Source organism: Lygodium microphyllum, chromosome 2 (genome assembly GCF_053477565.2).
Source record: "Lygodium microphyllum isolate KBCC chromosome 2, Lygodium_microphyllum_v1.1.10, whole genome shotgun sequence".
Classification (NCBI taxonomy): Eukaryota; Viridiplantae; Streptophyta; class Polypodiopsida; order Schizaeales; family Lygodiaceae; genus Lygodium; species Lygodium microphyllum.
In genome coordinates this window covers 126,273,907-126,345,995 of record NC_141136.1, presented here as the reverse complement: position 1 = coordinate 126,345,995, position 72,089 = coordinate 126,273,907, and the positions used below count along the sequence as shown (strand labels likewise).

The 72,089-nt window shown below is 39.9% G+C and overlaps 1 protein-coding gene across 1 annotated transcript; it reads left to right on the top strand.

Moving 5' to 3' along the window:
* Positions 1–28,025: 28,025 nt before the first annotated feature.
* LOC148040292 (putative LRR receptor-like serine/threonine-protein kinase At1g06840) lies at positions 28,026–61,467 on the top strand. Its single transcript, XM_087698158.1, has 20 exons — positions 28,026–28,359; positions 28,509–28,650; positions 28,874–28,945; positions 29,110–29,181; positions 29,335–29,478; positions 29,575–29,646; positions 29,742–29,813; positions 29,897–29,968; positions 43,998–44,066; positions 44,195–44,263; positions 44,509–44,580; positions 44,803–44,892; positions 54,567–54,638; positions 54,727–55,244; positions 55,377–55,529; positions 55,996–56,285; positions 56,383–56,434; positions 57,186–57,436; positions 59,922–60,056; positions 60,138–61,467. The coding sequence occupies exons 1-20, from the start codon at positions 28,245–28,247 to the stop codon at positions 60,462–60,464; spliced, it is 2,859 nt and encodes a 952-aa protein (XP_087554284.1). The 5' UTR covers positions 28,026–28,244; the 3' UTR covers positions 60,465–61,467.
* The last annotated feature ends 10,622 nt before the right edge of the window (positions 61,468–72,089 follow it).

Genomic DNA, 72,089 nt, shown 5'->3' with positions numbered 1-72,089 from the left:
CATTTTGGGTGCGGAAAATTAATGAAAATTAAGAACAATGTTTGTGGATGTTTGTGGGGACTGAAGCATGAGGGTTTACCTCAGTTCAACCCCCCCTTCTTGTTCTATTGTGATTTTTTCCGCTTTTTACACATAAAATGATGGCAAAATGCCTTATAAATCTATGCAACAATGCAACATTTGATCGATGGGAGGGTAGAGTGGTTAAAATGTGTCTAAATGTGGAGTAAAATGATGAAAAGATTGCTGGTTTTTTTTTTTGCATGCCATATAGGTCTGTGAATAATTATAGAATGAGAGCCTAGTAGCACGAGGGTTTCCTTGGTGCTAGGTTCGTGCAACGCCGCATAAGAACGATAGTTGAAAATCATTGAAAGGATGTTTTCCACATATGCACAATATTGATTTTATAATTGTTTGAGCACTTAGCATCCACAATATGTATAAATCATGGAAATATTTAAAAGTATCAGAAATCCTGGATGCACAGCAATTGCTTTCATTAGGACCTTGACCCACGTTGAGTGAGAGACAGGACACCCTAAGCCATAGGCTAGTCGTGGGGTCTGGGGAAAAGAGAAGTAAGGACAATGATACATTCATGTATACGATTAAATGGTACCTTGAGTGGATTTCATGCGAAATGTTTATATGTTGAGCGACGCACCGAGGGGCCAATCCCCAAGGTGTAGGAGAGTCGCAGAGGGGTGGCGGCACTCAGCCGTTGGAGGACCCCCTATGTCTGTGCTTCGTGCCATTAGGCAATGTGTAAGGGACTCCCTCTGAGGAGTAGTGGGTGAGAAAAGAGTGGATTACAAACGACGTAATACAAACGCAAGATGTCTAGGAAGGCAATGTATGTGTCATCAGCGCTCCTGGCCGCAAGGCCGTGGGGTTGTTGAGCGCGTGAGATAGAGGTCCGGCTAGTGCACGAGCCAGTGCCGGCCCGTTCTAGGTTCCATCACAAGCCCACAATATTGTTGCAGGATTGCCTAAATTCAAGGTTGCAGAAATGCATAAGGTATGTGAAGCCTGTCAATTTGGAAAATAGGCAAAGAAACCATTTCCTAGACATGTTCAAGAGAGTAAGAGGCCATTGGAATTAATCCACTCTGATGTGTGGACTACTAAAGCTAGAGCTTTTGAGAATCTCCACCTTTTTTAACTTGCCAAGACCCTCTGTGCAATGCATCCAGCCATTACTAAAAAATTTGCATGCCTAGGACTTGATCTCAGCAATAGTCCATATTGGTCAAAGTCAAATCGTGAAATACTTCAGCACCTCAAGACAAATTTTGTGTCATCTAGTGTTGTAATTGTAACATTCATGTCCATGACTTTCACATGATATTCATGCTTCCTCTTTGCTTCATGCTCATTGATTAGAACTCTTTAGCAGGAGTTGCACTCATTTGAGCCAATGCATAGTCATATAATAAAAGAATTAATTTTATTTACATTTGAAATATCAATCATGTAGGTCATTGGGAGGTAGAAACAAAATGGTGAATACTCTACCCACAATTTTGAGATACATACAAGGATTTGCATGCAATGTATGAGAGAGAGAGAGAGAGAGAGAGAGAGAGAGAGAGAGAGAGAGAGAGAGAGAGAGAGAGAGAGAGAGAGAATCAACTCCTCCAAGTAACTACCAAAACATGAACTATGGATAGTAGTACATGTTAAACTTTTTAAAAATATCCTTTAAGTTTTTGAGGCAAGGTTCCCTTTAGATTCATGAGGAAGCCACCACCTTGCTAGTGATGTTTGGGACATAGGTATCAAGTCAACCTATTCATGTATACACCCAAAACTCTCTAAATCTTCTAAAGTGCCAACTTTTGTACAAAATGCTTATGTTGCAATGGAAGCTACTAAGTTTGGTCTTTATATCGAGAAAGATCTTCATTGTGTTGCTATTTCTAGCAAGAAAGCTAAAATTTGGTCTCATGATATCCATACTACAGAGAAGGGAAATACCCTTAGAGCTGAATTGAATGATGCAAGAAACAATATTTGAGAGATGATAGGTTGGGATGCTCTAGTGATTCTTTTCTATCTATGTGTATCTTGCTAAGTCATAGAATAAATATGTTATTGTGCAAGAAAAGGGAAAGAGAAATTATGGCAATCCCAATATGTCTGTGAGGGTCACTAGGGGGATTGGTAGATCTCACTCAGATCATCCATCACCTTGTAAAGCATGGATGCATTTTGGTTCATATAGTGTCTAATAAAGGCATTGCAACTAATATAGCCAAAATTTGAGTTATCTTGGATTTATTGAATGAGATTCAATGCTCTCTAGGTCGTAATGGGTATTATAAGTGTTGTATATTGAACTATGCTTCTATAGCAAGACTCTTGATTATTTGGGATGAGACCAAGAATGTGAAGCTCTATATGGAGCTTTAGAAAAGGCTCTTACAATAACACCTATCTTATGAACCTTAAATCAATTAATCATGTTTCACATGAATATTGATGTATCTACAATAATTGTTAGAGTGATGTTATGCCAACGTAGTGAGCATAACATGGATTTCCTAGTGAGCTTTGCTAACACACAACACGAGACAACTCATTGTCATTGAAAGGGATTACTCTACTACATAATGAGAAGGATTAGGAATGGTATATGTGGTTCAAAATTTTTGACACTACTTGCTTGCCACTACATTCATGTTCTTTTGTACACCATTAGACTTTCCTTTATCTAGTAAATAAACCATGTGCTACAGGGTGTATAACTAGTTATGATTGGTTTTTTTTCCTTTGATTTTCCTCTTGGAATGTTTTGAATGTTTTCTTCTACTATGTTGCTACACCACATCACTTACATGAGCTTCCTTCTTTGAAAGCCCTTACATGTTTTTTCTTCTTGGTCATTTGGTGTTACTTGATGTTTGTTTTTGCTATTTGATTGCTATCTCGATATGTCCATTCAAGGATATATGCAACATGCAATGCAATATATTTGCTTTGTTGTTTGAATTATTTTATACATCTATTGTTGTTGATATGTGGTAGGGAGTACAAAGTGTTGTAAGACTTCCATATTTATTGTAGGGTGCATATATACACTTTATGTGTGTGTCTTTCTTTTTTATAGTCTTTTATGTGTGTATGTACATATGCACATCTACATATATATATGTATACATGTGTGTATATCTGTATGAATGCATGTTTGTGTTTAATACGAGCATGTCTATTTGTGTGGTCTTATAAATGTGCACACACACACACACACACACACACTCTCTCTCTCTCTCTCTCTCTCTCTCTCTCTCTCTCTCTCTCTCTCTCTCTCTCTCTCTCTCTCTCTCTCTCTCATTTTTTTTATTTTCTCTCCCTTTGTTTTCTTCCTCATGTCTCCCATCTTGTATATATGTATGTTATCTATGCATGTGCATATATGTGTATGTACATATACATATATGTACATACACATGTACACATGTGTACATACATTGCATGTATCTATACATGCATATTTGTGTGTGGATGTGTGTGTGCATGTTTGTAACTACTTATTTTATAAGTGTGTATCTATTCTCTCTTCTTAGATCTCTCTCTCCATTTTTTCTCACTCATATATATCTTTAGACGTGCGCTAGTGTGTATGTGTTTTTTATCTATGTGTCTATTTGTGTGAACTCATAAGTATGCATCTCTTATTATTTTTCTCTCATCTCTTTTTTTTCAATCGCATCTTTCCTTTCTTTTCCTCTCTCTTCTTCTTCTTCTTCTTATTCTCTCTCTCTCTCTCTCTCTCTCTCTCTCTCTCTCTCTCTCTCTCTCTCTCTCTCGCTCTCTCTTTCTCTCTCTCTCTCTCTCTCTCTCTCTCTCTCTCTCTCTCTCATATGTGTGCATGCATGCTCCCATACATATATATGTATATACATGTGGTTTTAGAGTGTGTACACATTGCAAAAACATTTTTAACCATTACAATTATTATCTCATCCCATATGCTCAATGAAAAATGGATTTCAACTCTTTTTTTATAGTGTATGTGCATTTATGGATATTTTTAGAGTATGTACACATTGTTTACACATATTCAACCATATATATATATATATATATATATATATATATATATATATAGGAGGATATTTAAAAAAAACAAAGCAAGGACCCTCCTCTCCATAATCATATCTTATCTTCAATTGAGAGAGAGTATATAGAGCCCCGATGTCGCAGCGTGTAGAGTTGAAGGACACCACAAGGGTTTGGCAAGAAAACTAGCCAAGACAAATGGAGATGTGTCTTCAATAGATTACAGCGAATGTTAAAAGGTTCAAGAGGTGTTTCTTGGTCAATCACTAGGGTTTGAGAGCGAAGATTGTATTGGGGTTCATGAGCTTAGACTCCAAAGTTGGTTGAGATAAGACAAGGGCTAATTACCTCATAAGTTCAATTTCAAGTCGAGCTTGTTTTCTTGTAAGAGGAGTCACGGATTATGAAATTAAGTACATGTATCATCAACAATTCTCCATCCCATCATTCAGCTTTGTATGATTACATTCAATGTAAACTAAAGCTTATGAGTCAAATACAAGGCTTGATGGTTGGATAAAGAACTTTTCTTCAAGAGAGCTTCAAATAAAGATTCAGATGAGGTTAAGTTTCTACAGCCAAGAAGTCAAGAGGAAAAGTTCCCCTTAATTCAACTCAAAGCATAAATGAATGGTCTTCAAACATTGCTCTGCCATAGGAGCTCATAATACATGCATATTTTGACAGGATGTCAAACTAAAAAGCAAGAAATGAATGAAAAGATCACTATTGAAGCTAATTCTGTTAATATGGCTGAAGATAATAGCCCCAAATCAGCCCATAAACTCCCAAGATTTTCCTTTGATGTTAGCATAAACTTTCTCTAATTTAGGGTGCATAGATCAACCAAATACAAGTGTTAATCATACCATATGAAGTAATAGAGAAGTAAAAGGATTTGTTGTCCACAAATCATTGTGTGGGCTGCCTATTTTAGCCCATAAACATAGCATCTACCTTTCAAGAGGACACTTTGATGAAGTACAAAAATAACCCCTATATCCAAGAGCATGTTACAAGCAATAGGTAGCTTGCAATAGGCATGTAGAAGTAGGGAAGAAGAAGGAATTCATGCTGCCCTTGTTTGCTTTGTAATTGGTCTCCTATTTCAGCCCCAAGCTTATACATAGAGCAATCAAGATGCTCTCTTGATACCCCTTCCACAATGCTTATGCAATATCAACTTGCATCAAGCATAACAATGTTAAGAAGAGTCTAGACCAATAAATGTTCATGAATCTTCAAGAAGAGAAGAATAAGTGCTGATATTCAGCCCACTTTCTTCCTATAAACAAGCCAAGAAGGCTTCTTGAAAAATCCCCCTTCAAGCTTCAAGAGCATGGATGAGTCCTTTGTGTCAAGATTAATTAATAGAGCAAGTAGATGAATTTCAGCCCTTCAATTTACAAGATTGGAAGACCAATAACAGTCCCTATTCAGCTCTTAAAAGACTCAAGAGAGTGGATTTAATGTCTCTCTTGATATGGGAGAACAGACTCAGCATTCACAAGTCATGCCTAGTCCTTTCTCAAGACTCATAATTGAGCTCCATTTTGTATGGGTTGCTGCCCTTTAAATACACAGTTCTGCCCTATTTTACTCAATCAAGAATAGCCTTCCATTTTCGTCAGTGCATGAGAGGAGTAGCACTTACATGTCCAATGGAGTTTGCTTGTGATTGCATGGCTTTCTCCCCCTTTGCTATGGCAGTGAAGGAGCTCTTTGCTCCAGGATGTGCCTTGAAGAGTCTGAGATCTACCCGCAAAATGCAGCGTGGATCACGCTACCCCTTGATCTTCTCCTTGGCTTTTTCATTAGTCACATAAGCATATCCAAGACATATACAATGTCCTATGCTTAATCAACCTAGGTAACTCTGTCTCCCTTGTGACTTGGCTTGTGAAAATTCTTAAAACTTTGAATATCATAAGTATACAACCATATCATTAGCTCCTAGAAAATGCAATTCAAGGGAACCTACCAAGTCTACTACTCATGTCCATATTTTATCTTGTTTAATGCTTCATGACTTACAAAACTTGTAACAATTTCATGTAAGTGATGCAAGGTAAGTTAAAAGTAAGTAACCACAATCATTCACCTTGTCAAGGACCCATGATACATTTATTGTATTTTAAGTCAGATAGCCCCCATCTTTATTACACCATGCCATACGCTGGTGGACTTAGGTTTTTATGATTCATTGCATTAGGCAAGTCTCTTTGTAGTATCTCTGGATTACAAGTGACTAAGTAGTATATGCACATGTTTAAATTTTTATGTTTTAGACCATGGGCAAAGAATCTCATGACATTCACCCCCTCCTAACCTGCACATCCTCCGGCATGTGCCACTTTATGTTGTTTTCATCTTCCGTCATGTCCTCTTATCCATCTTTGAAGTCATTTTCTTCCTCCGTGTCTTCATGCTCTTGGATTATATCCAAGCCTTCTAGCTCATATGTTGAACTTTCTCTTCGTTTGAAGAGCTTGATTCTTTTTCCAGCTATGGGTATCTGCATGCTTGTTCCATCCAATTCAGCCAATGAATATGTGGCATTGTCATGAATGACCTTTACCACATACGGGCCAAACCAACGCTTTACCATCTTCCTAGAAGCATTGTATTGATTGTATAGGCTACTGTCATAGACAAGCACCCAGTCATTTTCTTGGATAGCTCTTGGTCGAAGTTGATGTTGCCTTTCAAATCTTCTTTTGTTCTTTAGTCTTGCTGTTTTTAGCTTCTCAATAACTGCATGAACATCTTTAGGCCTTCTTTCTAGCTACCATATACGCAAAGTCAACAACTCTTCTCTACGGATGCCTTCCTCCCAAGGAAGAAGACTCCATGTGAGAATAGATTTTTCAATTGGCATAAATGGTTGCTGCCCATGCATAAGTTCAACTAGCATACAGCCAGTTTCAACAGTTGAGTAGTCCGATCAGCCCATAATGTGAAAGGAAGCATTTTAGGCCATTCTTTCATCTTCCCTCTACAAGAGTTTGCTAGAGCTTGAGAATAGGCTAATGCCCTTTCTCACTTTTCACATTGCCTTCAAGGTTGTAGGCTGACGTTAAAGCCAACTTAATGCCCAATTGAGCAAAGAAGTTGTGTGCCTCATCGACATCCAACTCCCCTCTATCTGCGGTCACCTTGCCAACACAGCCATATCTACAAAATACTTCTTCAAGCAAAAGCGACAAACAACTTGAGTGGTGTTGGTTGTTAGAGCTTTACCTTCAACTTGATTGGTTAGATCTTCTCTTGCAAGCACTAAATACCACATATTCCATATCCTTGTAGGCATGGTTACAAGATCAATAACCCATCTATAATGTATAAACAAGGGATAAGTTGGCTGTAACCCATCTCAATGCTTAACCATAGAGTACATCTAACACACATAATGAGTTTCAACAAAATGCTCTATGTCTCGGTACATGTTTTGCCATTAGTATCATTAGGAGAAATATGGACTCTCTTTTTTGCCCCTTAAGGAGTAAATAAAGAAATATAGGCCTAACCGATGAGAGAGCTAGGATTCCAGATTCATGTAACATGAATCTTCTAGCCATATCTTGGCCCAAATCTTCCCTTAGCAATAAAATAAGGGGAAATATGGGGAATACAATGCTAGCACTTCTTGGAAGTGTGTGACTCGAATTTTCATTTTCTTAATTTCTTATGTTTAACTTTTCATTTCTCCCCTTTTCAGTTTTCCCCTCTTTCTTAAGCAGATCTCAAATTTAACATATCTCTTTCCCCGCTTCTTCTTTCCTAACGAAATCTTACAGCCTCATTGTTGCTTGCCCTATCTGTAACCCTGTGCTCACATGTTTTATGAGAGCAGAGCTTGTTCTACCAAAGCCCTAAGATTTTCTTCACAAAACTTTACAGGTATATTGTTCTCTTCCATGGATGTTCTATGGTAAAGTTTTATCTCGTTTGGACAAAACCTATGCAAGTTATGTGCATTCTCTGACATGTAATTTCTTTTGTTTTGGTACTCTAGGAGTCTCTTACACTCAAGAACAATGATCTTTTGAACACTCAACTTCTTCTTTAACATCTTACGGTTTCTTTGTAAACAAAGTTACAGGTATGTTGTCTTGTTTTTTTAATGTTCCATGGTTAAATTTTATCTTGTTTGGACAAAATGTATGCAAGCTATATGCATACTAAAGTTTCCTTTGTTTTTTTACTCCCCGAGTCTTTGAGGGTGGAGAACAATGATTTTTTAAAAATTCAACTTCTTCAACATCTTTGTGCTTCTTTGCAAAGAGAGCCACAGGTATATTGCCACTTTTTTTTTGTTGCTTCATGGTTAAGTTTCAACTCATTTGGACAAAGCCTATGTAAGTTATATGTATGCTTTGACTCGATATTTCTTTTGTTTTTGTACTCTAGGAATGTGTCAGTGAAGGAGCAATGGTCTTGTTAAAAGTCAACTTCTTGTTCAACATCTCTAGGCTTCTTTGTGAAAAGAATTGCAGGTACAATGTTTTTTTAAAATTGCTCCATTTAAATTTCATTTCATTTCATTTCGAGAGAACATTTACAAATTATACACATGTTGATAGGTAACTTTTCTATTTGGTTATCATAGATGTCTTCACAGAGGAAAAACATCAGTAACATACTTGTAGTGGAGGTCTTCAATAGGAAAGATAGTGGCAGTAATTGGATTTGTGATAAGTACTATAAGTTGGATTGGATTTTGATTCACCCAAGTACTCGAGGGAGTTTCAAGGTCAGGCATAAGGATATTGGAAACCCTAGCAAACATTGGAAATGTAAAATTTTAGAGTTCAGAAAAGTGTTTAATGGAACAAGTACAGTAACAGAAGTGTTGATCCAACATGTTTATGCACACAAACAAATCTCTGTACACGACAAGAACTACATTGCAAATTATAAACAAAATAGTAAGTTTTTAAATTTTATCATTATTTATTCTTTTGCATCAGAGTTGTTTTTAAAAATCTTTGCAATGTTCTAATTCAATCTTGTTTTACTGACAGCTCTATATCCATCAACTTTGCATGAACGGCAGAATGTGGAATGTTTGAGCGGCAAGATACATGTTTGGCATGAAGACATAGGTTCTTTGATCTATGATAATAACTCTTGCAACTCAAAATATCTTTTTTTATAATTCATTGTATGTAGTAGAAAGCCAGAGATTGCAGCATGTCCCATTGCCACCACTATCTAGTGGTGAATGGTTGATTGGTAGCTTGGAGTTGTCAGGAGCATGTAAGTCCACGATAAAATCTGACATCAATAGTGCTATGAAACCCACCACATGCTCCAAAGATGTGCATCTTAGTTGGTTTATTCCATTCTCATTGTTTGCACATTTGTTTGGTTCATGTGATGTTCTGAAGAAAACAAAGATTACTTATCAATGCAAGTGTCCATCCGAGGAATGGATAAGTTAGCTATTGGGTGAGTCTTGGCAAGTCAAAAGAACACGTTTTGATGAGACGATTGAATGCAAGGTCAACCAATCTGATCTCACATTCAGGTAAATCTTTTTTACTACTTTGAATGCCTTGATTTAATTGACATAGGTCTTGCTTAGATGAATTGTTGTGTTATTCGCATTTACTTACCATTATTTTTGTTTTTATTACATGTATTTCATCACTAGACAAACTCTATGCATTCGCTTTCAATATAGAAGATGGTGGCTTTTGCAAGGAGAGTGGATCAGCTTGGATCAAGATACCCGAGATGAGGCACATACAGCTCTCATAGATATGGTTATCTTGTGGAATGGTCATAATCCTTTTGTGGTTAGCGCAAAGAGCCATTGGCCCATTTCTTTTCTGAGACAAGAAATCCAATTAATGTCCAATGAGCCCCTCTACAAGTTCTATTTCAAGTTAGATAATAGAAAAGTCAGGATTCGTAGTGAGCAATCCATGACATGTAAACAATGTGCTTCTCCATATATCCTTGAGATAGTGGAATCCTTGTAAATTTTTTAATAAAGAACGAATATAAACTTTTTTAAAACTTCTGAGTACTTTCCATTTAGATAATCTTAGTTTACTATGATCCAAGTGTGAGATAATACATACAGTAATTAGTCAATCGTGCTGGTTAAAATCATAATTAAATTGCAGATTGGAGTTCTATAATCTATGCAATATTGTCTTTGCATAATGATATATTATAGCTCATCTCTTCTACTTATTTCTTAAAATTAAATATTAAATTGGATCCAATGGATTTTGAAGATCTTTCAGATTTTTTTTCTTTAAAAAAATCTATATTTTTTGTAGTTGGACTTGCATTTACTCAGCAATCCAAGCATATTCGAGGATATAATAATGTAGAACGAAGCATTTGTCTACATGAGTAATTTTAACGATTACTTTAAAGTATTGAAATAAAGAAACTAAGGTAAGAGTTTTAATTTGAAACTTTAAGGTTTAAAAAAAACCTTTATTTTAAACCCTAGATACATAAAAGCTATAACTCCAAACTCATTTTCACTTTTATTCTGTACTTCCCTACACTTGTGCTCTCCTCCCTTCTCTCTTTGTGTACCATGGCTACCACTCCCGCCTTCGCCGCGTGGATTAGCTCCACGTGCTACACACACATAGGAGACCAAATATACCCTAGGTTTTGTGCAACCTTGAGTTTAGAGAGCTCGCTTTCCACCGTAGACCCTAACTCTAGTATATTAGCATCGTTTTGTGATGCGGCAAACCCTCTCACCTGCTCTATTCCGAACTCTACTCTCAGATGGGTCCCCATAGATTTCTTATATAGTTCGTGTGTTGGATCAAGCCATGCAAAGGTAATAAATCGAGCCCTCATGCATGTGGGGTGGTATCTCTGTGCCAGAGCAATACCCACCTCATCCTAGGACCATGCCACAATGGATCTCATCGAGCGCGATGCAGCATTTGCCATATATGTTTTGTGCACTGAGGTGCAAGAGGACAGTGAGGAAGACATCGATACACCTTCTCAGCCATAGCTAGAGTATTTCAAGAGGGAGCGTGAAGAGATCACACTTGATTTGAGAGTAGAGGCAGCACAAAGCTTAGCCATTGTGTACCAACCACCTTGCCCTGTTGAGATGCTGACAAGTGATGAGCCATATCGGGTTACATCAAAATTTATTGGTAGGGCCTCTATGTCCTAGGGAGCATACACATCATATTTTGCCGAGATCGAGCCCCTAGAGCTACCCTGGCCGGAGGCTCGCGTTTGGGGATCTGAATCTATAGATTCATGCCCGAGCCTCCAACCAGGGCAGCTCTAGGGGCCCGATCCTGGTAAAATTTGATGTGCACACTCTCGATGTCCTAGGGGTCCTACTGGTAAATTTTGATGCAAATCCGATGTACATATCTTTACTACACTCCATGCATAGTGAGTTTGACACAGTGAGTCTGACACTGAACTTGTGTGATGCAAGACATTGTCTATATAGATGAATTTTCATCTAGACAAGGTGGCTGATTTGGTAGCCAATGAAGGGTGCAAGACTCAGCATTGAAGGAGTATATCGGCTAGCTTGTGAGCGACATATTTGTATTCCATAAGACATGTTCTCCAGCTTTTTCTGAGAACTTCTTGAAGTTGAGGGCACTAACAAAGGCTGGGTCCTTCAAGACCATCCCAGCGAACTCTAGCTTGGAGAAAGTAGTGTTGCTTCGACCTTTGAAACTCCTCTACTTATTCTCTAGTACTATGACTGGGCCACTTTTTTCCATGGTGTCCCGTAGCATGGTTGTTGGTGTTCAAGACCCCAATGTCATTAGGCAGGAACTACTAGGGCAAAATGTGTTGCTACCTATGATCAAGAATAGTTCTGACTATGGGGAGTCTAGCTCAAAGAAGCCTAGGAGAAAGTAGATGTACTTAGTGCCAAATGATATCTCAAAACCAATGTAATGTAATTTGTAATCTTTTCTTGAAGTAATGAAAACTGATATTTGTTGGATTTGTGTGCAATGTAGTTTGTCATATGCGTTTTTTAATTATTGTTTTTTACTTGAATATTACGTTTATTTATCGAATTTATATGCAACAAAATTCGTACCCTAAATTTAATACATAGTTCTTTATCGAGTTCGTGCGCAATATGTATTCATTCGAACGCATGTAACGATAATTCAAGACATAAATAAAACAAATAACAAGCGAACAAACAAAAATAAGACATGCCAAAAAAATTGTATTCATATTCATAACACTACATGGGATCCATTACAACCAGGGTTTTACAAAATCTCTTTGGAAGCTACATTTTGTATATGTTTTGGTAGTACACCCGTATCGTTGGATGATCTTCGCAAGGACTATCCTTCCATCGCCGAAAGAACCTTACTATCTGCAAATCCCTATCGGTGACGGTGACTCTCCTTGCATGTAGTGCTGCATAGGCCGAGTCTCCGAACAAGTCGATGATGTAAGCTTTGACAGCTTCATGTAGTGCAAGGAGGGCTTGGGCAGTCCAGTGATCGGGTTGTTGCAAGCGTGTTCCATCTGGGAAGTGCCTCCTACTGTTCTTAATGAGTATGCCGTCCATAATCTCACGCATTAGCTTCTGGAATGGAGCCTTTGGTATCAAGAGGTGCATGGTCTTCTGGTAATGGTGGATCTCACGAAGAGCCACTGTGCCTGGCTTCCATTGACACTTGCGATGCTGGCGTGGTGGTGGTGGCCTTTACAAAGGATTTCTAGGGGGGTATCTCCGGGCCACTTGCTTGGTGCGTGCCATGTCTTCTAGGAGAGAAAACCCAAAACTCAAAAGTGAAATGTGTAAAATGAGGTGAAACTTTAAACTTATAGCAAAACTTTCAAAAAACCCTTAAACTTGAATTAATGTTTCTAGGCTTTGGAAAAATATGACTAGTGATCCGATGGACGTGAAATTTTACTTGTGGACTCCTCTAGGGTACATCAACTACGAAAAAAAATGTTGGCCCCATCAAAAGTCTCTGGCACACCTGTTCGGAGCCTCGCATCTAGGGCCCTGAATCCCCACAGACGCAAGCCTTCGGACAGGTGTCCCAGGGACTTTTGATGGGACCAATTTTTAAATATCCATGAGTTTTTATGATGCTCGCCATGTGGGTGAAGTTTCACCAAATTTCGATTTATAAAATTGACGGTTCAATCATTTTTTGAAAATGCATTAACTGGATTATACTTCACTGATAACAGAAAAACTCACCACCGCACCGAGTGTACGCAACTGCATATTGAATGTGTTGTCAACCAAACTACGTGAAATATTAAAGATATAGTGCATCGGCCCATGTACAATTGATCACTAATGTGTGCGTGATTGCGCATTGAATTTATCCTTAACAAAACCACTTTCAAAATTAGAAACTTGGAAATATGCACAATGCAAATCATGGCAAAATAGAATAACAAATATCAGATTTGGCATTACAAAACCATGAAATACATGGTAGATAGTGCATTGCACGAAGTACAACTAGAGCTAGGCAAAATTTAGCTCCATTTTGTAGACCACTACTATCAAATACTTGAAGGTGTACTGGAAAGATAAACCAAAACTAAGCTCCTTACAATCTACAACCAAACTTGAGCTAAAAACATAGATCCAATTACAAGGTAGCTTCTCAAAGCATATTGTTGACATTAAGATTAAATGCATCCTTGTTGTTGTGGATCCTACGAACAAGAACCATATCTATGGGCTTAATAGTGATACGTTGGGCATGAATGGCTAAAACTTGAGAATCACTCATTAGATCAATCAAGTAACTTTCAGCTGCTTCTTGGAGAGCAAGCAAGGCTTGGCTTGACTATCGCCCCACATTCCTCGCCTAGTTCCTTGAAAAGAACTTGTGAAGATGCCCTAACTATAGCTCTTGCAATATTTCTCGCCCCAACTAAAGAATGGTGCCTTAGGAATAATCAAGTTGGCACTCTTCTGGAATTTTCTTATCTCATGTAGCGCAGCTATGCCTGGTCTCCATCTTTTCTTCTTATGTGTTGGAGGACGTGTATTACCAGTTGGAGCAGTAGTGGGAGGTGGAGCAACTGGAGCACGTGGACCACCATTTTTGGACAATGGCGAACCATTATTATGAAGCACACTAGGGCCACCATTGTTGGACACAATAGCACCACCATTATTAGATGTAGTAGGGTCACCATTGTCGGCCACCAAGGGACCTTTGTCACTCATAGTACGCTCACTAGATTCGGGAGAGTGTTGAGCTCTTGCTCTTGCAAGTGCCTTCTTGATAGTGGAGACTTGACTTAAGTACGAAACTTTTAAACTTACTGTAGTGTAAATGAACTTTAAAATTAAAAAACATAGTTTGAAATCGACTTTGAAAAACATAGTGACAAACCTTCGAAATTTTAAACAAAATTTACAAGACATCTCATGTTAAAGATAGGAGTATTGATGTGTCATATCCTGGGTACCTATGCTCTCTCATGGACTCTAAATGCATCAAAATTATTATCTTCATCTAGGTCTCCATTTCTTTCCATCTCTCTCTTGGGTTTCCAACCATTCTGCGTGGTGTTGTCTAGTTGTGCTATTTTCATATCTTGCTTTTCTCACTTCATATATTGCCCTACTTATAAATTCTACTTGAGAGGTTTTGGACTTCTTTTCTTTTTCCTCATATCGTATCTCTAATCTCCTATACCACCATTGTAATAATTGCCTCATAGAATTGGAATCATTGATGCCACCTCCATGATCAGTTGCCTTTTGAAAAGCATAGCGAGTTTGCCAATGAGATCATTCCATGCCTTGAGTTGACCATACTGCCAAACTTCCTTGATCTGCAAAGTATGAACCATGTGCTTCAAGTATATGTTGCACAAGAAGAGAGATTAGAAACACAAAATAATTCGAAATGATGATATTTTTTTGTAATGGTGGCAATACTGACCATGTAGTGTGTTATACTATTTGTAGTCCATGCCTCCACTATGGACTTATGAAATTTAGCAACTGTATCTTTAAATGTATTGGCATCACCATCCCTAAACCTCAACTTTTGTAAGAGATCTACTAATCTATCTAGGTGTATCCACATTTCTGCCTTTGCAATCCTGATTCGTCCCTCATTGCTCCAATCCGGAACAGCAAGGTGCAAATTTTTCCATGCTTCATACTTCTCTGGTTGTTTTACAAGTATATTGCCTTCCTCATCTCGAGGTGGAGATATAAACTTCCTAGCCTTGGGTCCACCAAAGCATGGTTTATAAGGGATATTTCCACTATTTCTCGATTTTTTCTCTTCCTTTTTTATTTCTACTTGGCCCCCGTGCAATCCAACTTCAGAGAGGACTCATTCTACCTTCTTGCATGTAGCATCAACTTCTGACACAGGTTGCATCTTGTATGCAAAGCATATATATTCATATACTAGCTTCTCAATTATTCTAACCAAACAATGCAATGTGTAAAAGTGAACCCTTGTTAATGGTATTTCCAAAATAGGGCGCCAGTTTGGATCCACTGGAACTAGCATTCCATTTCTCATGACTTTTTGATCACGTGTTGGAGCACCTTGTTGTCTTGCCTTGGCAAGCCATTCTTTCTTTCCATCTTTCCCTTTCTTCCTAGTTTGCATGCAGTATATGCACGAAAATTTTGCATTCGTTGCATTTGATAAACTAAACATACACTTCAATGTTTTTAAATCACCTGCAAGATGCCATTCAACTTGATAGTCCCCAAACCTCTCAATGTGTAAAATTGCTCCATTATTTTGCTGTTGAATAATAGTGGGTATATTAGTGAGGTCAAAAAAACTTTAAGTACTTCATGGTACTCCTTTGATACTTCAAATGCTACAAGCCACCATATTTCATTCTCTGACTGTACACTGAAATATAAAGGATGGTTTTCATCAATGTTGGGATCCAATGCTCGATTCATAAGTGTTATACTCACACGCTCAAGTTTTTACCCCTTATTAATCTCACTTTCATCAAGTTTGAGTACAAACTTAAGCTTGCCTCTACATTCTTCCATAGACATATTGTAGAACTTGACCATATCAATCTGAACCCTACATATATCCAATACAAAGTTGTTGGATGCATTCAATATAAATGCAACTTCTTTGAAACCATACTTCAATATTTGTGTATTTTCCAGATGCGTTGGCTCACCAATTAGTTCTAAAACTTTCTCATTTAGTTGTTTTCAAGTGTTCTTCACGTGAAATGGTTTTGGTAGAGGCATTACTCGCTTAGTTTTGAAGACTTGCTTAAATCCTGTATCCAATTGTTGATAGAGCATACTATATGACTTAGAACTCATTCCCACCTTGTCACATAACCCTTGAGCATCTGTAGCAGTAAACAAGTTGCTCACATCCCTAAGATGTTCACTTGCGACACCATCTACAATGTCCATGAATTTATGATTTTCCAATGCATTTTTGACCATATCCTTGCTTAGGAATTTGGCAATAGTATCATTCTCTGCATGAGGAAACATATTTCTCATTGTAGCAGATTGACCGTCTATGATATTGTCCACTTCCTTTGGTTAATTGGTGAATTGGTTTAGCTAATCGGATGCGCCGACGTGCTTCTTTGGTTTTCAAAGTGGGTCAAATCTCCAAAGTTTTTATGAGCTCCCTCTTTATGTTTCGATTCTCCTTCTCCAAGTCCATTAACTTTAGACTCTAACTCCATATTTTGCACACGTGTAGCTTGCATAGCATCTTCAATGACAAACATTGCTTGTTGTAGGCTCTGGTTCTCCTTATCCTTCTTAGCCAATAATCTATCCTTTTCCATCAAAGACTGCATATTCCGTTGCATATTTGTCAAGGCTTGATGAACCTGTGCGAATCCTTGTGTGACAATTATGCATGTGTATCCATACAATCCTTCATTTCCTTCACAAACGAACTTTACAAATGATGTAAGCCCTTCAAATTGTGGTGGCCTTTGAGTGACTGGATCTCTTGGATAAATGCACCCATCAACCCAAAGGTCCACATTTTTTTTCCCTACATTTCTTTCTTGTTGCATCCTGTATCTTATTCCATCATCCCTTTCTACAGTTCTTTTGAACATTGGTGCATATTCATCCTCCAATTGACAGTGAATATCTCTCTTTCTCTTGGTATGTCCTACACCTGCATCCTGTAAATAAAAATATATGCCAATTTTAGCATTACACAATTACACCCCTTTGATTAATAGTAAGCTAAGGAGTCGATGCCAATTTTCTAATCAATAGCAAGAACATCTAAATATCTGGGAGTAGCAGGTCAGCATCAATCCAGTAGCATGCAGCTAATTCTGGATTGGCTCAAATCACACAATTACACCCCTTTGATTCACTATATCTGTGTTCTTTTTTACCTAGTTGGATCTTGTCCCTTTCTCTTGATTTTAGTCATGATAGACCCTAATCAACCCCTAATTTGCATGTAATCTTAGCTTTTAATCTACCTCTAATCAACCTCCAATCTTATCTTCTGTTCTGTCCAAAATATTCTCTCTCTCTCTCTCTCTCTCTCTCTCTCTCTCTCTCTCTCTCTCTCTCAAGAAGAATTGATCAAAGATATTTAAACACATTTATATAGAAGCTTGGCCAGTGCAGAACAATAACATCATCTTATCTTCTACCCTACTTTACTCTCTATCACTCTATCACTTATTTTCTTAGTTCATCTCACACAATCCTCTCTCTTCGCCCCTCCCTTCTCTCTCTCTCTCTCTCTCTCTCTCTCTCTCTCTCTCTCTCTCTCTCTCTCTCTATGAATTGACACTTAAGGATTAAACAACAATTATGAAGAATAATAACATCACAGAGATTAAAACAATAAAGATACCTCCATTATCACTGGATTGCTTGCAGTATAGAGTGTTTAAGAGGAAGATATCTTATAGCATAGTATTGAAGAGGGAGATTGCTTGTAGCAAGGTACAGAGTGTTGTAGATAGAGATTATTTGATTTCAGCAAATGCTATCAAAACCACTCCTGAGACTGCTTGTAGCAGGGTAGAGAGTATTGTAGATAGTACTAAGTATTGCTTCAGAAGAATTCGTATGCAAGAAACCATATTCCGAAGGGAAGGAGAAGAGTACACAAAATTTCGGACAAAACTAGAGCTTTGAGAGGGAATCAAGAAATGCTAAAAAATGGGCATATACTTGTCCAAAAATAATAAAAATTTACAAGGAAACTCTCGAGTCAAAAAGGTGTCTCTGGGTAAAAAATAATCTTAGAATATGATGTGTACGTCATTTTATATCATTTTTTAACTTCTGCCCTTTTAAGAAGCAAGAATGAGAATGATTCTAATATATTTTCATGTTGAAAAGTCATGAGGGCATTAAAGAGTCGTATATTAATGATTGGCTCTGTTTTGCAAAAATAGAATTGTATTTTTTTAGTTATGAGGATTTTGAGAAAAAGTGACCTTATTCTACAATTTGAGAATAAAATAATAGGTGAAATTGATTAAAAATACAAATACAAGATTTGCTTGATTGTAGATCTCTTATTCTAATATTATTTTGGAATCTCTTTTTAGAGAGAGAGAGGTGAGAGAAACCCCTTAAGGGGCAAAAAAGAGAGTCCATATTTCTCCTAATGTTTTCTTTGACTTTAATAAAGGTTTCCCATATGCCTCTATGGCTAGCCCACAAAATTTCATGAAATTTCCTTCATTATCTATTGTTGTAATCTTTTGTTACCTAAAACTTAGACATAGGCTCCTTTTCTCTTCTTTGCATGCTTCCATAGATGCCCATTTTTAAGAAAGAAGCCGTAATCTTTCCTCTTAATATGCTTGAACTCCTCATTAGTCCAAGTCTCTTTCTTCTTCATTGTGCTCAAATATTGGTCGATTTTCAGCCAATCTCGAAATGAAATCTACCCTTCCTCCATAGACAAATCTTTGATCTTTGTAGCTGCTTGAAATCCTCATTAGTCCAAGTTTCTTTCTTCTTCATTGTGCTTTTCAGCCAATCTTCTTCAAGGAAATGAACTAGAACTTAAGCAATGCAATGAGCATGCTGACTTCTGGTTGGCCACCCTTCCTCCATAGACAAATCTTTGATCTTTGTTGTTGTTTGCTGATTTACAATAGTACCCTTTCTTATTCTTACTGTACTTAGTGTTGTACCATTAAAAAGATCAGCTACACCTGCAATATTCAGCTTTGGGTTTGTATATGTAGCAACTGAAAAGGCACTTTCAGCAGCCATGGAATGAAATTCAGCAAGCATAGATTATTCAGCTTCATCTCCTTCCATCAGCTCTTCTTCATTGTCATATCTTGCTCGTGATAGCATGTCAACAACTAGATTCTCTTTTCCTACAATATGCTTTAATTCGGGGTTAAGAGATTTAATATATGCAATCCATCTTAGCATAGCAATGTCGGGTGTAGAGTAGTTGGCAATCATTCCCAAGAGTGGAAGACAATTAGTTTCTACCACTACGGAAGCACCTATAAAGTATTCACGATCACACTTTAATGTTGTTACAACTCCCCACAATTCCGTTTTTACTTGTGCATATCTTCTTTGACATTCATTGAGAACCTTTGCTTCAAAACGAATTGCATACTTGTTACCTTCAAGATCTTCTTGGTCAACAACCCATCCTATATCCCAACGGGACTTATATCCACAGTAAGAATGATGGGTTGACCATTTGAATAATTAGTCCTTTTGAGAATGGGAGCTAATATTAACAGCTTCTTTAATTTACGTATAGTGAGAGTATGCTCTTTATTCCAAGAGAATCTTTGGCCTTTTCTTAATAATTGATAAAAAATTTCGGCTACATGAGCAAAATGCAGTATCCATATGAGATAGAATACACATGCGCCAAGAAATCTTCTCACCTCTGAAATATTTGTGCATTTTTCTTGCATTCTCCTGATGGCATCTACCTTGATTGGTGAAGGTTTGCGTCCATAGGGGCCACACAGATGTCCGACCACTAGGATTTCTTCAACTCCAAAGATCGATTTAGCTCCAGAAAGGGTAAGATGAACTTCTTCTAGCTTTGTCAAAATCATGTCACAATCATGAATATGGTTAAGTATAAATGTCATGCAGCCACCTTCATCAAGCTTCTCATTCTTTTCATAGACTTCACATCCCTTGATAGGCACATCATCAAGAAATGGAAGAGTAAGCTATGGAATAAAGTCCCTTAAGACTTTGTGCATGGCATTCATCATATGGGCTACGGAGTTTGTTGCACTTGTGGTAGAGTGCACGTGTAGACCAATCCAAGAGGTGTCTTCATTGTGGTAATGTCTTGGCTTTCTAATGAAAGCTGGAATTAGTCATATCTAGAATATAGGTCGCCCATTAAATAAATTGCTCTCCCTGCAAAAGCTTTAGCAAACTCATCAACAATTGGACCCGAACCAACACTTCAGATTGTGACACAGTTAGCAGGCTGTAGATCTGGAATGAATCATAAATATCCATTTTTCTTGGGCACGGTAAACCATCGATTTGAGTAAGGTGCTGAAGAATGTTCTAAAATCTTCATTTTGATCTTTTCATTTAGAAGTTCCAGTAATTTGGGAAAATGAGCCCTTGGAACATGAATAGGCTTGAGGTTCCAAGGCACATGTGGAATTGTAAAAATGACCATAGGAGCTACAATATTTGGATCCACATAGCCTATTTCACATGGTTAAAATGCAAAATCTTTTCTATGTTTCATTAGCATTTGCATAAATGAGTGTTTTTTCAGTCCGGTGAAAGGAAAGAATTATCACCTATTTTGAGCTCTTTTATACTTTTAGATGTAAACTTGTGTCCAATGTTGAAAGGATCTCGAAGACTTGGCTGATTTGCTGCCCTATTAGCCAGCCCTTCACTTTCAGGAGGCAGTGGAACTACCACAGGCTTGACTTTCTTATCCACCGTCTTGTATTTTGTCTCCACTTGCGCTTCAACCTTGTTGAGTAAACCAGTATCTTCCTGTTCAACAAATTCTTGAATTATTTGAAAAAAATCCAATGTACATACTTCTATGGAATGATTTTCAGGCACAATATTTTTACATGAAGCATTGCCATAGCCTCCTTTTACAGTAGTGCAGCCCTCTCAGGTATTAGGAGGCACAAGATAATCACGCAATTGATCTATGTTTTGATGATGGTTAACACACACAGTAAGAAATTGGACAGCTCGTTCATTATCCTTGCTTCGGATTCGAGTATAGGAAGAGCCATCATCAAGAGCTTTTGTTTCCAAATGGGCTTCAGAAATATAGGGTTGTCCAAGAATGATAGGGCAACTACAAGAGTCTTGAACAAAGAAATGAAAATTGTCTTTTATGTCTCCAATAGTTACCTACATATTAGGACATGTAGCATATAACTCTCCTGAAGAGTTGTTTACATCTCTCATTCGCCAACCTGGATCAACATCTATGGGCTATCCGTCACTTTCATAGAGACTCCTTGCCATGACATTTATCTTAGAGCCATGGTCTAAGAGTGCAATACATGGTGTTTCTTTTTCTCCAATTTTGACGAATGTCTCCGTTTGCTGCTCTTGCCAATGTGTACGGGAGTAGTGACTACTTGGAATGAATCAAGCTTCTTCCTCTTCATGCATGTGCTGTAGACGGCCTTCTTTTTGAGAAGTGGGATGCCCAACTAGTTTGGACCAGTCAACCATTACATTTTCAGCTTTCACTTCTTTAATTTTTGCATCCATGCTTTCTTTATCTTCAGCTTCAATTGCTGCAATTAATTCTTTAACTGGTTTAAGCTGAATTCCTTATGCAATTAGCTTCTCTTCATCTTATACAAAGACTTGAAGAGCTTGCAAAAAAGCATGCATTATTTCTTCAGCATCATCACCAACATATTGTCTTTTTCTTTTGATTACATTAATAATTACATCATGGAATTCACGTTTGGCAATTCCAAGAATTTCACCTAAGGTGAATTCAATTTTGCTTCCCAGAATTCGTTCTTCTAGGACTCGTTTAAGATCGGTTGCAGTTCATATGTCAGAATACAATCTGTAGCTTGGCTGCTTGCCTTTCTTCTTTCCTCCGGTCCTCTTTATTTGTGGTGCATCTCTCCATCTCTTGATATGGGGTTATATTTTCAACAGGTTTTGGTTGTTCAGGCATTCTTCTAGTTACCCGTTTTGGAGGGCCAGCACATCGGAAGGGCCAGGTTCATCTTCTCTTATTCTCTTTTCTTCAATCAAGCCTCTTTATGATTGACATTAGCCAAATGTGCAAAAGCGAAAAAAGAATCTACCGGTTCTTTCCAACTAGTTATTCCTCGAATGCATTGACTGGCATTAGTCAAATCATCTTTGGTTGCTTTGCCGCATTCCATTTTATCTAATGCATGCATCCATATTTTAGATTGCATATAAGCTTTACATACTTTCAAATTTGATTTAGTTGGTTCAATTTGCAGCCCATAGGTAGCTGCATCAATTGCCGCGTAGGCATTCTTTACAGCTAATTCTTCAAATATTTTCTTCATTCCACCAATGCCAAAATTTGGCTCTAGTGGAAAACCAGTTTCAGATGCAAGAATTTTCCAGTCTTTCCAAAAGATGAGCTTCTGTGCTTCAGCCTCACGGAAGGCAGAACACTCCCTTTTGTCATGTTGTTGCCTGTCACACCAAATACAACGCCTCTTAAAGCCTTCTCTCATGGATCTTTGAGTTGATGATCGTCCTTGCTCTTTGACTTTGGCATCTAGCTTCTCCACCTTAGAACTAATTTTAGTAAGATTCAAATGAAGATCACACATGCTTTTAATGAGTTCATCCATGACATCATTTTTAGAAGGATTAGAAGAAAAAAGAGTTGGCTGGTTAATCAAAGGAATAGGGGATTTTGAAGGTGGATCAGGCTCCATCAATGGATTTGTTGGAGTTGAAGTAGAGCCCAATCTTAGTCGCGTCTGTTCTCTTCTAGCAATCATGTTAACTGCATCAGTAACATCTACCCATGCAGTCTTGACTTTTGATTCAGAGGTAGCATCCTCTAATCGATCAGCAAGCTTCTCTTGCAAAATGGGATTTGTAGCCTTAAGAAATAATTCAATCTTCTAACCTTTCATACTTTGTTGGTCTTCAGCATCAAGTTGTCCAAATTTACTTTCAAACTCATGGTATAAAGCTGTTACAGCTAAATAAACCTTTGTTGGGTTTGTCAACCCAATCCGTGAAACTTTTCGTTGTCATTAGGATAGAGTCTTCTAAGACCATGGATTCTTTCTTGAAGACTATGCTTGGCTAACCTGGCAAAATAACGGCTCCATGCATGTTTTGGAACACCAAAGAAGAGCATTTTCTCAACATACAAGTGAATAAAAACAGAGACATTTTCCCTCCAAACTTCTTCTAAGGCCTTGATAGATGTGCAATCAATCTTCTCTTTGTATTACCTTTGTTGTTGTTGTTGTAACATTTGGATTTGTTGTTGGTGAGTCTGCTGCAGTATGCGCATCAATTGTTGTAGAGTATCTCCTGAAGAATCCCCCATCTTGGAGTTTTCTTACACCGACTTTCACGTCAGGTTCACCAATGTCGCAGAGTGTAGGGTTGAAGGACATCATAGGGGTTTGGCAAGAAAACTAGCCAAGATAAATGGAGATGTGTCTTCAATAGATTACAATGAATGTTAAAAGGTTCAAGAGGTACTTCTTGGTCAATCACTGGGGTTTGAGAGAGAAGATTGTATTGGTGTTCATGAGCTTAGACTCCAGAGTTGGTTGAGATAAGAAAAGGGTTGATTACCTCATAAGTTCAATTTCAAGTCAAGCTTGTTTTCTTGTAAGAGCAATCACGGATTATGAAATTAAGTAAACACCATATTGGGGAATATGGGAATTTTCCATAAGTTTGGGACACGTGGTCAAATCTTTGGATTTGTCATAACTTGAACATTATAACTCCAGATCGAGCGCTCTTTAGCTCAATAGATTCCATTTTTCAAGTGCTTTCCAATTATAGGTCACATCATATGGTTTTGAGAAACTTATGGACATGTTATCCGAGTGCCACCTTTTTAGTATTCAAAAATGGGAATTGGGAAATTCCCAAACTCACTAATATTGTGTTAGTACATGTATCATCAACAACTCTGCATCCCATCATGCAACTTTGTATGATTACATTCAATGTAAGCTGAAGCTTATGAGTCAATTGCAAGGCTTGATGGATAAATAACTTTTCTTCAAGAGAGCTTCAAATAAAGATTCAGATGAGGTTAAGTTTCCACAGCCAATAAGTTAAGAGGAAAAACTCCTGTTAATTCAACTCAAAGCATAAATGAATGGTCTTTAAACATTGCCTTACCATAGGAGCTCATAATACATGCATATTTTGACAAGATGTCAACTGAAAAGCAAGAAATGAATTAAAAGATCACTACTGAAGCTAATTCTCTAAATATGGCTAAAGATAACAACCCCAAATCACCCCACAAACTCCCGAGATTCTCCTTTGATGTTAGCATAAACTTTCTCTAATTTAGAGTGCATAGATCAACCAAATACAAGTGTTAATCATACCATATGAAGTAATAGAGAAGTAAAAGGATCTGTTATCCACAAATCACTGTGTGGGCTGCCTATTTCAGCCCATAAACATAGCATCTACCTTTCAAGAGGACACTTTGATGAAGTACAAAAACAACCCCTATATCCAAGAGCATGTTACAAGCAATAGGTAGCTTGCAATAGGCATGTAGAAGTAGGGAAGAAGAAGGAATTCCTGCTACCCTTGTTTGCTTTGTAATTGGTCTCATATTTCAGCCCCAAGCTTATACATAGAGCAATCAATATGCTCTCTTGATACCCCTTCCAGAATGCTTATGCAATATCAACTTGCATCAATCATAACAATGTTAAGTAGACCAATAATTGTTCATGAATATTCAAGAAGAGAAGAATAAGTGCTGATATTCAGTCCACTTTCTTCCTATAAACAAGCCAAGAAGGCTTCTTGACACATCCCCCTTCAAGCTTCAAGAGCATTGATGAGTCCTTTGTGTCAAGATTAATCAATAGAGCAAGTAGATGAATTACAGCCCTTCAATTTACAAGATTGGAAGACCAATAACAGTCCCTATTCATCTCTTAAAATACTCAAGAGAGTGTATTTAATGTCTCTCTTGATATGGGAGAACAAACTCAACATTCACAGGTTAGGCCTAGTCCTTTCTCAAGACTCATAATCGAGCTCCCTTTTGTATTGGCTACTGCCCTTTAAATACACAGTTTTGCCCTGTTTTACTCAGTCAAGAATAGCCTTCCATTTTCGTCAGTGCATGAGAGGAGTAGCACTTACATGTCCAATGGAGTTTGCTTGTGATTGCATGGCTTTCTCCCCCTTTGCTGTGGCAGTGAAGGAGCTCTTTGCTCCACCATTCAAGAGGAGGTGCCTTGAACAGTTTCAAATCTGCCCGCAAAATGTGGCGTAGATCACGTTGCCCCTTGATCTTCTCCTTGGCAAGTTTCATCAGTCACATAAGTATAGCACAAGACATACACAATGTCCTATGCTTAATCAACCTAGGTAACTTTGTCTCCCTTGTGACTTGACTTGTGAAAATTCTTAAAACTTTGAATATCATAAGTATATGACCATATCATTGGCTCCTAAAAAATGCAATTTGAGGGAATCTACCAAGTCTACTGCTCATGTCGATGTTTTATCTTGTTTAATGCTTCATGACTTACAGAACTTGTAGTAATTTCATGTAAGTGATGCAAGGTAAGTTAAAAGTAAGTAACCACAATCATTCATATTGTCAAGGACCCATGATACATTTATTGTATTTTAAGGTAGAGAGCCCCCATCTTTATTACACCATGCCATATGTTGGTGGACTTAGGTTTTTATGATTCATTGCACTAGGCAAGTCTCTTTGTAGTATGTCTAGATTACAAGTGACCAAGTAGTATATGTATAGGTTTAAGGTTTTATGTTTTAGACCATGGGCAAAGAATCTCATGACACCGCCCTCCACTCATCCTTCAAGAAAAAGCCCTCTTTATTTCTTAAATACCAAACTTCTTTTCCTTGTGCCGCATAGACTTGGGAGCCTTCTTTCCTCGTTGTGCCATATAGGCTTGGGAGCCTTCTACTTGGTTCACGAATCCCAAAGCAAAGCTTTAAATAATATATAGAATAGATGTATTAGAGTGCTTATTTTGAGTGGGGGTGAACCAAATTGTTCATGAAAATAATGTTGTGTATTGAATTAAGGTTGTACACTCATATATTTCCACCCATTACCCTATTTAAAGTAAGAGGGCAACCTCACTAGGTAGGACATTTAACAAAACTAGAGAAAGAGTACATCAAACATAGCATGATTTTTCTTTTATCACAAAAAGTATATGAGACCATTGTGCATATTCCTCTACTTGCTTGGGTAAACATTGAGTAGTTTTGCAAGTTGTGTGTTTAGCTAGCATGGGACGACAAAGATGCATAGTTGAACATGCCTTTCATGAAATCGAATCGAACATGATTATGAAGTATAGTTGTTTGTACACATGCCTTTGTAAGCAAGAGAGAGGGTGTATTAATAATACTTTGAAAGAGAAATATGGATTTTGTAACATTTAGAAATTAAGTGATTTGATGAGTCATTGCACTAGAGAGCATATCATGGGAGTTAGACAAAATAAATCTATTTGGTTTAATCTTTGTTGTGTTCATGAAACAGAGTCACTTTGTGTTTTATAACTCCTTTGCCAAGCCGATCCACAAATGCTATCATTTATTGAAGTTAGTAAGTCATGATCGGCTTTAGTTGCTCAAAAATGAAAATGACAAAGTCATTCTCATGGTAGATGGGACCACCTTTGATAAATGTCTTTCTACACTAACACCTAAAACAAGTGTGTGAACACAATCATTTACAGATGCACCTACATCTGTATGCATTTATAAATAAAGAGACTAAATCTTAGCTGAAGTTGCTAGATTTGTTGATTACAAATTGCTACAATTGTGATTGATGGTGTCATTTGATTGAGTTAGATGTGTGTTTATTTGTAGATTGAGTTACATAAGTTACATTTATAAATGGCACTCCAACATTCTACACATTGTTCTCTTAAGACCCTTCCATTGCAAATATATCGATAAGACACCAAACTTTTAGAGAGGTGATTGAAGCATGCGTAGGGGTGTGGTAGAGATCAACTCTCATGGATGAGGGTTTGAAAATAGTAAATTAGAACATCATGGAAAAACTTTGCAAAAAAACATAAGGAAACATATAGAGGGAATGTACTAGAAGAGGAGCAGGAAGGAGAGAGAGAGAGAGAGAGAGAGAGAGAGAGAGAGAGAGAGAGAGAGAGAGAGAGAGAGAGAGAGAGAGAGAGAGAGAGAGAGAGAGAGAGAGAGAGAGAGAGAGAGAGAGAGAGAGTATGTGTGTATGCACGTGCATGTGAGGCACATCCCATTTCATATTTTGCCAACAAAGGGAAAAAATTGTGCTCTTAAAAAAATGTGAAGCTATAAGGCATAGCTGGCTTGACAATGCCACTTTTTCTCACAAAGCATGATGGACAATGAGGGGTAATACATTGATAATAAATGATATATGGTTTTACAAAAATGAAGACATAAGCATATGAATCGGTGGACTCAGATAAAACCTACCTTTAGTATCCACAGAGTGATAATAAATTATAGATGGGTTTACAAAAAATGAAGACATAAGCATATGAATTAGTTGACTCAAACAAAACCTACTGAGCTTGCGTCATAATTTTTAGTAACTTAAGAAAACATATCATTTCGAGCGAAGTATGCCATTTATCATGCACAAAGTGCATTACTTAATTAATTTTTTGTGAACAAAGGGAAGCAACATACATGCATTACTTAATTAATTTTTTGTGAACAAAGGGAAGCAACATACATATGCTCATAAAATGTCAAGCAAACAAGATACGTCTAATGAGCTTTGCAATGATGGCAACCATACTCGCTGATACGATCTTTTGGTATTATACAAGGCGAGACTGGGTTGAATGTCTAACAGCTCACGTAACACCAGATGATAGAGTCGAAAGTCAAAAGGAGAATTCTACGTCACCTTGCAGGAGCTCATCAAGCCGCGCTGAAGAAGGCCTAGTGGCTGAGTCTTGTAGGGAAGATCAAAACACGAGACGTATCACGACACCTAGCTCTAATGGTTTCCACCGACATGGCTGCTCTCCAGAGGCCCGGCGCTCTTCCCTTGCTACCTTTCATGCTTCTGATGGCCTTCTCAGTACTGTGCATGGCTGATTCTGATCCAGTCGAAGGTTAGTAAGAATGATTCGCAATTTTCAATTGATTTGTTTCACTGTTACTTGAGCCAGGAATGACGATATCGAGAGAGAGAGAGAGAGAGAGAGAGAGAGAGAGAGAGAGAGAGAGAGAGAGAGGGCACCAATTGTTCTCTTTGGATCAGTGGCTGCCCTGCGTGCCATCAGACGAAACCTTGGTGACGTCTTCAATCGATTAAGCAATTGGAAAGGTGACGATCCCTGTGGAAGCCAGTGGACTGGAGTTATTTGCTCTGCAGTTAATGGAAGGCAGCACGTTCAGGAACTGTGAGTGCAGTATTTTCATTGTCCCTGCAAGCAATGATCTCCTTTGCAAGTTCTTATGTATGGACTTGCATTTTAAGACATTCAAACTTGTGCCATGTGCACATTTGTGGACACAGGCACTATGGCCTTTCATATGTCTGCCTATAAATGTTCACTTGCACACGCTGTACACCCCCGTGCGCCTTCCTGTTTAGTCTTCTGAGTAATGCTTTGGACACTGCAGGCGTTTGCTGAACATGAACTTTACTGGGACTCTCGCATCAGATTTTGGAAACTTAACGGGACTCATTGTTCTGTAAGTAAAGGTGTCACGTTTCATGTCTTGATGAATCCATTCAGACCTTCAATATTCTCCATCATAAGCCTATTCAATTTGGAATTGAGCTAACAAAAGGATTGTCAGATTGTTTAAATGAGGGGCTTAATGTCACTGATGCTTGGACTTTTGTATTGCTGAAGGAATGTTATGTGGAATAATATTACCGGTTCGATCCCATCTGAAATTGGACTTTTGAGCAAACTTTATCTTCTGTCAGTATCCAATTTGTTTCTGTTCTCAGATTGTTAGATTGAAAATCTGGTCAATATTATTGCCGCTATTGGTCTAATGGATGCTTCAGGAAAACTTAAACAGTCAAGAGAGTTTACATACAATTAATGCAGATACTGAACATGGACTTGCAGGCTACTTAGTGGTAACAAATTGACTGGGACAATACCACCAGAGTTGGGCAACCTTTCTCAATTGAACCGGTTACAGTTAGATTCAAACAACTTATCGGGTCCTGTGCCTGCCAGTCTTCAATATCTAAATCAAGCACAACATTTGTCAGTAAATTTCTCACTTTTGCTAATAAGCCTCATGCAAACATATCATCCAGTTTATAGTTTTAGCTGAACCTTTTATAACTTAGTTGAACACAGCCACTTGAATAACAATTCTTTGAGAGGAAGTATCCCTAGCCAGCTTGGACGGCTCGAGTCACTGCTGCATCTGTAAGTTGCTCTTCCCCGGCTTTAAAAAAGAGCTTCAATGCCCAGGAGTTTAGCATGTTTTTTGGTTTTACCTCATTGGCCTCAATTGAGTGCAGCTTATTGGACAACAATGATTTGAGCGGGGAATTACCACCAGAGCTGTCGAATATCTCCACTTTAATAATTTTGTAAGTGCTTCTGTCAAAGCAGCTTGTTTTTTAGACTGGAGCAGAAATGCCTGGTGAGAATAGTTTTGTTGTGGGTGATGCAGGCAACTTGACAACAATCATTTCCATGGCTCAATACCCTTGAACTACTCAAAGATGCGTGATCTCAAAAAATTGTCAGTGATCCTGATCTTATCAAGCTTCTCTTATCTTATCCACTTTTGGCTTTTATCAACTTTCCAGTCTTTTATATTGGATACTTTCCTCTTTCAGAGTTTTTCAGATTGAATTGAGAGAATAGCCCCAACACGTTGAACCACAAAGTGGTTACACATTTAATCTGCAACCAGACAACCCTACTCTGACAATTAGTTGTCACGTTTCCCATCACCAGTTCTGATTAGTGTCATAAATGCAGCTGCTAGATATACAGTGGTTGGGGAGTCTCACAGAGTTTAGCAGGCAGATTTGCTGTCTGCACAGATTGACAGTGTTTGCAAGCAGGATGTAGCTTTATTCAGTAGTCACTCTTCTGGGGGGCACTGGTAAGTGTGAGGCCTAATTACTCAGGCACATTCTGTACCACAGAGAGGATTGTAGATTCAATGTTCAATAAAGCTGAGCATTGTTGGCTGTACCAAGGATCTTCCTGTCATGGGACAGACACTCATAGTTTGAGGCATCTTTGTTAGGCATGGGTCCATGGAAGGTGGCATACTTGATGGTTTAGGACTTGGTGGGAATGATTGATATGCATCCAATCAATGGGCTACATTGGTGGTTGGTGAATTACACCCACCCTTATTTATATGTCTTTTGTTCTAAGCTAGAAAATGAAAATTAGACAGGTTGGATTTTTTTCCGCCAGTGGATCCTGCTTCTCAAATTTAAAGGAAGCCATCATCCCCATTCCCTTCCTCTTAGAGCACTTAAAGCATCCCCCAAGCTTCCTCGAGTAGTCTCTCAAAGAGCAGATGCTCCCATATGGCTGAGATAGTATTTTTTCAGGAGCGTTGCTCAATCATTGGTCTGCATCATGCCTTGCAGACCATGCCAAGCTACTATGTTGTTAATCGTTGCTTATATTAAACTCTTGTATGTCCTGCCTACTACTCTATTTATGATTATAATAGTGCTAAGCATTCAACTACTGGTTGTAGCCTGTTTATGCTTATGTACAGTTATGAGCTGAGACCATTGATCACCGTCAAGCTCAAGGAAGTGAAAATGCAATCCTTGTTCAATTTTCTATACGATATGCAATAAATGTTGATGATTATGAAGGAAAGCACTAAAACGGCTGAGGATTGTGCCACGTTTAATGGTAACCAACAATGTACTCCTCGAGAGCTTGAGGAGGGCATGTGGGTTGACTATGATTCAATGACTACTGGCAAGTGCTATAAATTTCTTCAAGGTATTGTGGTCCTTTTTAGGTTACCAAGATGATGAGTAGTATATCTTAGGAGCTGGATTTATTGTTGGAAATTCGAGTGCACCCTATGTTCCATGTTAGTTATTTGAAAGAATGATTGAAACAAGGTGAACTGATAGTTCTGATTGAGGAACTCTTGCAGCTCGAGGATACTACTGGCTATGTTACACTCAAACTTGAATTGGTTCTCGACCTTAGTATTAAATGATCCCATTGGATTGTTTATCCTGAGTATCTAATCAAGTGGAAAAACCACCCAGAAGTGGAGGCTACCTACGAGTTAGTAAGTTTGTTGAAGGGTTGTTTTCCCCACTTTACCCTTGAGGATGTTGCTAAGGACAACAATCGTTCATAAGGGGGAAAGTGTTACATCCTTGGATGTTTGGATGGGTACTAGTAGCACCGGTTACAGTGATCATGAAGTAATTTAGTGCGAATGCACTAAGGGTAGTTCAGGGTTAGGGAAGCCGAGTCCTATTTATAAGTCTCAAGGCCCTATCGTACACATTCATTGTATGATCACCACTCTTGAACTCTTGGCCCATTGGCTGACATTTCATCAGGATGATGTGAGTTGGTGGTATAGAACGGCTACTCTTGGGCTTGTAAATTCTTGGTGTGGAGAGGGAGCTTGTGGAGTGTGTGAGATAGTGCTTAACCATTGTACTCTTGATTATGGTAGTAGATTCCTATTCTGTGCTACATCTTGTGCAACATCTCCTTCATTGTTCTTACGTCTTTCATTATTTCATAGATTCTTGTGTTTTGGTCATGTTTGTACATTTTGTGTTTTCTCAGAGCAAACTCTAGCATCAGTTCACAGGTTCCACTTCTATACATAAAGAGTTTGCTAAGCCACTTGTACCCCACTCAAGTGAGTCTTCAGTTGCTGCCATTGTCCATCGTCATCTCCTTTTTCCTCCATGATTGCTTCCTCTTGGCTGACACTCTCCAGCTGCTGCCATCATCATCCATGACTTTTGACTGTTGTACTTGCTGTTTGAGCAGGCCAACTTGCTGTTGATCAGCTCCTGGTGGACATTTACTGCTATGTTTGCATTATCTTTGTGCCTCCAGCTGTCTGGTTATTGTGCTTCCTGCCACCATCACCATAGTAGGCTGGATTTGTAGTTTCCAGCCCTTCCTCATTATCACCTAGCTACTACTGGATTGCTTCTAGGGGTTGCATATCAGGCAGCACGGACTGCCATGTCAACATCCATGCCGCCAGCTATTGCCTTTTAAGTTTCCTACATTTTCCTTCATCAAGCTTTGCTTCAATTGATGGTTTTTTACCTTTGAAAATAGACAAGAGGGGAGAGAGGTGAAGGACCCAAGAGTACACACACAAAAGCAATAGAGACTTGAGAACACAAGGAGATAGGGCTGAAATCGTTTTATTCTTTCTTCCTTCTTTCCTAAATAAAGAACTCAGTCTACAATGTGATAAAAGACTAATCTAAAAGTACCACAATGTATGTACACGCAGTCACTAAGTGTGAACCCTCTAAGGAAAGAAGAGGTGGCACTATAAATGTGCCATAACCAAGGTGTGCCATAACCAAGGATAGACTATGTGGGTGTAGTCCAGTTGTAGAATTATATGCGTATCTCATGTAGGTCACCTAGCATGCTAGTGAATAATATTCTGTCACATTACCAAGGCATGTAGTGGATGCTAGCTCATGTAGGGCTTGACATCTCAATACTCGAGCTTAGCATGAGCTGGTGAACTCCAAGCATAGTCCTAAAGTATTGAAGCTTCTCAGCTTCCAAAGCCTTGGTGAAAATTTAAGCAGCTTGATCCTCTGTGTTGACATACACAAAGTTAATATCACCTGTTAGAACCTGCTTTTGAATAAACTAGTAATGGACCTCTATGTGTTTGGTATGTGCATGATACATTGGTTTCCTAGCCAATTGAATAATACTAAGGTTATCACAGTAAATGATAACCTTCTTGTCTACCTACAATGCCAAATCACCAAGTAGTTATGTAACCAAGCTACCTCACATGTTGCAATTGTAGCACCTTTGTACTTTGTCTTTGTACTAGGCAAGGCAACTGTCGGCTGTTTTTTGTTGCACCAAGTAACAACATCACTGCTAAAGGAAAACATAGAATAAGGCATAGTCCAATGTGGACTTGACATAGCGCAATGTGTCTCACATTGTATCCAAGATGTGGCTTCCATGGAAGCTGCATAAACCGACTCTCCAAACCAACTGTATCGTTATAGGTCTAGCCTAGTGATCGTCAATGGATAAGGCTGCCCACAATCTTTCAATACATTGTGATATTCTCAATCAAGTCACCCTCATGTACGAAGCTTAGCATTAACATCCAAGGTATAGAAATAGGCTTACAGTTAGCCATACCATACTTCTTCAACATATTCAACGCATACTATCTCTGTGACAACCATATGTCCTCTGGAGTCTTGATTATCTCTATGCCAAGAAAATAGCGCAGCTCTCCTAAATTATTTATTTCAAATTTAGTCTTGAGGAGATCCTTTACGTGGTCAATCTCTATCTCACTATTACCCATAATAATCAAATCATCCATATATATAGTAATAACCACAATATCTGTATTACTCTCATAGATATAGAGTGAGTGATCAACGTATGCTCTGCAAAATCCAATGTTGACAAGGCATTCTGTAATCCTATCATGCTAGCGTTGGGTGCTTGATTCAGCCCATACAAGGCCTCATGAAGTCGGCATACATAATTTGAATGATTCTTATCTATATAACCATGTGGCTGCTCCACATAAACTTTCTCTTGCAATTGCCCCTGCAAGAAAACATTCTTAATATCCATTTGATGCATGATCTAACCTTTTGATATAGCCACTGCTATAACAGCCCTTATAGTGGCTATTTTAGCCAATGGAACAAAGTCTCCTTATAATCAATACCACGAGTTTCATATCCCATTTGGGAACAAGTCATGTCTTATAACGCTCAATAGATCCATCTGACTTATGCCGACCTTGTAAATCCAGCCAAGGGCCAGACGCCTCCCCTCTTGAATGGTGAAGAAAGTTCCCTGCGGGACACTGCCCACTCTGCCTACCACCTGTAGGGGGATACCTGTCGGTGAAAACTTAGCGGCCCATACCTCCCCGAGCTCTACCGTCTTTCGTGCCGGGGGGCCAAGCTACTCCTGATAGTTCGGGTCTATAAGGAAATCAACCGACTTCTGCCAGTTGATTTTCGCTCCTGCTGTAGTACAGAACACCTCGAGAGCTAGTCTCACCCTCTCCAGCATCAACTCATCGTCCTCTATGTAAATGTTGTATCATCTGCATACTCTGAGTCTAAAAGCTGTGTCTCCTCTCTCACTAGAAGTCCGAGGCCGCGTAACCCACTCACGTGATCTGAGGAAGTGAGACATTGCCTTTGCAAAGAGTAGGAACAGATATGGGGCTAGTGGGCAGCCTTGCTGTACCAATCTCTCTAGCCGAAACTTCTCCCCTCTCTTGCCATCTCTGAGAACCCTGCTAGTGGCTGATTTGTAGAGTGCGGAGACCCCATGGATCCATGCCTGGGGGAAGCCCAACCTCTCCATGGTGCCCTCCAAGAAGTCCTAGTCTACCCTATCATAGGCTTTCTCAAAATCCAGGAGTAGTACCGCCAATCCTGACCACTGTGCTGGGCCCACTCTGTCGCCTCAAAGAAGGTAAAGACATTGTCCAGGATGCTCCTATCCCAGACAAAGCCTGTCTGTGTGTCATGAATGATGTCTGGAAGCACAAGGCGGAGTCGCCTATCAATCATCTTTGCCAATGCCTTATAGACAACTAGCAACAGGGTGATCGGTCTCCACTAGGATAGCTCCAAGTGGTCTTCCCCTTTGGGGAGGAGACTGATAACACCTGCCGATAAACTTCTTATGGCATCCAACCTGAACTGAAAATCTCTTGGAAAGTCAGCAATAAGGGGTCCTTCACTACCTCCCAGAAGGTGGTGAAGAAGGCCTTAGAGAGGCCATCCTCTCTCGGGCATTTCTGCTCGTCGTATGTGGAAAGCCTTCTCTAATTCCTTCTCTGTGAAGGGGCTGGGAGGGAGGGTCCCATCTCCTCTGTGAGGGACGGGATGTGATCCCAGACCTGCTGTCTACAACACAGTCCTCTGGTTGAGGTTGTCTCCTGCTGGAAAAGGTGTTTGTAGTAGTCAGTGGCAATCTCCATCATCTCTTTTGGTTTAGAGTGAATCCTCCCATATTGATCCCGAAGGCTGTGTATCTGCTCTCCTGAGGTGCGGGGCTGGTGTGCCTGAAAGAACTCCCTGCACATCGTGTCCCCCTTCTGCGCCCAGAAGGCTGCTGAGGTGGGGAATGAAAACTCCGAGTGCTTGTCCTTTAGACCGGCGATGGCTACTCGTGCGCGCACTTTCTGTGCGTGGAGGATGGGATCCCTGGTGTCTCCTGTAATAATCTCTGCGTGGCTGCTAGGTCCCGCAGTGCTCTCTCCTCTTCCCAACACTGCTGCCTGGTCTGTAGGGTTGCCTCCTAGCAGACACTGATCGACTCGGCTAGGACCTCTGCAACCTCCTCTGTGATGCGGTCCCTTCTACTCCACTCCCTAGTCCAAATGTGCTCTATTTGTCTCTTCACCTCCTCTCTCCTGTAGATCGAGTCGGGGATCCGACATGATCGTGTACCTAGGGAAGATGCAGGGGGGTCAAGTGTGAGGAGGACCGGGTAGTAATCAGACAGAGTGGTGCCAGTCAACTTCCCTATCTGGCCTTCGCGAGAGCATCCCCACTCTCCCACATAAAACCTATCTAACCGCTCCAGCAAGACTCCGCCTAGCCGCTTGTATCCCCACGAGAAGTCCAATGACTTTTCCCTCCTATGAAAAGCTAGGTCTGTCCAAGCATCCCGAGCTCCTACTGCCAGTAGGAAGATCTCCCATGCCTCTTGCTTCTCCCCAACCATACCCTGGTAGTTTCTACCTCTACCCTACTAGTCTTCTAAGGCCTCCAAGTTGTTAAAGTCTCCTCCAACAATCTAGGAGTCCACCTCTGGGAGTCGTGTTGCAATCTCCACCCAGAACCTATTGCATGCCCTGACCTCAGTGGGGGCATAGACATTGAGGACTTCGAGGCATGAGTCTCCAATATCCAACCCGACCCATAGAACTCTCCTGCCACAATCGCCCTATGATCCTGTACGCAGGCGGTAGGACTCGGGCCAATAGAGGTGCATATGCCTCCACTCTTGTGGTGGGCACGGATGGCGTACTCACAGTAGGTGTGTGACCTGCCTGGGAGAACCTTTCCTGCCCGATGGGCCTGGGAGGGGGTAAGCTTGTGCTCCTGTAGAAGTAGGATATCTAACCGTCCCGCAAGGGCCGGCTACAACTCCTGCTGAACAATCAACTTCATGGAACCACGTGCCCCACTGTAGTGGAGACTATTCACATTCCAGGATGCAAGGTGTAAGCTCATGGGAAAACCTGTGAACTGACCGAACAGGCATCTGTTCGGTGTGGAGGCTGTTGATGAGGAGGAAAAACTATGGGGCATGCAAGTCCTCTTTGTAGCGGGCTTGGACGGTGAACTCCAGTTCCCCATGGTGGCCCTCGGGCGGACCATAAGGGTGATAGATGCTCCAAGTGGTACTACCAATGCATCTATGAGCCATGCTGAGAGTCGTGACGATATATACTGGTAGAAACAGGCCGCCTGTGCCAGGGGCCACTCGATCACATCCCTCGGAGCTCTCCACTGTGGAGGGGCTTGAAAGATAATGCTCAAGCGTGGGACTTAAGCACCAGCCTACCAGTTAATGTCCATCATGCAACTAGACCACTACTATGCAAATAATGCCAGTCCTTCTTCCATCCACTGGGAGATGTGGTCCGCTACCTGGATCTTCAACTCCTCCTCTATCTGTGTTGTCGTCCAATCCCTTGAGTGAGAGGACTGAAAGAAAAAAGCGTAGTTTGGTCCATCCGGTGGTGCTAGTAGATGGACCTTGCCCCTCCTTGACTTATGAACTATGAAGATCCCCACCTCTAGAGGTAGTGGGAACTCTCCGCGCTCCGCAACTCTCAGGTAGAACCATGGGCCACTGCGGAAGAACTCCTGTGGCAACAGTTGTGCCTATCTTAGGAAATTGTGACAGGCGGTAGGGGCAGATGAGCTGGTGGTTGTGTGGGAGGGGGAAAACTGCTGGTGCGAGGAGGATGTAGGCGTGTGTGGCTCGGGGTGGGGTTGGGGGGGATCACTTGAACTGGGTGCGGATTAGGGGGTGCTCGGTAGGGGAGGTGGTGGGGGAAAGAGAATCAAGGGATGGTGGGATGGTCGAAGGTACGTGGCGGGTGTGGGGGGGGCTGTGGGCCAGGGTCAGTTGGGGGGGTATGGGAGGTGGGAGGGGGTGGGTGTGGGAGCTATGGGATCTTAGGTGAGGTAGTCTGTGGCGCGGGTGGTGGATATGGGGGACTGCGGTCCTACCAGGTGGGGTAGGCAGGGGGGCTGCAGAGTGCTTTGCCGAGGGGCCGTCGCTCACCCTCCTGCTCTCTGCTGTCGAGGCTGTGTTTGAGGAGTTGGCTGCAGCCCCCCCTACTGTCTCCCTCTCTATCGTCTCTGGACCCATATGAAGCCATTAGCATTCACCTACGGGCCTGTCGGCAGAGCCGCCTTGGCTCTAAAACACGTGCAATTTGCTGCCTAATGCCCAAAGTCGTGGCAGTGCAGGCACTGCCCTAGTTGCCCAATCACAATGACCTGTTGCCTAAAGGAGTGACCTCTTGCCTCAATCTCCATGAACTTTGGTATACTCTTTGTGTCTTTCAAGGCCACTTGTACCTTTGGGACTCTTGCAGCTATCATTGCATCCGTGAAGGAGGCATAAAGAACTGTGCCGAAGAGCTGTCCAAAGTCCTCCACTAACTGGTGGTACTCTACCGCCAGTCCGGGGAAAAGTAAGGTGATTGGATGTCTGAGAAATCTGTTATGGAGCGCAAATGTCTTCACTGTGAAGCTGCTATACCAGGGAACCATGTAAATGACCCCCTTCGTGGAGGCATAGGACGAGCTCTCCACTAACTCACGAGCTGCATCTGCAGAGGTGAGTCGAACCATGAAGATCCCTTGACCCATGAGGACTGCCTCCGCGATCTGCGTTGTGTCAATCTGCAGTGTGGAGTGGAGCCAATCCCACAACTGGGCCCTCTATGGGGAGTGTTCAACGACATGACCAAAGATCGCAGTTTCTTTCAACTCCAGCTCTGTGGCACGGACGACTAAGAGCTGTTCCTTAGAGAGGATGATGCACAAGGTTTTTGACTGGGAGACACTCGCAGAATGCACCGGCGTCTAACCAGAGGTTTCCATTGCGCGTCCCTGCTAAGAACCTACTTATCACGCTGCTGTGCTATCGGAGGAGGGAGTTGCTGCAGGGGGGAGGGAGTAACTGAGGGGGGGGCAATGGTGAGGAGGGGGGGGGGGGGGGGGCGGGCGCGGGTGGTGGGTCTATCAGACGGGGCAAGGGGTTGCAGAGCAATAACAGGTGACGGGGGTTGGCAGCGGCCAGGAGCAGGTGGGGTGGTGGTCGGGGGGCTGTAGGTCAGGACCAGGCGAGTTGGCGGCGGCCAGGCACAGGTGGGGTGGTGGTTGGGGGTTGCAGGGCAGGAGTAGGCGACAGGCAGGCTGGCGGTAACCATGAGTAGGTGGGGTGGGCGCTGTGGGGCAAGGGTAGGCGACGGGCGAGGGCTGGCGGTGGCGGGTTGGCGGCGGCTAGGAGCAGGTGGGGCAGGTGAGGGGGAGCAGGTGGGCTGATGCGAGGGATCAGGCGGGGGAGGGGGGGTGGGATAGTAGACGTGGTGCGACGGCAGAAGTTTTTTTTTAAACTTCGTTCCCGATAATTTCAATCTCTGCTAGTAGAGTAAATATTTGTTCAGACTTGTTTTTTCTTTGAGAAGAGGAATCCAAGCCAAGGTTCTTTTCTTCAAGTATCAATTGAAACTAGCCTTCCTCCTTGAATAGGGTGGTAAATAACTTGATTAAGCACTAATTACAGCAAGCATAAGATTCACATAAACTGAAGATGTACACTTTATCACCTTAATCTTGGACATTGGACATCCAGTTGGCTCCAAATTGGTGTCCCTTGCAGTATTTATTTATCTTATATTTCAAAAGGAAGGAGTACAACTGAGATCCTCTGATCTCCTCCACTAATCCAAGTGCTCCTTGCTGTCAAAACTGACTAGTAATCCTTTGAACCAATTTTTCCCTTGGTTTGCTTGGGGATTGGCCTTTACCCTACTCCTTGAAAGACAAATTCAGCCCCAAATCTGATATTTACTGGTTGGCCCCTTAAATCTCCTTGAAATCCCTCAATTTCAGCTCTTAGAATTCAAGTTCTAGGCTCTCAATTCTGAGCATGCATCCCGAGACGGTTGTCAAAACCCTAATTTCTATTGTAAATTGGGCTTTACAACAAAGATTGACTGAAATCTCTTCCTCTGATGACTCAAACTGTTGGAAAATGCTGAGATAACTTAAGAGATGGCTAGGGGATGAGAGAGAATGCAGTAGAGAGAGAAAATTTCAGAGTTTCATCGCGAGAAAATACTGAAGAGCAATTGTTGCCTTGTTCAAATAGCCATGGAAGCTGTCATCTACAGCTTAGGACCACTAGAAAGACTGCTGCCCCCTCGTATATGCTGTCACCTATGCCAAAAAGACCTTGGGCTGTTGTCACTTGCTCCTGGAGGGCTCCAAATTGCATTTCCTTGCTTTCTAACAATCTTATTCTCTCTCACAATAGTTGGAATAGACTTTCATTGGCTCCTTAAAACGTTTTTTTCACTTGTGTAGGCAAGTTTTGCCAAGTGGCAGCCTTCTAATCTCATTTTTCAACATTATCTAGCTTATTAAATTAATTTTCAGAATATTAATTTAAAAAAATTAATTTCAACATTATCTAGCTCATTAAATTAATTTTCAGAATATTAATTTAAAAATTAATTTAATAATTATTCTAGTGCTCAAAAATTAATTTTACTAGCCAATAATTAAATTGGCTAGGCCAATTTATCTTTCAAGTATCGCTAAGCAGTTATTGGTCCTTAGAGGGGCATTAATTAATTAATTAATGTGTAGTATCTAATGTCACCACTGACATTAGTGGCCAATAAATTAGTCTAGATCCAAATTTGACACCAATTACCACCTAGTACCCATCAGACATATTTAATTACAACTTTTGCCTTTGATACTTGCTGCATCCTCAGAGTCCTTTGCTTGTTACTATGAAATAACTGCAATGTGCATCACATGTGCTACACAACCTTGCACATTTGATTAATATCTTAGTCAAATGTTATCGTTAAGATTAAAGAATCTCAAAATTTCGCATCCCCATGACAATCAATATAGAAATCAAGTCTACAAAATCAAAGATATCATTCCTTGTATTCATAGATGACTTCAACTTTTGTATTAATCTCCAAGTCTGTATAAGCATGCACACACAACATCATCATCATCAACTACCACATTGATAGACCCATGAGTTTCCACAATACTCTTGATCTTCAAGACACTCATTAATGGACAGTTCCCTCTTTTCACTTGGTTCAGCTTTGACTTGAGTTGTAGCTTTCTGGCCTTTGTGTTTACTTCGAATAGCCTTTCTAGATTCTTCTATACAACAACGGGAGTATCGGATTCGTACAAATAGCGCATCATGCTATCTGTGACACTGACAGATAGCCAATACATGACTTTACTTTGTGTCTTTCTTAGCCTTTATGTGTGCTATAGTAGCATTTTGCATAGGTATTTTGGGTGCTATTGCAATGTCTCCTTCAATGTAATTCCAAACATCTTTGCCTTTCAAGAAATTTTTCATCTTGAACTTCCATGCAGGATAATTGTTCTTATTAAGCTTCTCGCTAACAATTTGGTTAAAGTTGTTAGATATTTTGACAAAAAAACAATTTATAAAAAATTGCAATATGCAAGTAATTTGATACCGAGTGCACCACAACTAAACACACAGCCTTTTTTATTGATTGCACAATAATAACCGCAATTTGCAATCTGTATGCAGATGCCTTGTGTTTGTAATCCAACAAACACGTGAAACCTTGCAGATTCGATATTTGTAACCTGTGCACCTGTAAAACTTCCGACACAACCAAAATTGCAATATACCCAAAAACTATTGTCAGGAACATTTGCAGATTTAGAATGGAGGCCAAAATGACCCTAGATGCAAAAAATCACAACAAGCAAGTCCTAAAGGGCTTATCTGTAGTATATACATTATTTTTCCTTCTCACCAAGTTTCACTGCAATTGGAGATTGCAGCCGTGTTAGCCTCAGGAAATTCCTACAGCTATAACCCAAGGTCAATCAAGCAAGGTGGAAGAGCTTCTTACTTATTACTTGCTTGCTTTCGTGCTCCAACGCCTTCACCTCAGCCTTCAATCGAGCTCCATGCAGCTGTGGGATGGCTTTGATACTATGAAAAGAAACAAGAGGGGAGAGAGGTGAAAGACCCAAGAGCACACACACAAAAGAAATGGAGACTTGAGAACACAGAGAGATAGGGTTGAAATCTTCTTCTTTCTTCTTCTTCTTCCACACAAAGAATTAAGTCTACAACATGATAAAAGACTAATATGAAAGTACTACAACTTATGTATGCATGGTCACTAAGTGTGAACCCACTACGGAAAGAAGAGGTGGCACTATGAATGTGCCATAACTAAGAATGGACTACGTGGGTGTAGTCTAGCCGTAAAATCATTGGTATATCCTCATGTCGGTCACCTTACTACATGCCAATGAATAATATCTTGTCATATCACCAAGGCATGTAGTGGATGCCAGCTCATGTAGAGCTCGACATCTCAACAACTTTGGGATCTATCTTTGGTGGATGATGCTCTCTAACACTTTCCCTCAGCTCGCTCCCATGACTTATTAGCTGTTGGATTGCTTGCTTTTGAGCATTGCGTACATTCATTCACTCATTATTCAGCATTCATTCTTTCAATTAGGTTATACTTTTCCTTTTAGTCATTTTTGTACATTCTATGTTTTCTCAATGCAAACCCTAGCATATCTTCACATGGTATTAAAGTCGGTGCTCCACTGAAGTTTATCTTGCGACTATCTTGAAGGCTTGGCTTGTATGAGTGACACATGCAACACTTAACCAATTCACAATGGCTGAGACACCTTTCTCTTGGGAACCCATCATGCCTTCTTAGGCCTCTCTATCACATTGGAGGCTTCTAGGCAGCATTATGCTCTCAATGGGGAAGACAAAGCATCCTTTCCCTCATCTTCATCCACCTTACTAGATGTTGAGCAAATGTTAGACATGGAATTCACTAAGTACTTGTATAGACAACATCCCGACTACACTCCTCTGTCTTCAATCTACACTCCATTACAAAATGCACATCAATTAGAGTTAGCTGGTGAGGGTGGCCACCCCCCCATATAGGGAGGACATACCACATTCAGGATGACACCCTTGTCCTCATCACAGCCGGGCTAGGTGTTAGGTTTGTATAATCCTTTTGATATATTGTGGAGGATCCAATTGTAAGTTACCATGGAGACCATGATTGGTATCAGTATGGTAAAGTCCACAGAGGAGGCTCTAGAGGCAGATATATGTCTTCAGATATACCTGGTACATTGCCTTATGTTTCATAGAGGAGGCTCTAGAGGCAGACGTATGTCTTCAGATATACCTGGTACATTACCTTATGTTTCATATGAGCATGTTGATGGTGTTAATCAATCACAATTCCCTCCTATCCCTCTCTCTTCACATGATTCTTTGGGTTTCAACAGCTTAAGCAATAGTCCAGCTGAGCAGGATTATGGATACTAGTCAAGAAAGAGTTCAAAAGTGCAAAATTATTTTTGGCTGACCTAGGACAAAAGCATCTAAGATTTTGGGCTGAAAAGGGTTAATTTTTTCCTGGTGATTCCTCTCTTCCATTTTTGCCTCTTCTTCGCCTCAGCCTGATTGCTATGACTCAGCTTTTGAGTTAGTCTAGTCCACTTGTCTGTGTGCCTGCTCATCCCTCTGCAGCAACATCGCTTGTACCCTCTCTTTCTATCCATTTTGTAGAGTTGAAAGTGCAGCATTTATGTGTTTTTTATACCGTATGTCAAGGACAACTGGTGATGGCATGTAATTGCATATGAGAAGAAACAGTGGAGAATGACAATTGGGGATTGTTGTGCATATATAAATGTGGCAAAATGACCCTCTTGGTTTCTAGATTAGTTCAGATATGTTAATTTGGCAATGTAGAAAATGAAACTACAATGTATTAGGAGGTGAAGATTCTGGTGTACTGGTCACACTACAAGCAGTCAAGTTATCATTGTGTGATAAAAATAAAGGTAGTAGTAAGAGGGCTCAAAAATAGGATATTTTTAGTAAATTGCTGTTCAAAAGTCTAGGAAATCGTAATCTTACTTGGTGCAACTCTGGCGTGTAAGAAATGTTGTGCACATGGGTGGCAAAAGGACTTGGCTCCTAGATTAGTTGAGGTAAGCGAAGTGGAAGATGATTAAACAGCATTATTAAGAGATTGTGATGGTGGAGGTGCAGAGGCCACACTATAAGCAGTTAAGTTATTACCAAAGTAAAAATTTACTGAATGGGCCAGAATATCAAAGCTTTTTATGGTTAAACTTTTCACTATGTGGAGGTCACAATCTTAGTTGATGAATCTAGGCTAGGCATTTTCATTCCTGTCATTTTTGCAGGAGTTTGAGGAATTGTAATTTGAGTGGAACAATCCCAGACTTACTGGAAGTTGATACTCTGGAATATCTGTAAGTCCAGAAATCGATGGTTGTGGAATATGGTTTAACATTTTTAATGTGGTTGAGGTTATCACGTATTTTGTCACACTACATCAGTTTAAATTCTAACCTTTGCTTCTTGTGCGATTGCTCAAAAGGGATCTAAGTCATAACAACTTGATTGGTTCCCTTCCATCTGGCAACCAGTCTCAACATATGACGACCATGTAAGCTTCCAGATAGTACACTTCAATGTTCATTGGTCTATTGGGTGCGGTACGCTGTGTGAATGGATATACTGTATATCTGTATACACTCAACTTAATGTTTTGTTACTTCCTCTCTCCTCTTTTAGATGTTGCTTGTACACACTTTCAAGTCTACCACTAGGCAACTGATGGTGTTTGAGTCTTTTCAACTTAATGCAATTGTTGTATTCAGGAACTTGTGGGGATTTTTTTTTTGTTTGCAGTGACCTATCTTTCAATAACTTTGACGGGGAAGTGCCATCTGTCTATTATCAATTATTACAACTGGAGCTGTTGTGAGTATACAAAATCTAGGTCACGAGAGAAATGATCACATTGTATTTCCTGTTGTGCCTTTACTCCTTGTTTAGCTATTTGTGAAAATGGCTTCAACTTGAAGCAATTTATAGCTACTCTTCCAAGTATTTTTAACAGTTTTAGCTATGATCACAGATAGCAAAGATGTTCCTCTTTTAAGCGAGCTACATCTAGTGCTGGTAAACTCTTTTTGATTACAGATCTGTGCGCAATAACTCTTTGAATGGAACCGTTTTGGGAGGTCAACTAGTGCATAATGAATTTACATCTGCTGACTCGAAACTTATTCTGTAAGTGTTGTTTTACTCACTGTTTTGTGTAGTGAAATAATGAAAATATGATAAATAGAAACTGCTGCCATGTGTTGATGCTTTGAGAAATAAATTTCTTTTTCTTTTTGCTCGGGTGCATCAAACCAGGGTTGTCTCCGCTCATAGTATGGACTGATCTGTACGGTACGGTACGGTACGTATCCGTACGGTTTAGTACGAAAAAATGGGCACTTTTTGGCCACTCTCCTTTAAGTCTACAACTTTCTTTTTTTCTTTCTCCTGTCTTTTTTTGTTCCTTCTTTCTTTCTTATTTCTCCCCCAAGCCTCTCTCTCTCAAGCTTCTCACACCCTCTTTTTCTCTCAAGCCTCTCCTCTCTCTCTCTCTCTCAACCTTCTCTCTCTCTCTCTCTCTAGCCTCTTCCTCTCTCTCAACCATATTTGCACTAGTACCACGTACGAAAGGTTTGATACTATACCATACTTTAGGTACCATACCTTACGTATTAGTACCATAAGGTACCAACTTAATGGATACATCTTTCCCATTCAAACTGCACTTTGGGACGAGCTAAAGGCTCCTTATATTAATATGATTCTCCCATGAGATTAGATTATTTGAGATTCAAACAATCTCTCAAACTTCTCTCTCTCAAGCCCACACTTCTCTTATTTGTATGATCATGCATATATGATGTATCCACTCCTATCTATGTAGTTATAAGTTGTAGGTAGCAGTAGCGCATGTTGCACATGCAACATTAGGTTTTGGCATGTTACCCTCAAGTACTCATCTTATATACTCTAATAGCATTGCTATTTAGACTTGAAATATCTATTCTATTATCTTTAGTCCAAAATAATCAAGTTTTTTTTTTTGTACTAATATGGTACCGTACCTTATAAAATCTTAAGGTACCATTTAGTATTGTATTTTATCGTACCATACCGTATCGTACCTTTCGTACTTGAAAACTATGCATCAAACATAGGCTAGGGAGGATATGGAGAAATTGCAGCTTCCTTAGGGTATGGTGTGTACTTGGCCTTAGTTGATTTTAAATTAGATTACCCTGATCCCTGTTGAGCCCACTGGAAATTCTTCCAGATCTGGTCATTGCTGCCTGCCAATATTTGTTTGATTCAATTACAATTCAAATGACTCTGTAATTTGGTTGCTACTTTATAAGAAGTGGAGAATTCTTGTCACATCTTTCAAGAGTTTGAGATGGCATGGGCTGCCTAATGAGCTGCTCTATGCATATGGATGGTTTTAATGATACTTTCATAGCTTATTGGATAATGTAATACGGTTTTATGATGGCAAGAAATATTTTTATAATATCCTAAATGTATGGTACTTTTGTAACTTTATCCATCCGAGGTAGTATGGTCTTATGAACAAGCTCAGGCTTATCGTGAAATGTCTCTTCCACCTCAAAGACCACCATGGTGTAAGGCATATCCCAGAGATGTTTTTTACGTACATTCCCATCTTTTGGAAAGGGTGGCTAAATTAAGCATTCAGCTAGGTGAAGGAAGTATGACTACCCTTCCCATTATCAAAGCTTATCCATCTGAGGTAGTATGGTCTTATGAATAAGCTTAGGCTTATCATGAAAAGTCTCTTCCACCTCGAAGGCCACCAGTGTGAGGCATATCCCAGATATGGTTTTTGCTTACATTCTGGTCTTCTGGAAAGAGTAGCTAACTTAAGCATTCAGCTAGGTGAAATATGACTGCCATCCCCATTATCAAAAGTCAGGCTGGACATGTTTCAGCATACAGACCTATAAACATTATTTTGATCACCTATGGACAAGGCTTCTTATCAGCACATTTATTTAATACTGTAATTGGACCAGTGTTGATGCAGGAATTTCCATATCCAGAGTAGTTTATGTGGCTCAGATAAAAGCAATGAAAGATGTTAATGGCAAGCTATTGAAAAATATATTGAGCATGTCATTTGAACTTTTTCTCCACATGGCTGCTCTCCTCAGATCACAAATATCATTAATACCACCAATCACAATGGAACTACCCACATGATGCTCCATGGGGGTGTATTTCAAGAAATTGCTCTCACTCACTTAGACACGGTTGTCTTCTCAGTCCTTTGTTGTTCTCCCTACTAACTCATCTGATGTTAGCTTCGTTGTATACCCTTGCATTGGAGGTGAGCTACTTAGGGTGATTCTTCCCAATGGAAAATAATGCTTGGTCAGTCATTGGCAGATGATTCTTTTACACCCTTAAGTTTAAGAAATCCAATGTGGCTAAGGGACTCTTTGGATTATCCTCAGGTGTCTATATTAGAGTACTTAGAAACTAATTCTTATTAGCTTTATGGAACCAGGATTTGACTCGTGTAGGCTGTTTGGATACTGTTGTTTCCCATGGAATGATTAATGGGCACTTGGGCTGTTCTGTTCAGGTGGATGTGGCCCCATGAAGTTTGTTGAATTGGGTATCCAGTGACAGTAGAGATACCATGGAAGCCTAGTATACACTCAATCTTCCAATAGATAAGTGCTCAAGCCTTGGGGGTGATTTGATTGTCCACTTTTGGTGATGATACCACGTGAGAGTGTGCAACAGAAGTAGGAATAGGAACCCGGAGAGAAGAGAAAGATAGAGATAAGATGAATGCAAGAGATTGAATACTCTGATCTGAAACTATTACAAGGCTGCACCCAATCAACCCTACATGCTGTGGAGGTGTGTCAGGGGGATGCTGGATTGATGCCATAAGAAAGATGATGTAAGTGATGAGAGGATGATAGAGACGATGGCAATGAGCATGGGAGGCAAACAAGCTGCCTATAAATAGGCAATGATGGTGATGGTTGGCAGACCTGCTGCTGATGCCAAAATCAGGCTGATCTGATCATCTCCGACCTGCTGCCCATGCGTACAGCCACCCAGCTGTAAAATTGCCCGCACATGAACCATAAGTGGCAGCTCGGCAAATGCGCTTAAAATAGGCTGATCTGATCATGTTCGGCCTGTTGCCCATGTGTACGGCCACCCAGCTGTAAAATTGCCCATGCAGGAGGCATAAGTGACAGCTCAGCAAATGCACCTAAAATATGCTGAAGAACCAGTGTGAAATGGGCTGAGAGGTACTGAAACGCTGCACTAAGTGCAGGCACATGCCTAGAGCATGTTAGAACGCCCATGTCTCTATAGACTCTGAGTGAGCTCACAACCAAGAGATAACAACATGACACACTAAATGCTAACAAAGTCCTAGCTCAAAAAAAAAAAAAAAAACCGGTACAGATCTCTTTCCAATTATCTAGGATAACTCTTTTCTTTCACCATATGAGGTGTATGAAGAGTTGCTAAGCTTGTTCGTGAGTAGTGGATCCTAATGGAACCTCTTTTTGTAAACAAGCTCTAGTCTCACAACACCATCATACCAACTATTCAAGGCATAAACCCAGAGGAAGGTCTCTGTGTGGGCTTTGAATGTGGAAAAGCTACACCTACAGTTGCATGTAAAGCCTCACTAAACTGCATGTGAGCCTATACAATGGAATGTGGTTGTTGTGGCAGGTAGCTTCTATGATATTAGTATGGGTTGTCATCCATGGTGTGGCTGCTCCATGGTTAGAGATTATTCACATGACTTGATCACAACTCATACGTGATGGTGCAGGATATTCTTATTGTTCAAGGGCTTCATCCTTAAACATGTTTCCTCTTTCCCGTGGGTTTTGTTTTTCCTAGTGCTAAATATGGCTCTCACATGTTGACCAAAAGGCCTCTTGTATATTTGAGTTTAACTTCAGCAACCTTTACATGTGAGAGAGAGAGAGAAAAGCAGCCAAAATGGCCTATGAGGCAAAGTACTAATACATCTAAATAACTCAGGGCATCAAGGAACTTAGTGCAAAATGTTGTGCATTTTGTGGGAAAACTTCCTAGGCTCCATGTGGACCACTATAGGTAAAATGTCTTGAGTATAAAATAAAAGCATGAACAATAAAGAAAATTTTGACAAACTACATCACGTGGCCAAAATATGATAATGGCCAAATACATCTACTAGTGTAAGTGTGGAATTGGAAAACGCTACAAGGGGAGGCATGTGGAACTCATCCCATGATGTTTTGTATGGTTTGGTCCAAAACACCGTTTGAAGGTATGCTAGCGTTTGCACTTAGGAGACAGAGAATGTACGAACATGACTAAAACACAATAGTTTTCTCAAAAATACAATAGTGCAATATAGAGAAGAATATAACTTTGAAGAAATTAAATGAAAGTTGTAAATGAATGCTCAAAGCCAGAGCTGTCCAAATGCTGATGGCTCTTGTGGGAGCATGCTGAAGGAGGTGTCAGAGTGTGATGTTCACTAGAGTCGGATCATGAATGCTGTAATCACTAGTTGGAGTTGTAGGAGTAGGCATGCTGCAAAAGTGCAGCTTGTAGGAGTGTGTTTAGTAGAAGTCGGCCTCCAGGAGCAGTACAATAGCAGGTTGGCCTATTAGGCTGCAAATGTAGCTGTCCATTGGAGGTGACCTTGGAGGCCATTCATTTCACAAGTTTTCAGCTGGATATGCATATTGCTCTTCTTCTTTGGGTGATTCTACTCTCCCACTTCGACATCAATATCTTTGAGTGAGAAGGGGTGCTTACTGTTGAGAAACCCTTCACCCTTCACTCGCAGTTTGCGTTTTTGCGTTTTTGCGTTTTTGGTTTGCAGCCCCAAAAAGGGGGGCCATCCTAGACTGATTGTGCCTATTTATAGGCCACTCTCTCATTCATTCCTCATAGCTGATTCATTTAGTCCGTCACCTCTTCTCTCCAGTCTCTCCACTATCCTCACACCCCTTCAGGATGACATCGCGGTTCATGGTTCGTGGCTATCTTCATCATCTTCCTTGTGCTACGGCACCCTTGTTCCCTTGTATCACATTCACTCCATGATTCACAACTTCATCATTCCATTCATCAGAGTTTCTTCTCTCTTCTCTTCTCTTCTCCATGTTTGCCGAGTTCACTCCGTGTTCCTCCCCGCAAACCCTACTGTCTTACTGGTACGCCATCTTTTGACATGGTATCAGAGCCGGTTCTGCTCAAACAATGGCAAAGATCCTCCACTCCAATGAAGGCAAAGACCGGTGGCGGGTTCGGCATCCACTTCTCTTCTTATTCCGCTGCATCAAAATCTCGTTTTTGCAGGTTTCAGGTGTTTTCAGCTTGCTGTCTACACCGCTTTCGCGGAGAACATCGCAATCTCAGCTGTCCCTTGCTGTTATCTACAGTCTGGCGCCTGTTTCGAGCCCTCCACCCCCAGTTTGCAGATGTTTACAACAGAGCGACTATTGTTGTTCACTCTCCGTTCAGAAAAAAATCTCGTTTTTGCAGATTTCAGGTATTTCAGCTTGCTCCCAACTCCCCGAACACAGAGGACATTGTGGTTCAAGCTGGCCATTGCTGTCTACAATAATCTGGCGTCTGTTTCCAGCCTATCACACTGTTCGGAGCTGATTTCATTATATTGACTGCTGCTACTGTTTTTTCCTGCGTTTTTAGCCTTTCTGTCTCCTGCAGGTTGTCCTGCTTGCATTTTTAGTCTTACTCTCTCCTGCTGCCAACGTTTTTAGTCTTTCTCTCTCCTGCTGCCAACGTTTTTAGTCTTTCTCTCTCCTGCTGCCTGCGCTTTTAGTCTTTCTCTCTCTTACAGGCTGTCCTGCCTGCTTTTTTAGTCTTTCTCTTGCAGGCTGTCTTGCCTGCGTTTTTAGTCTTTCTCTCTCCTCACCTGCGTTTTTCTACTGGTTGCAACCTCTTACTGTTGATCACATCCTCCTCCCACCGGCAGCTCACTTCCAGCCCTTCCATTACCCTCCCACCCCTTGAGACGGACATTGCGGTTCGTGCTTCACACTGCCCTCACACCTCTTGAGGTGGACATTGCGGTTCGTGGTTCATGGTAATTGACCTCTTCCTTCTTCAACAAGGCACACTGGTATCCATGGCTTCTTTACCAATTGATGACCAGACTACTGGGTGCTCCTACTATGGTATCACCGGACACACCACCGATGCTTGCCGACTTCGACCTTTGCTCCCCACCTCTCCGGAGTACATGTGTCTTCCACCAGGCACTCCTTATGCCACCTCTCCTTTCTAGGCCACAGAGATCGTTTTGCATCGGCTATCAGAGTACTATGCTCAAGGCAATAAGACGCATCCAGAATCGATTGGCGCTACGACCTCTTGGAGATCGTTGTAATGCTAGCGGCAGTCTTCTCCCACCTATTTTCGGGTAGAGTGGCTACTACGGACTGCGGTTCTGTAGTCCACTCCATCAAGAGACAACGATTGTTTGATACCGTCTCCTCGTTAGTCGGCTCCTTCGAGAGACAGTGGCTGCTCGACTCCTTCCTCTTCTTCGGCTACCCGATCCACTCCACTGAGAGAGATCGACCCCACCTCTTGCTCATTCTGAGCCCCACCCTTCCCTACTCTCGACTACTCAGGTTCGAGAGGCCACCTTTGGGAGCTCTTCGGCACCCTAGATACCTTCTTCGGCACAACCGGCAGCACTTCCTCCGTCATCAGACATTTCGGAGTCCATGATCCATGAGTTTTTGGATTTTCTATCTTCTTCGAAGGGGGATGTTATTTCTTTGCCCATCCTCTACTTTCTTGGGGTTTGCAGCCATCCTCTCCTTTTGGGGGCTGCAAATCCACTCCACATGAAGTTCTTCACCCATCCTCTACTTTCTTGGGGTGGCTGTCTTCAACCAGTCATCTCTTCAAATGATACCCAGGATCTTCAGGTACCACCTTGATCAGGACCTCGGAGGTTCAGCCACGACTTGGTGACGGGGCCTTCATATTCCTTCCAGCATGGATGCACGGAGCTAGTGGCTTCTCTCCCGAGTTTGAGTTTCGGGTTCTCCAGTTCACTCTATCTACTGTTCTTTACTGCAGGTTCCCTTTCCGGTGGAAATCTTGGATCTTAGGGATCCTCTATATCTTCTTCCTCCTCTTCTTCTTGCCTTCGTCCCTTGGTCAGCATGGAGCCACCTCCTGAGATCGCGTATGGGCATATCCTTATGGTTCTCGGCACCACACAAAGTCCGATATTCCTCCTATGCATTGCATGTTTTCATCATCTTTGTACTAGGGCACTTGGGCAAGTGAACAATTGCCCCCCAAGGAACACTGTCCAAGTGGCACTTGTTGCATGAGCATTCTTCAGCATATAGCATTGCATCTCCACCTCACTCTTCTCTTATTCCCCTTTTTGGGCCTGAGAGGGGGTGTTGAGAAACCCTTCGCCCTTCACCCGCAGTTTGTGTTTTTGCGTTTCTGTGTTTTGTTTTTAGCTTTTGCGTTTAGGGTTTGCAGCCCCAAAAAGGAGCGCCATCCTAGACTGACTGTGTCGATTTATAGGCCACTCTCTCATTCATTCCTCATGGCTGATTCATTCAATCCGTCACCTCTTCTCTCCAGCCTCTCCACTACCCTCACACCCCTTTAGGAGGACATTGTGGTTCATGGTTCGTGGCTGTCTTCATCATCTTCCTTGTGCTTCTCTTCTCTTCTCTTCTCCATGTTTGCCGAGTTCACTCCGTGTTCCTCCCCGCAAACCCTACTGTCTCGTTGGTACGTCATCTTTTGACACTTACTTCTCCTTCCACCATCTAGTGGTAGAGGGCGTAGTATTCTTCGCTTGATGCTTGCAAGATCTTGGTCATTCATACCTTTGTATCACCATCCTTTGCATCTTGATGATCGTGACTGTAAAAGGGTGCTTGAGATAAGTGAACGATTTCGCTATAAGGGTATTGTCCAAGTGGCATTGTTACATAGCAATTTGCTTGAGCATGACATTTTGCATTGTTCCTTGTATTACCCCACTCATTGGCATTCTATTCTCGTAAACATGCATTTGTGCATATCAAAGAGTGGTCAACTTGGATACACCATATTTGTGATAGCTCACATGGCGATCTCTATGGTAGTGTTCTTCTTACGAAAGCATCCTACACATGCCCTCCATACTCTCTTCATCATCAATACGCACGGTGGTTGGGTAAGCACTGGGCACAAATGCTTGAAAGGAAACACCCACCAACCCCTCCCCCCCACAAAAAAAAAAAAACTTGAAAGTGGTTCCATGGTCCTTGTAGGTTATTGGACAGCCGACAAGCACGCTTTGTTTGATGTGTTGGCCTCTTTGGGATGATGCTTTGGGCTCCTTGGGTAAGATAACCATCACCTATGTAGTCTTGGTAGGCCATTTGATATGCGCCCTTTGTTCGATGCCTTGGTTGCTTTGGGGTCGGACACCTCAAGTTATTATGGGTTAAGCTATGCTTTGCAATCCCTCATGAGTACAAGTTTTGGGCTTGAGAGGTGGTGTTGAGCAAAAAGATGCATTACAAACTTAAACCATTCAAATAGCTATTTAAAATAGTCCCAAAACATGTAATTAGCAAACTTTTCATTAAATTACCAAACTTTCCTAGAGAGCATCTATGTCCCTGGGGATGTAGTTGTGGCCTCTTGTGAAGTTTTAGGTGGGAGATCCTAGGCCTTAGTAAGATACTCCTCATCTATATGGCCCAAGTGTTGGCAGTGTGCATAAAACCTTTTCTTTTTAGGGAGTTGCTACTAGATGGGCTTAGGTTCTTTAGTTCCATTTGAGGAAGAAGTGTCACCTTTGTTATTGGTTGCCTTCCTATCTTGAAAGTTCTTACCACCTTTGAATTTCCCTTTTGAAGAAGAGGGTATGATAGTCCCTTCTAAAAGTGAGAATGTGAGGGAGGTTATTTTATGGACTTGATCATATGCGTAACACAAAAATTGACATTTGAACTCATAGAAGGTTGGTAGTTGGGGTAATACTATGACTTGTAGTAAAATTGAAGATGATGTCTCAATTTAGAGTATAATCTAAATACATTAAAATTTGCCTACTCCATGATTTGTATTAGTTGGTTTGAATAAAATGTGAATTTTTCTTTAAAAGTCCTATGACTAGAGAAGTAGAAGAAGAAAGAAACCTTGGTATAGTATTTGCTCACCTCAATGTCTCTCATGGGGTGTCACAGTAAGTTATCTAGTATCTTGGGGCTGAGGTATCTCGGCATGCATCTCTTGTGGCAGGCAACGATGGTTCTGAACCATATCTATATATATATATATATATAGATATATATAGATATACATATATACATATATATAGATATATATAGATATACATATATATATATATGGTTGGGGTGGTTTGTGGGGGTCATCGTCTCGCTTGACAATGCTACAGTTGTATCCAAGGAAACTCCTGATGATGACCTGCTGCATGATGGGTCAGTAGCAAGGGCGAGCAAGGGGCTGCAGGAATTGGGGATCATGACATCTGTCGTGCTGCCTTTGAGGAAGTCTGATTTTTTTGTTTTGGGGGGTGGGGGAGAAAAAAAGAAAGAAAGCTATATAAACATTTGAAAAGTTCAGGATTGCCCATGAGTTCCAAGCATGTAATACAGGGGTGATGAGAACTCATCATAAGGTATATAAAACTTTAAAACAGTTTGTATGTAAAACACATTATGAAACTGTATAAAGCTATGATAAGAAAACGAAAATCAAAGCTATGAATCAAAGTAATCACTGATGAGTAAACGGATCTGATATAATTCTCCCTCAAGGATTACTTATACTGTCTGCAGTGACTTTCAATATAACAATTTCACTGGATTTACACTGGGACTAGCATCTTCTGTTGGCAACATCACTTTCAGGTATGATCACCTCTGGTTTTCTCAATCTTTCTCAGCTAAGCTACTTAAGTCCAGAAATATGGCCTGATGTTTACCAGGTGACTTGCAGGCTGTATGGAAATCCAGTTTGCAGTCATCAACCCTGGGTTTTGACTTACTCCTGCGTAGATCAGACCACTTCTGTCACATATTTTGCAAATAACTCTGCATCAAAGCCTTTGTCTATCCAATGCTCTGTTGATACTTGTGATAGAAGTCATAATCAAGAAGTTGTGTATGGATTGATGGCTCTTGGTCAATGCCATTGTGCTTATCCACTTATAGTAGGTTATAGACTTAAAAGTCCAAGCTTTATCAATTTTCCCCCTTATGAGGAAGGATTACTGCAGCATTTTTCATCTGGGCTAAACTTGGCTGAATATCAAGTCAACATGTCAGACTTTAAGTGGGAACCTGGTCCACGGTTGAGCATGACTGTTAAATTGTTTCCAAACAATGCTACAAGTCAATTTAGTCGATTAGAGGTGTTAACTCTTTATGACATATTTGCAACATGGAAGTTTCACAGTAACGATACTTTTGGTCCATATGAGTTGATATCATTCACTATAGGTTACCCTTATAATGGTAAGTTGTGCTAAACATTTATGTTGAGATCTCTACGCCTGTCATTTTGGCTCCTTTGGGGCTCCTTTTCTGTATGAACTTTGAAGCATGTTGCCCATTTGGTCAGTGAAGGATGTTAGTACTGATATGCAGAGTACTTTCCAAGTGGATCTACAAACAAATTAAGTGGAGGTGCGATTGCTGGTATGGTAATTGGTGCAGTTACACTTGCTGCGGCGATAGTTGTTATTGTTGGCCTCTTTATTCGAAAGCGTCAGCACCCTCATCCCAGCCTCTTAAAGCCAGGTAAGCTGACTGAAAAGACCTTTCTTGACATCAGACTTGAGCGGGGTACAAAACATACTCAAAGTAGGCTCCTCTTAGCTCTTAAACATGAACATATTAAAGCAGATCTTGCAGGTTGAAAAGGGGGACATGCCAGTTCGGTAAGCTGACTGAAAAGAGCTTTCTTGACATCAGACTTGAGCAGGGTACAAAACACACTCAAAGTGGAGAAATGCTAGCTCTTAAACATGAACATATTAAGCAGACCTTGCAGATTGAGAAGGGGAACATGCTAATCATTGTCTACTTAAAGTTTTTTAGTTTTTGTTAAGAAGGCAAAGGTACTTAACAGTATGGTGTAACTGCGCAAGGGGTTTCTATGTATTGCAATGTCTGACAGGAATAGTGGTCAGGAACCCTCTTTTTTGTTTTGATGGATCTTTGTCATGTTGAAGTGTGACATCTTTAACTACTTGGCCTTACGCAGCTAAATCACAGTATGAACGGATCAAGGTAGCTGGTGTCAAGATATTCACATATGATGAAATATCAAAGGCAACTGATAATTTTGGTAGTTCTATGGAGATTGGACAAGGTGGATATGGAAAAGTTTATAAAGCTATTTTGGAAGATGGCTCTGTTGTTGCCATAAAACGTGCACAGGAGGGATCATTGCAAGGCTCAAAAGAATTTTACACAGAAATTGAGCTTCTTTCTCGTGTCCATCATCGCAACCTTGTCTCATTGATTGGATATTGTGATGATGAAGGTGAACAAGTACGTACATATTGTCAATATCAATACAGAAAAGGTTCTACAATTCCCCATTGTAACAGTTTTGAAAAACATAACTGCTGGTCCTTCTTTATTGCAGATTTTGGTTTATGAGTTTATGGCAAATGGTACATTGCGTGATCATCTCTCTTGTAAGTGCTTGTAACTCTAGGTGAAACTTGTCTCTTTCCATTTTCTTACTTCCTTTTAGAGTTGTATTGTTTGTAACTGGAAACTGAATGCAGATATTACCAAGTAGCTCTTACAATACTGCGTTTCTCAAGAGATTGAACTTTGCTAATGGGATTTTCCTGTAGCACTTTAATGGGATTTCCAAGACTTCATTAGATCCTAAATTGGCATGTTTAGGATGCATGTTTTGATGCATAACACGAGTGCTTTCCATAGAATGTAATTTAACCAACCCTGAAATGGTAAACCTGGAGCAATTGGTCTATGAGAAAGGCTGAGCTGCTTCTGGGTAATTAAGATTGTTCAGGGGGAACGCACAAACTCTCATAGCTAAGATTGAAACGGAATGGTAAATCCTTGAGACATTTTTGTAAGGTCAGTGCAAAGAGACTGAAGAGACACTAGGATGTGGTTCAGAAAAAAAGTTTTGGCTTTGGAGGTCGCAGAATGTCTATGAGCAGTTCCATGATATGCTTGTAATAGGAGATTTAATGAGCAAATATTTGGCGCAGCTGACGAGACAGTAACTGAATGTTGTGATTAAAGATAACTTTTTCTTTCCATTAAACTCTAGCAATTTGCACACGTACACTCGATCGACCTAACCAGTGTTAATACTCATCCTTTGAATTGGAAGGAAACACGTGATCAGAAAGAAACAGCTCAAAGTATGCGCATACTGATGGCCCATTATTTGATAAATGTCTGCAGCTAGTTCAAAAGTACCCCTTGATTTTTCAACCCGTCTTCAGATAGCCTTAGGGTCAGCCAAGGGAATATTATACCTTCACACCGAGGCAAATCCTCCAATATATCATCGTGATATCAAAGCCACCAACATACTACTTGACGAGAAGAGGAAAGCAAAAGTTGCAGACTTTGGGCTATCGAAGCTTGCTCCAGCTCCTGAGCTAGAAGGTGATGCAGGTGGTTTTGTTTCAACAGTAGTCAAGGGTACTCCGGTAAGTTTTCACTTTTCAAGAAATGGTAGAATAACTGCATACTTTGCTTCTAAAATCTGAGTTCACTATGATGTTAGGGGAGACTAACTGCAAACACAGCAAGAGAGTCTATCCCAGTATAAGATATTAACCGCTTTTGGTTGAAAATTGTCTTTACTTAGATAACGCTTTTTCCTCTTTTCTGATCTGAATAAAAGGTCGGAGGTTGATTTATTAGTTTGTATTGAAAAATATAAGATAATAGAATCATGCAAAGCATTCAAAAAGCAAAAACCAACTACGAGAACTTAGCTGCTGCCTGGAAGAAAATCAAAGTCTCTAACACCCCATCCTCAATAGCCATGTATAATAACGGACAAAGGGTGAATGAAGTTGGGTGGAAAATTCCAAGCCATGGACTATTTATGTTACATTCACTAGGAATGTGTGTTAGAATTACTAGTTTGTTATTTTGTTGAACCGTGAACAATATTTTGCCTTTCATCATATGAAATAGAATTCTCCAATGCTTCCTAGGGAAGGAAAATGAGTTCAAACTTAACTTTTGATGCAGCATACAATGACTTTTAAGTCTAAAACTTTCTAAAATATTACAGATGTTTAGAAATTCCCATCTCTCTTTGTTGAAAGTACAGGATAATTGCTTGACAACAAAATGACCATGAGAAATTTGCGGTACTGCAATGTATCCAATGATAATGAGGCCATTAGAAAATCTCAAACAAGAACCTTACCCTTTAAAGAGAGATAAGATTTCTTTAATTAAAGCAATCTAGACCCCATACTTGCTTGGGCTGGTGTCCCACTAGGGCCTAGCAGTTACCGACAGGCAGCTGGTTGGTTGTGATGTAGCAAGTCAGGATTTGCCATAGCCAATGCAAGGTGAACTTAAGCATTGTCTGTGGTCTATATGAGGGAGTGCATTTGCTGTGGACAGGCACATGCATGATCCTCTGCTGAGTAGAGCCTATCCTTGGGTGTATTATTGGGGGAGGTTTCGGGTGGAAATTGGTTAGCCAGGGGTGCATGAGATGGAGATGCATGACACGATCTTTTTCATTGAGGCTGGTCCATGTGCAGTGGTGTCATCGGATGCCTTGCCTAGTTGATAGATACTGGAGAGCTGCATTGCAATCAGAGATGTGGGAGCTTATTTGGAGAGAGACTTGGAGGGTGGTATGCACATTTGGGCTCTGGTCATCGCACAACAGGAGCTTCAACCACTATCCCTTCATACCTAGGGTTACCATACCTTGTTTTTTTACACTACATGATATCCTCCAGTGGTGTGCAACTGCCCCTGCACACACCCCATCCCCAACCCACCTACCCCCTGCACACACACCACCCACCCCCCACAGCCACACCCACTCCATCACAGCCACCCCCACCCCCACCACCCACACAACCACCCCCTCCCCCCACCCCCACAGCTGAGGAAGGATAGCTGGCAGCGATATGCAGTATTCGAAGGGCTGTGTGGTAGCAATGGAAGGCCTCAGATTGCAAAGTAGGATCCGAAACACAGATGTGGAGGCTACCATTAGTCTCATCCACCCCCATCATGAAAGTAAGAACTCTCAATGTAGTGGTTGCAATCAATCCAAGAAGGACCTCTTTTGGAATACGGATCTATCCAGGTCTGAGAGGTGTCTGTAGTTGTTCTCCATTGGGGAGGCACATCCTCCATCACACAGTCTATCAGGGTCCTGGCCCAAAGACCCTGAAGCCTCTGTGACAAGGATTTCTCAGCAGCCAAGAACACAAAAAGTCTAGTTGACATATTCTCAGAAGAAAGTGTGTTAATGGGAGAAACATTAAAATTTATCTTTTAATCAGAAAAGCTCTTTCATATAGATTGCTGTACCTTTTCAGCCACTTATCAATCGCGATGCGATAAAACCATATCTCAATTTGCTTAAAACATAAAAAACTACACATCCCACTTTTGTAGCACAGTAATTGACCATCCAAAATTCAGAAATCTACACTACTTCCCGTGCCAAAAAATCAATACGGATGCATGCAAACATGTAGATATATGCGATGACAAAAAAGACTCTAGAAAGTTCCAAGCATACTGTATGACTATGAATGCTATATATAACTAGTGTGCTAACGTAACTATGCCAAGAAAATCAGCAATGCCTGTACCATTGGCCCATTGGTTGCTTTTCTATTATCTCTTAATGCCGTTGGTTCACTAGCTGCTCTAATGCCTGATTTGGCAGGCCAATAATGTCAATGAGAATTTGCTGATGTAGGCCGTAGTGTCTACAATTTATGTTCTAAATAGCTTAATTCTTGTTTCTTCATGTAGAACCTGTTTTATTAGGACACGCATTTGTCCCAGAGCTGCACTTAATGGTTTATAGTGTATTCCATTTTCCTTTGCTCTGAAACCTCATATCCACTGTGATAGTTGACCAAGTTTGCTTTATCGACAGCAACGCAAACTAATTGATCTGTGATCTCTTCTCGCCAGGGTTATCTTGATCCAGAGTACTTTTTGACGCACAAACTCACTGACAAAAGTGACGTGTATAGTTTTGGAGTGGTCTTGTTGGAGCTTTTAACAGGAAAGCAACCAATTTTTCACGGGAAAAACCTTGCGAGAGAGGTAGGATAAAGCTACAACTTTCTTGACATGGCTGACAATGGAGCATGACATTCAAATAATCGGTTTTTGTGATTTATGCAGGTCAGTCTTGCATATGATGCTGGCATGATCCTCTCATTGGTAGATGACAGGATGGGTTCGTATCCATCAGAATGTCTTGAGCCGCTGGTGCGATTAGGTCTCTCATGCTGTACTGATGACCCTGAATGTCGTCCTTCTATCGCCCAGGTGACAAGAGAACTTGAAGCCATATGGAATTTGATGCCATCACGTGCTGGCAAAGCATCCTTTGAATTTGCAGAACGCCCAAGCACCAAGCAGTCATATACGCATGACATTTACGGAGGTTCAAGTGCCTCTGGAAGCGAACTATTTAGTAAAACTGTTCCTACTATAGCTCCACGGTGAAGTGGCAATGTACAGGATTCGATCAGATCGATCTTTTCAATTCATTATTTGTTCATAGAGCAAACTATACTTTCAGAACAAGGGCTGTATGGTGGCTTGATGTCCTTCAGGTTCCTTTGCAAGCTTAATATTGCTGAACTCATAACCTTGAAGCATTGACACATTTTGTAACCTATCTGTTTATCATCGGGCTGCTTTGTCTTATGGCATACTGCATATACCAAGCCTTTGCATAATCGAGAAGTCTTACAGAACAAAGCACATCAGATATTTCCTTAGGTATGCATCATCAAGGGATCATAGCTTACCTGGATCTCCCCCCACAGTAGAAGGATATTAAACTTCTAAGCAATCAATGAAGTTAACTATCTGCTTCCACAATACTCAGTAAAATTACTATCCAGGAGAGAGGAGAAAACTGGAGCAGTGCTGTCCATCCCTCATAGGAAAACCTCAATCAAAGGAAACAACAATACACCAGCAGGTGGCGCGTCCAAGCAAGCAAAGGCATTACTGATTGATTCTGGTTGATCACCTAATTGTGGGTGTTTCTTATCCTGAGAAGCACCCAGAAGAGTAACACATGCCAATGGTATTGCTGTCTGAAAGGCAACCAGGAACAGGTTTTCACTGCAGGACGTGCTGTACTGCAGGCTATCCAGAGTATAGAGACCTGACACGGTAATTACATCATTACTCTGGGTTTGGTCTTCATCAGGATTTCATATGAAACGAGTGACTATTCAAGTCACAGACGATACTTTTGTGATTTGCTAACTGAGCTCAATTCTGGCATTGCCCCTCTTATCCACACAAAGGAGGAGATAATATGACACAAACCCCCTGCCAATCTGACTCAGGATACACATGCTTCTACATGAGCCAAAGTCATTCACATTAACCCTAACAGTTCCAATACAAGCTATGATGTGGCTTTCTGTGATTGGCCATCTCGTGTATATTTCAAAGGCTCTAACGTGTGCCGTCTCACAAGGCTCCTTTTCATTTAAAGAATTTTTGCCCTTTGCGTTGATGACCAAATCCTCAATCGTGCATCCTTATATCTATTTTGAAGATGGTGCTAATGTGGCTCCACAAGTTTGGCGATGGTAGACTTTCAAAATCTTCACTAATGTGAGAGATCCATCAAGCAACCGTCAGGTGTTCTACTATTAGACCCCCTTCTCACCATCCCCTTTCAAACACACGAGGGTTTTGTAGGCCAACATTAGGCATCTGCTACCTTAGGCTTATTTTGTGTGTTCTAGATCTTTAGTAATTTTGCAAAAGCTACAAAACTTTGATGTATTTACTGCCTATAGTTGTTGCCACTGCACAATAGTCATCTTTAGGCTTAGGTATACTTAGTCCTTTACCTTTGACAACCAAGTACTTGACCATGTTTTGGGAGGGAGTTGAGTGTCACATTGTCCTTGTGGACACTCCAGTTGACTTGCCAAGAAGGCATTATCGACATAGGAGTAGGAGTTGGTTTAGTCAACCGGTTAGTATTAGAGGCATGGAAAAATTTGCCCTTCGAAAGTGTAAACATCGACCTTATAGTGGTTGATGGCTACAAGGTTTAACCATTGAGATGTGTTGAAGGGTTAGCATGTCAAAATCACAAGGATTAACTTTACCACAAATTTCATGGTTATGAAGGGTATGGATTACAATGTGTTGCTAGGTTGCCTCTAAATACAAAACAACACTATCATTGAGGATCGAGGTAAACGAATTGGTATTCTTCTGGGTAATAGGTGTGAGGCAATAAGGGTAGGAATGGAAACTTAGAAAACCACACTTATAAACTTGGACACCATATCCAATGTGCTTTGAGGGGATATAAATTGTACAACCTTTGCTAGCTCCTTGAACAAATGCATTCCTTGTTCGGATGATGAATAGGATTGGATGCACATCCTCACCAACCTTGACTTACAATTCACAGAAGAAGAAGAATAGAAAAGAGCATGCAAATTAATGAGTCAAATAGGTGGAGATGAGCTCACACCGTACATGATTGAGCTTAGCATGATTAAATTGATGATACCTATTCTAATGGTGAATCTAGGATCATATTGACCAAACATCATAGGATTTCAATGCTTTTGACTTCTTACCCCACTTGGGTCATTTTGACATGTCAAGGCATGTGTGCTCATGTAAACAAGATATGAGTTTTCATTATGCAATTCAAAGAACTAAACAAGAAACAAACATATGAAATTAGAGCAGATCAATGCCCTTGTAAGTTACATGATGCAGTCTCTCTTCATATCTCTACCTTGTCATCAGTAAATATTCTTCCAGACAAGAAACTCTCCAAAATATATTGTGTGTGTGTGTGTGTGTGTGTGTGTGTGTGTGTGCGCGCGCGCGCTTATGTGTGTATATGTTTAATGAGAAAATTTGTTAATCAACAAGATTTACAAAGATCACTTGAACTAGCAAGAGTTATTACAGAAATATGTCCAAATGAAGGGGGGACATCTATCATTCTCGAGTCTAATGATTCTAAACTAAAAAGAAATTAAAGAGAGAACCTAAATTCACTTTGATATGGAAGAACTTATTCAATTATCAGATGATCCTTGGATAAGTTTAAAACTTGTATTGATGGTGTGAATGAACATGCAAATTGGCATGTAGGTATAGTTGATGGTGGACCCATTGGCCAATGAGTTACGTAGAGGAAAGAAGTCAACATCAAAGGTGAGAAAAATGACTTGTTGATGTACATTCGACATGTGCATCTACATAGTGGATGGAGAAAAATAAAGCATCTCCAATTTTACAAGCACTTTGTGCATTGCATGAAATTTTCATTTTTACAAGGTTGTCTACACTACCAAAACACTTGCAAGTCAATGACAACTATGGAAACTTGCACATGTCATTATGGGTTATTTAATACATTTGACAACATCCATAAGAGTTTTCATTGGAAAGGCATTTGGTTGGATATCAAAGATTATGTAATGCAAAGTTTACCATGTAAATAAATTGACTTGTGCATGCCATCACCCTATAATACCAACAATAGCATGAGATGATACTTGCCAAAAAAGGATGTTATGTGAGCGGTACTTGTGGTTCTTCACTCCACGGACATGCTAAAAAACAAAGGCATTCCATATAGTCCAACTATGCCATAGTCCCTAGTACTCAAGGATGTCAAAGAGCAACTTGAATTGTATTGAGGCATCCAATATATCTACATCAATGAGTCTTTCAATATATATACATCAATGATTTTCTTGATCTCCATTCCCAATTGGAAAACTTTCTACCTTAGTTCTCCATATGAGATAGATCCCTTTGAACGACTATGGTTGAGTGCCAACCTTGAAAGAGTGTTGCTTGTATCCAAAGGATGGTCTATGTAGACTCCATGTCTTATTAGCCTTCTTTTTTTCCACCCATTTTTTGGCAAGTAGCATTTTCCATCAGCATATGATAAGCTTTCATTTACCAAAGTTGTCCCAACATGAGCGTTGCCCTTAAGTACCCAATCCATCCATGTTTGTGTAGACTAAAAGTGGGGAATGACATAAAAGAATGTGATGTCATGCATCCTTAGAGTCACTTAGAGGTTTCCTTTTTTGTAGCCATTGAGTACCCAATCCATATGTGTGTATTTATGTGGAGCATGGATTATGCATATATGAATTTTTTCCTTCCCCAAGAGCAAGGCAATACTTAGGAAAATAATGCCCATTCATGCCATGCGATTGAATTGCCATGCATTAGATTCTTATCTTGCCATGTAATCACTTGGAGGCTGCAAAGGCTTTTAACTAATTTGTGATTATATATTGATAGTTTTGTGCTAATTCTCATGAACATAATTATGGAAGTTCTTACCACATCTAAATTAGCTAACTTGGTAACCTAGAGGTTGAGAGTTAAGAGTTTTCAATGCATAATAAGAGCATGCTACCAAGGAAACCTCCATGTCTATGTTGATACAATTACACCCTTTTTCTTTGACCTTAAATACATGGAGAAAGCGCGCGCCCCCCCCCCCCCCCCCCCCCCCCCCCGGCATAAACACAAACTAGTGGTCATTTGAAGAATATTTAAAGTTATATACATAATTATCAAAACAGAAAAAACGATTAGAGGCTACTTGAACTTGCCAAAGCCACATTAAAAGTATTTGAGACCACATAAAGTGTACAAGAACCATCGATGGAGTCATGCTATTGTTAATAATCCACCATGAAACACAAATTCACATACCAACACAATTTGAAATTTAACATAAGGGAAACTTGAAAGAAATATACAAAAAAAAGATCATGGCACAAATTGAGTGCAACTATCCTCCCATGCATTTGGAAAGGCTCTCCCCAATGCATGTATTATAGATTTCTTTTGATCTTGTACCCAAAACAGCATATTGCATCTATGCTTTATTCTCTTTTTGTGAACAACTCCCCTCTCCATAATATCTAGACAATATCTAAAAATGTATACAATACATTGGACTCAATATCAATAGTGCCCAAACTTAGAAGCATACAACAAAATGTATAGCACTTCATGTGCACAAATACATTTTTATGCCAAAACTAATTATTTGAGCTCCATCTAGCACTTTATAAATTCCATGAGTTTCTCCAATTTACCAATATAAATGTTTGTCCACCAATAACACGAAACCCATTAATCCTTTTGATGTTCACCTTGTACAATGTAATCAATGCTACATGTTCACTTGCGCAACAAGTCATGATTGTGTGGTGAATCAACTAAAAATAAAATCTATGTAAGATATAAAAAAATTGTTGCTTTAAATTAAACAAATTAATAAATTATAAATTGTCTAATGAGGTAGGATTTCTAAATGAAAAGTATTATCATTAATCATGCAAACAATTCTAAAAGGCCCATAATATTTTGGAGCAAGTTTTATTTTGGGATGTGTTCAATAGATTTCAATATTCTTTTCTCAATTCAAAGCCATATCAAATCATTTTCTTGAAGTATAATAGCTTTATAATGTTTATTTTCTCTACTAGTATACAATAATTAGGATAGGAAAATTTAATCAATACCTTCATAAGAGATTTGCATATGGTCATTGGCTATTGAGTTAGGTGATGTTGGTACATCATTGGATATGGTGGACATGGGAGTAGGTAATTTCTTACCATATACAATCTCAAAAGGTGCATGACTTGTAGTTGAATGAGGCGTATAGTTATATTCAAATTGAAGGATAGGCATTGATCCCAACTAACATGCAAGATTCCCAATTGTGTATGACCTAAGAAGATCTAGAATAGTGCTATTGGTTGGTTTAGTTTGGCTGTTGCTCTAAGGGTGCAAACTAGATGTAAAATCCATTTTTATGCCTAAATTTATGAAGAGAACAACCCAAAAATGATTGTAGAAATGACCATCTTGATCAATAAGAATAACCTTAGGAAAACCATGATGAGAAAAGATAGTGTGAATGAATCCTTTAGTAACCTGTGGGGTAAATAGGTTTTTTTTAATATGCATGATTACAAAAAATGATATGGTAGCCAAAATGTTTCGAGGATTACTATAAACTAAGCAAACTTAGAATGAGAAACACAATAAACGAAGCTCGAATTAAGCAAGCACACATATGAATTGATGCAAGATAGATATTTTCATACTATACTTTTATTAAGAAAAGTACATTTACTCTTCTATACCTACCAAAACCAAACAAATATTCAGGCAACAATTAGGACACTATTGACACATCACCATATACATCAAACCTAAAATTCACTTCCACAAGTATGTGAGTGATCCTCCAAAATTTTTGGAGACATAAATTTATATATTGAGGGCTCCAACCTAAGAACCCTAATGAACATAAAATATAGATGATCACAAGTTAGGTGTCCTTTTAGAGCAAAATTCGAGTAGGACACCTTGGAGATTCACATAGGTTCATAGCAAAGGCAATCCCTATCTTCTTTGATTCCAATATTGCAACTTATAAAATGTGTGACTCACCATAGATAACTATGGTCTCATGGATAATTTTCCTTGCAAAAGACAAGCATGGTTAATGCTTTCATTACTTGCCTTGTTGAATTTCTCTCTCCACTTAATAGTATGACCATCTTCTCTACTTGTTGTGGGTGCATGTAGGGACATCTCCAGTAAGTGTTGGTCCTCCCCTAGACCTTGGATAATACTTACATTCTCATACTCTAATCTATGACTCTTAGTGTCTAACATAATGCTTGTATGCACATTTCTCCTATTTTGTATACCATTTCACTATTCAATACCACTATGTAGGTCAATTTTTCTTTTTTGTTCCTCTACCATAATTGATCTTAGATCTACCAAATGCTTTCTAGAAAACACTCCCTCATCCCTTTCCATGAATCTATTATATCCAAATCCCTCATCTTCCCATCAAATAAGATTTATAATGAATGCTCTAAAAGATTGACATAGCAAGGTCTACAACATAAGTAGAGTAAAAGCTAACTTACTTAGTATATCCAAGAGATTCCCTCATAGATGCATATTTACATTCAAAAAACTTGGTTGTGGGCAGAAAGTGACTATCTCCTTGACTCAACATCCACTTTCCCCAATGGAACCCTCTTGGATGTCTAATGAATGCAAGTCATCCTCATATGAACACCTAATCTCTAAGAGAGAGCAAATTTGACCCTTGTTGCCTCAATAGACACTTCACTTGGTTCATCCCTCCATTGACATCATAGCTCCTTGTGTTCCTCTTGGAATTGTAGCTTAATACATTATTTTGTATGCTTCAACATACTCTTCTCCCAATGGAAGGAGCATGGTGTCTCCTTATAGTGCATTGCATTCCTCCTTCCTTTGTTGAAAACACTATCCACTATCAACCAATTTGCTCGAGCCCCATCAGCCATGGGTTTGGAAAATTGGGCTCTTGGAAACCCCCACTAAGCCATCTGTTCATTTAGCTAAGTTTAGAAAAATACTAGAGCATTCTCAATCTTGAACTCACCACCAATAACAATAATGAGCAACTCTCTAACATATGGTAAATACACAGTAGCACTCACGGTGGTCTACCCCTTAGTACTGCAAAGATTATCAAAATGCACAAATTACCACTCCAATGGGCCTCTAGGTTTCATCTTGATAAATAGATCAACCGCTTTTAGGACCCATAGTAGTCATTTTAAAAACATGCCGCTCATTTGCCTGGGCCAACATATTAAAAAACAAAATGTTATGAAAGCAAAAGTAATGCTTATTTGATTTATCCTTTAACTTGAGCAACGCTTCAAGGCTTTTTCCCTAGCTATATCTACGGTCCTTTGAATCTTATGAGAATACAAAAGGTTAGGAGAACATTCAATTTCAAGATGAGCAACAACCTTAGTCAAAGTAGAACAAAAACATTCACCTTTTTTGTTGGATAAGAGGAGTGAATTTCTCCAATAGGTTCACAATGCCATGCTCATCCTCGCTATCCTTGAGATCCTCATCAATGATTTCCAAGATTAAGTTCCTGGCAACACTTTTCTCCACCTTTTCGCACTTTGCATCAAGATCTACAAAGGCCTTTTGCTTCACCAAGGCATCCATGGTTGACAAGTCCTTCTTGTAAACTCCAATTAGAGATAATATGGTTGTGATGTTCATAGTGTATTGTATAGCTTGTGGTATTGGTTCTATTTTTAGGATGGCAGTAGTATATGTAGCACTCATAAATATCTAGGCACTCTAGAGCACTGGAATAGTGACAACACACTAAAGTCCCATTTTTCCTCCTCATGTCCCAAAAAAGGGCACTTGCCTTAACATCCTCTTTCATTGTATTTGATTATACTAATTGGTGCTTCCATAATAGGAGCACTCCAAATTTAAATGTCTCAAATATCCTACACAAGAGTTACAATGCACCACACCTTCAAAGTTACATTTGGTGCAAGTTTTGTACTCCACCATTAGGGGAGTTTTGAGGTCTCAAAAATGCCTTTTAGGATGTGGAGAGAGAGTGCTCTAGACCAATAAGAGCAAAGCCTCTGTAACATAACTTCTATTAAAAAAAATTTAAAAAATCATTTTACAAAAATATATAAATATAATAATATTACGAATTTGTATTTTTATTATGTATTTTTAGTCTCTTATATTTGTGATTATGACATCTTTTGCATTAATGGCATAGAGTCTCGGCTACTTTTATTTAATGATGTTTCTAGATTAATGATAATGACTGATGTAATCGAAATTCAAATTGGTGAAAAGCATGGTGCTCAGTTTTTTCCCTCCTTTCTTTTATTCCTCTATTGTTTTTCCCTCCGTTATGGTAGCCCAGTCCTCTCTCTCTCTCTCTCTCTCTCTCTCTCTCTCTCTCTCTCTCTCTCTCTCTCTCTCTCTCTCTCTCTCTCTCTGTGCATGTATCTCTCTCTTCTACCATGGATACAAAAATTCGACCTTCAACAAGGCATCCAAGCTCCCAAATCACATCCATATCAGTGTTTAACTCATTCCAAACTGATGGAAGATGGATTCCTACTATCATTAGCAAAGGTAGTTGGATAACCATGCAATAAGCAAAACGTGGAAAAAGGCAAAGACATGAGAGCTCGTTTATCTCTGCTTGGAAGGGCAGAATCCGAGATTTTAAGCTTGGAGCAAATAAGAATAGCATCAAAGAGGTACTAGTGCAACATGTGTTCATGCATAGAGAGCTGTGTTTGAAACCTGGATCTTCAAAGCTTCCAATGCATAGACCAAATTGTAAGAATTTGATTCTTAAAGTTTTTCCTTTCTTAAACATGGTTTAGGTTTTTCCATTATAATATTTGTTTGTCTTGTAGATGTCTATCCCTCTAATCTTGAGGAATGGCAACCAGTGGAATCTATTATTGATGTTATTGATGTTATACATGGTTCAATTGGAGAAGAAATGTATAGAGGTAGAAAGAAGACAGAGCTTGCAGAGAATGGAATATTCTTTTATGACCATTCTTATGTTATTCCTATGCGGCGTTGCCAATGGGGATCAATAAAACTCCTTTCTTTGCCAGATTTTTCAAGCTTTGAGTGGCCTTTGCCAAGTCCAGCTAAGCAAAGTTACTTTATTTATGCCTATTAATATATTTATTGATTTCTTCTCTAATATGGAGATAAGAATAACAAAAACCATGCTTTCAGTGAAGAGACTAACATATGATCATATCATACAATTTGTTGATGAAGGATGGGATACAAGGACAGAAGGAAAAATTATATGTAAGATAGATCAAGACTCTATAGCTTGTAAATATATGATTGCTACTCAAAATTTTATCCTTAGCTTTTACTATAGTCGATGGCATTTTGTTGGTAGTAGTCTAGTTGCTTTAGACCAGAATCTTAATGATTTCAGAAAAGATCCTATAGTGGATCTTGATATTTGGTTCAACGAGGATATTATTGCAATCTTAAAGATCAGAAAATCATGTACGCTACATCAAGTGAGGATGGATTTACAAAATAAAGACATTGAACTACCATGCTCCTTTGTATTCCAACTTGACAAGAAACGAGTAAGTTTTCACATCATATTATATCTACTTAGATGTATATCAAGATCTCACTTTCTAACTAACAAACATTTGTAATTTATTTTTTGCTGATATCGAAAAGGAGAGAAAATAATATACACTGCAAGGACATTCAAGAAAAGATATCTTTACTATCAATATAAAATATATGTACAAATTTTGTAGCAGATGTCTATTTGCCATCTCTATGAGATATACAAGGGCTGAATGGCAAATTTCTATATATGAAGTCTTACAAGGCGATATGGCAAAGCTATTTCTTTTTTGGAGAACTATCCTTTCTAGGAGTCCTTTTGCCTTTCTTTGATGTCTTGGATATAGAAGGTGTTGAAGCTGTGGCTTTGCCTTTCGTGGTTATAGGCACCGCATCTCCTTCATGGTGCAAATCCCCACCAATCTCTGTTGTTGGTTGTATACAATTGACCATTATATACTTCAAGAGCTTTGCTCTGACGTACCAAACATGCTCAGATGTATAGCAATCCTTCGAAAACTGTTACACATTTATAGAAAAAAGAGTTTTAGTTCATTATTGTTCTTACAATAGACTATATTTTTATCATCAATGGACTATTTGCAATTAATATCTATCTTAAAGTTTAGCATCTTTCATATTACCTTTACATGTTTATCATCATTAAGATAAACAAAGTTAACCATTCTTCTAGCATTTGCAATCACCCTCCAGCCATAATAATGGCTATCATCCTGATGGGGACACTGCAACCACCAACACAAAGTAAAACTATAAAGAGGACGGATGGTAGTTCATAGAATAAACTCATGTTTCAATTATTTTAATGAATAACTTACCGCAACTTGTCTATATTGCATTGTTGCAAGCAAATCAGACGGCATAGGGGGGGCTTTTCTCTAGCTCTTCAATTAATCTTTTGGCACCTCTATATATAAAATATGTTGAAATTTAGAGTACTTACAAAAAAAAGAATTGAAATATCAAGGAGCCCTTGGATAATATGACTTAAAATTTAGCATTTCCATGGCTTCCTTTCATAGAGTTGATTAAAAAACATTGCTTATCCACAAGGTCTATTGCAATCAAGCTCCAATGAGAACTAAAATCAATCATATCTCAACAAATTAGTAGGATAAAATCTCAAAAACTCTAATAGAATATTGAATCACTTACTTTTCATTATATGGAATTATAAGGAGCTCCAAAGTATCAAAGTCAATCAGATTGAGCCAGTGCTCAATAAAACTTGTACCAAGCTCGTTCCTCATAAAGAATGAGATAGATGGATCAAGAACCTCAATTTTTTGTTGTATATCCAAAGGAAACTCATGCATTATACACCTAGAAAAGGCATAGAAATAGTGAGTATAAACAAGAAAAATCTTATTGTTAAAAAAATATCAAAAAGTATAAGTAATTATGGATGGATATACCTTAGGCCAACAAGAATAATATTGTCATTTACTTCTCTTCTTTTATCCTTAAGAATCTGAACGCATGCAGCATCAAAGAAGATAACCTCAGTTCTTTTGCCTAAGTCACCAGGTAAGAAACAAAACACACTGAATCCTTTTGGATTAGCTGCTTCAAGAAGGGTGGCTAGCTCATTTTCAAAGGACTCTAGTTGCTTTGTTTCCCTTTCTTCAACCCTTTGCCTCCTATACTCTCTCCATTTATCTGCCTGTTCCTCTTTAGCTTTCTCCTCTTTTTCATGTTGCCTTGTATCCTTCTCATGGGTGACATCCTCAACCCTGAGACCAGAATGATCTTTCTTTCTCCTAGCTGGGGGCACATTAAGGATATTAAATGTCTTCACATCAGTGAGGGGAATTGGCTCAAGGACCTTTGAAAATCTATATCTTAGCCTCCTAAGAATTACCATGTCCTTGTCCATGAGTGTGAGCCTATGAGCATGAGCAGCACAAATATAGGCATCTTGAAAAAACTCAACTAAAAAATCCTTTGTGGCTTCTTGTATACAATTAAGAGCTGTTCTTGTCCATCTGAAACTATCCAAACTATATCTGTCACAAATTTCCCTGACAAGCCTCTAAAAAGACAACTTTTGGAATTGCATTGTCAAGAGCCTTT

Bases quoted from the DNA above. Each gene is read 5' to 3' on its own strand.
- LOC148040292 (XM_087698158.1), top strand. From the start codon at position 28,245: ATGGTTTCCACCGACATGGCTGCTCTCCAGAGGCCCGGCGCTCTTCCC. The intron at 28,360-28,508 runs GTTAGTAAGAAT...TCTTTGGATCAG, and splicing joins TGATTCTGATCCAGTCGAAG to TGGCTGCCCTGCGTGCCATC. The intron at 56,435-57,185 runs GTAAGTGCTTGT...AAATGTCTGCAG, and splicing joins ATTGCGTGATCATCTCTCTT to CTAGTTCAAAAGTACCCCTT.